This window comes from Erpetoichthys calabaricus, chromosome 6 (assembly GCF_900747795.2).
Source record: "Erpetoichthys calabaricus chromosome 6, fErpCal1.3, whole genome shotgun sequence".
NCBI classification, from domain to species: Eukaryota; Metazoa; Chordata; class Cladistia; order Polypteriformes; family Polypteridae; genus Erpetoichthys; species Erpetoichthys calabaricus.
In genome coordinates, this window is record NC_041399.2 from 83974290 (window position 1) to 84034233 (window position 59944).

Genomic DNA, 59944 nt, shown 5'->3' on the forward strand with positions numbered 1-59944 from the left:
GAAAAGGTGACTCGTAGCCCACCGTCTGAGTGTCATATGAAAGCTTATTAGGGTATAGTGAAAAAAAAAAGGCACACAGTGGGGAAAAAAGCATGAAATGTCAACTTTAATCTCGAAATTTCCACTTTAATCACGTAGTTTATTTTGCCATTAAAGTAGAACATCATAAACTTCATCTTAAAATCGTTTAATTTACTAGTTTCTCAAATCCCATCGTAACTAAAGTAGCACGTTAAATGCTTTATTCTGTATTTGATCTTCTATTTGCTCTATGTGTGTGAATCACTACCCGCTTCTTAAATTGGTTTTCTCTTTCTCCGACAGGACACAGAATCCATTACGTTCGTAATATTACAGCTGTCTGAATAATTAAAATACTGAGATGTATACGAGATATCTTTTTCATGATGATAGGAATGAAAGCATGTTATTAAACATGGGAACACGGTGGCGCAGTGCTTGTTCATGTCTCATGCAAGATGCTTGCTGCGCCATACACGACCTTCAATGAAATAATTTATCGCAGCAGTACTGTCTCTTTCAAAAATACTAACCTCCAATTCTTGTCCTTATTTTTCTTTCTCCAAATACCCAATCGCCACACAATCAGCTCTGTAATAGACGTTAAGCCATCTGTAAGCTTAGGACGCCGATTCTTCAAAACGTTTAAGGAACATTGAAATATCTTCGTAGTACGTGTCTATCCTACTAGTGTCGCGCCAGCCCAGCAAGAATAAAGCACGAGGTATAGAATAATCTGTGAACTAACCAGCGCTGCGGCACCGTGTCCTCACATGTTTGATTATTAACAATATAGATTATTTAAATGAAGTTAAAGTTTTATTTGTATAATATAATCAACATATTTTGCTGCATTTCATCTTAAAAATGATATCGTCATCATATGTAAATACGCGCTTTATAAAGTGGCGCAGCTTGTGCAATATTATAACTGTTGTGCAAGTTTACAGTGAGGTACTTGTACTTATAAGTACAAACAGTTCTACAAGGAGCACTTGATTGAGTGCATTTAAAGTTCTTGGGATGAAACTGTTTCTGAACCACGAGGTCCGCACAGGAAATGCTCTGATGTGTTTTGCTGTTACTGAGGCAGTGTGTGCTTGATGCTGTATCCCGATAATTCTCTTTCCAATCAGCTGCTGCTGTGATTCCAAACTCAGATGCAGTGATATAAACACTCTGAGTGGTGCAGAGAGAGTAATGTGGAAAAAGATGATCTGCTGTGGCAACCTGTAATGGGAGCAGCTGAAAGAAGAAGAAGAAGGTGCAGTGACAGTAACAACGCTAAAGCAGTTATGGTATTTGGAATACTATGGCTATTCCCTGGACCATTATATTATTACAGGTTAATTACTGTACAATCAGATGCATTACACTAATACACAATATGCAGTTTGTTTCAGTGAATTTATAAAGCCGCGTCATGAATGTGGATCTAAGAAAGTAAGGGTGACCACACAGGAACAGTAGCACTGCTTTGATGCTGGGTGCCGCCAGTCTGCAGAACCGAGCGGAGAACTTGCGTACGCCAGGGTATGAGGTACCGTGGAAATGTGCGTGGCTTTACACCAAGTTTAGGTTTTATACATCGCGATTTGAACGTGGAAACGTTCTTACGCAACATTTCTGTGCGTACGCACCGTTTATACATGAGGCCCCTGGTCACTACAGTACAAGAAAGACATAGTGTAGCAGCACTTGAAGCTGTGCAAAGGAGAGCATGCAAGTGCATCCCAGGACTTAAGGACATGTCATACTCTGACATACTCAGAGAATTAAACCTGTTTAGTCTTGAACTGAGGCGATAGCATGGGGACTAAATCCTGGTCTTCAAAATTCTCAAAGGTATTGATAAAGCAGATTCAGCAGAATTCTTTCAGCTTAAGGTTGAATCACATACTCAAAGACGACATTGAAAATTAAGGGACTGTGTAACTGAAGCCAGGAAGCACTTCTTTACAGAAAGAGTTATGGGACTCTGGAACAAACTCCCGAGACATGTAGTGGAAGCAGAAACCTTGACAACCTTTAAGTGGAATCTGGATGAGATAGATGAAGATTTTAAAATTGTGAAGAAACTTAACTAATCCAGTGGATCAAGACTGTTACTTTAAAATGAGTTATTCAAAAACATGGGGACACAGTTGGAAAATTGTTAAGAGTAAATTTTGCCCAAACATTAGGAAGTTTTCCTTCACACAGAGAACAATAGACACATGGAATAAGCTACCAAGTGGTATGGTAGAACTTCAGGAACATTCAGAACTCGACATTAAGTAGATAGGATTGGTGGGCTTTGTTGGGCATTATCCAACCCGCTATATCCTAACACAGGGTCATGGGGGTCTACTGGAGCCAATCCCAGCCAACACAGGGCACAAGGCAGGAACATCCCAGGCAGGGTGCCAGCCCACCGCAGGACACACACATCCACACACCAAGCACACACTAGGGACAATTTAGGATCACCAATGCACCTAACCTGCATGTCTTTGGAAACCGGAGCACCCGGAGGAAACCCACACAGACACAGGGAGAACATGCAAACTCCACGCAGGGAGGACCCGGGAAGCGAACCCAAGTCTCCTAACTGCGAGGCAGCAGCACTACCACTACACTGTTCTCATCTAAATCTTTCTATATATTCTAATATTCTAAAACGATACCAGGCCATTTCAATTTTTAATGTTCATTCTTCTGTTTTCAGGTATTGTTTATGAGTGCGGTTTCGTGAAAAAAACAATGATAGGATCAACAAATAAATTCCCCACTTTAGCGTAACAGAACAGTCTAAACCTTTGTGAAAAAATATTTTAACCTTCTCGTTAGGGATTATTGAATGTAGATTGATGGGCAAAAGTGGCAAATTTATCCATCCACCTTAAAAAACGAATAACAGTACAGTAGGTCTGCTCTCCAACAGATGGTGCATCAGAAACATTAGCACTGCTTTTCCAACTCCTATACCAAATGACATGTAACAAAGATATAGTAAGTGGATGGACACACTGTACTACAAACGCTAATGCTGAGGTCTGTGTTGATTACTTAGATTTCAGCCCGTTTTTGACGGTGAGCACTACTAGTTTAAGATTCAATCTACAACACAATGAAGTGTGTAAAAAGTGAAGGGGTCCAAGTACTTCCTGAAACCACTGTAGCTGTTTAGTTTAGAAAAAAAACCCAGAATACAGCATTTAAATTGTCAACTTTTAATTCTGAAGAATGGGCAATACAGATATACATATTAATTTGAACCCCTCAGCTATTTTTGAATTACCTCATTGCATTACATTAAGAAGCAGATCAGGAGAAACTAAAAGCACAGTGTATTCTATAGTCTGCAGATGAAGAGGTGTGGAATTAAAAAAAATAACGTGCAGGAAAAGTGACATGTTTTTACATAAAAGGGTAGATATAGATCTTGATCGATAGATGCATTTTTGAAAATAATTGCCAATTTTTGATATTTATCTTTTTGGCGGGTTTCATGGCCTTTATCCTCTTGCATGCCCCACAGCTCTTCTAATCTAAATCTTAATCTCAGTTCAAGCAAAGTTCATGTTTTGCCAGTTTGTTCACCTTTGGCTTAGAGATTATGTTAATTATTATCCACAACTCAAATCCAAGTGTACTTTTTTTGCCTTAAACACATCTAGAAAAGTGCAGAGTACAAGGAGTTTTTTTAAATTACCTCTCCTTGTGCTTCAGCGTTTCACACTTGGGCAGTTTTGCCAGCTAATTTTTCATAAAGTGTGGGTTGACAATACCAAATTTGCTGTTCAGATCCTGCTTTGAGATGTTACTTCTGCCAAAGGGATCTGTTCTTTCTCGGTATTTGTCATCATAAAAGCATGTTGCTATTAATCGAATTATACAGACCACAGCAGCAATAATCATAATGGCGCCTGTAAAAATAAAAAAAAGTAAAAAAGAAAAGCATGGTTAGAAAAAATAGGCAGTACTACAAACACTTGTATAAGTAGCAAACATGTTTCATGACTGACAAATAAAATATAAAGGAGGATAAAATGCATTTGTATTAAAGAAGCCAAGTGAAGAATCCTCTTCAGTGGGTTCAGAGCTTAGTCAGCATAGACAGATGGTGGGCAATAGGACTCCAGGGAGCTTCAGATGTTGACTTGATGTTAGTTTGGTCAGTCTGGTTCAGGGGTGTCAAACTCAAGGCCTGTGTTGGATCTTTTTAATTCTTCCATATTCAAAACATGTTACATATGACCAATGACGACAATTAGTTTTCTCAAAGATCACCTTTAGTACGAGTTTCACATAAAGATTCTATCGGCAATTGACATTTACACTTGGCATTCAAATGGTGGTCATGGCATTTAGGTGCAGCACAGCGCACACCAGCTGCAATGACCCAACAAGACAAGGTGAAAACAAGGTGAGGTGCTACCTTCATACAGTAAGTTTTAACCAGTGTGAAGGGCACCGCCTGGGAACCTTACCCAACCGGGATGCCCACAGCATGGGAGGACAAGGGGAAACAATTTGCACAGGATTTTGTCACCCTCCAGGCACTAGATGGCATTCTCCCTTGGATTAGAGAATCTCCAAGGATTCCCACAGGGCATCATGGGAATTGGGAGTTTATCGGCTCAGGACTGTTGGGTTCTATGGGTACTACCAGAGGGAGCTAGGTGGACTGGTGAGCACTGCTTTGTCAGGCTCCTACCTTACCTGGAAGTGCTTCCAATCCACAGCTTTGGGACACTGGGAGTACTTCCAGGGATTACATAAAAGGAGCTGCCTGCCACAGCTCGAGAAGCCAGAATTGGGAGGAGGTGGACAACAGTGGCGTAGAGGAGTGGAGGCAGTGACAGAGAGAGAGAGAGTTGCAAAGTGTTTTACATTGTATCTATGCATAGAGCCGTGGGAAACACTTACCTGAAGACTTTCCCATGAAAAAGAATATAGAATCCTTGTTGATGAGCCGATTCAGGTTGCACAGGTAGTCCAGCTCCTCTGGGATGGCATATCCATACGTGTCGTTGCAAGCATGGAAGAGACACCAGGCAGTTACACAAGGAGATCTGGGTAACGAGCAGGCCAGTCAATGACATCAATGCCTTTGTTATCCAGAAACTGCCTACATATTCTGGCTTCATGACATTGTCCTGCACCAGGAGTAACTCAGGGCCCACTGCACAAATGAACAGTCTGACAATGGCTCTGAGGATTACATCCCAGTACCTTACAGCAGTCAGGGTAACATTGCCCAGCACATGGGGGTCTGTGCGACCCTCCAAGGATATTCCTCCCAAGGCCATCACTGATCCACCGCCAAACTGTTCATGCTGGATGATGTTGCAGGCTGCATAATGTTCACCACAGCATCGCCAGACTCTTTCACATCTCAGTGTGAACCTGTTCTAATCTGTTGAAGAGAATAGGACACCAATGGTGGAGCTGCCAGTTGTGGTATTCTCTGGCGAATGCCAATCAAGCTGCACGGTGATGGGCTGTGCACAGGTCCCAATGGAGGGCATCGGGCCCTCATGTTACCTTCATGGAGTCTGTTTCTGACAGTTTGATCAGACACATGCACACCAGTAGCCAGTTGGAAGTCACTTTGTAGGCCTCTAGCAGTTGTCGTCCTGTTCCTCTTTGCACAAAGGAGCAGATACCAGTCCTGCTGCTGGGCTGATGCCTTTCTATGGCCCTGTTCAGCTTTCCTTGTGTAACAACCCCATATATTGGTTTCTCCTCCATGCTCTTAAGACTGTGCTGGGAGACACAGCAAACTTTTCTGCAACTGCACGTATGGGTGTGCCATCCTGGAGAACCTGGACTACGTGTGCAACCTGAATCGGCTGCAGGTACCACCTTGTGCTACCAGGAGTGACAAGGATACTTACAAAACTAGAGAACAATCAGTTAGGATGGATGAGGAAAGTGCTCTGTGGCCACCACCTGCACAATTATTCCCTTTTTTGGGGTTGTCTTGCTGTTGCCTGTCCAGTACATTTGTTGCCACTTTCATTTGCATCAAAGCAGGTTAAGTTGATTCGCTTATGCGTCCTTGCTAGACAGATTGACACCCCTGAAGCTTAATTGACTTGGTATTAGACTGTGATGATTAAGTGTTCCCTTATTTTTTTTTTAAACAGTGCATATTAAAAACAGCAGCAGACCTAACACTGACCCCTAAGGAGCACCACTCTTAACTTTACCCAAGGTTCCTCATATCATAACCCTCTGCTTCCTGTTTTTTATCCAATTTTGCACCCACCTCCACACAACACCCTTCCACTTCTCCCACTTCTTTTAGTTTGATGACAAACCTCTCATGTGGCACCTTATCAAATGCTTTCTGAAAGTCAAGATGAATAATACCACATGCACTACTCTAGTTGTATCCTTTTGTTGCTTCCTCATAGAATTCCAGCATGGCAGTAAAACATGACTTCCTTCATCAGAACCCATGCTAACTGTTCACTAACACGCCTGTTCTTGCCATGTGTTGTTCAGTCTTATCCTTATTCCTTCCATTAATTTACTTGTAACGCATGTTAAACTTATTGAACTATAGTTACTTATGTCTGCTAGCTCACTCTTTTTATATAATGGCATAATATTTGCCATATTGCTTTCCACTCAAAAAAAACTTTAATCCCAAACAAATGTGTTTTGTGTTTTGCAAAGCTTCAGGTGAAACAAAACTTGGATTTTCTGCTCATTACTAATGGCCAGTCAGTCTAACATGCACATCTCATCTCACACAAACAACAAAGACGTGCAAATTTCATTCCTGGGACACTGGATCTGTGAGGCAAAAGCACACTCAACATACTGCATATCATCAAATATCTTCTAGCATTATGCCATAAACTTACCACAATAAATGGTGTTATTGGTAATATAGTTGTAAATATAGTTTCTTGTGAACATTGCTCCTGCAGCCAAAATCACTACTGGGTAGACAGTAAAGGTATAGCGCATTTCCTTCTCAAAAATGACATTTTCCAACAGGAACCTGAAAAAGAAAAATGAAGTCATAAGTACCAAAACAACAATCACTGCACTGTACTCACAATTACAGTGGAACCTCGGTTCATGAACGTCTCTGAACACGTACAAATCGGGTTACGACCAAAAAGTTCACCAAACTTTTGCATCTGTTCACGACCACACACTTAGTATACAAACAAGCCACTTTCCCTTTTGGTTTGAGCATGCCGATGATTTCCGCACATGTTCAGTCTCTCCCTGTGCATTCCCTGTGTAGCGAGCGAGAGAGAGAGAGAGAGAGACAGACAGACAGACACACACGCAAGAGAGACACACACAAGTGCGCGAGAGAGAGACAGACACACAAGCACGCGCAAGAGAGAGACAGACACACGCGCGCGAGAGAAAGAGATAGACACACACGCGTGTGAGAGAGAGACACACACACACGCGCGCGAGAGAGCGCGAGAGAGACGCACACAAGTGCGCGAGAGAGACGCACACACAAGCGCGCGAGAGAAAGAGACAGACACACACGTGTGCGAGAGAGAGACACACACACATGCGCGCGCGCGAGAGAGAGAGGGCTGTCCACATAAGGCCGAGAAGGCAGTTAAAGAATGCACCGGGCTTGTTTTTAAAGAGATTGAGTCGAGCATTGTTTTAACCTCGTATTTAATGAAGACTTTTTTCTATTGGATTTTAACCTCCACTTCACTTCTGTTTACAGAGATCGGTTCGTAGCATGCATTGTTGCAATATTACTTTTCTTGGTTGTTTATTAAATTACGGATTTTTCAAATGTTTCTTTTTTCCCTGTGCTTAAAACTCATTAAAAAAAGTGTTTTTAGCGAGCGGTTCGTAGCGCTATAGCGCAAACTCTTGCAATGTTAGTTTTCTCTGATGTTCAAGGTTTCTCAGTGTTATTCAATGTTTTTACATTTAGTTTACTGTTACGCTGTGCATTCTATGGTATTATTAACTCTATTTGTGCTTAAAAATCTTTAAAAAATTATTTACATACAGTTCGTACGGTCTGGAATGGATTAATTGTATTTACATACAATCCTATGGGGGAAATTACTTCGGGTTACGACCAGAGTTTTGGAACGAATTACGGTCGTGACCCGAGGTTCCACTGTATAAGGCAAATTGTTATCCTCAGGATCAATTTTATTGTTAACAGATACAATGCTCTCAGTCAAACCAAAATTTAAATTTACATCAAACCCGAATGTTTAACAAAGAAACAGTTAGTTTTGACTTTTTCAGGGGAAAATATATGTGTGCACAACTATTAGGTGACTAAATTACAAATGATTTTTTCCCCACTCACGTGTTTATTCTCAGGTTTTACAGTAAGTGTAACAAATAAGTAACATAAAATGACATAAAACCATGAACATTTTTGTCCTTTCAAAATTTTTCAATGATCAATCTATCAGTCTATCCACCCTTCTTTTCAATGACTGTCACAAGCCTCCCTGTCAGTTTCTTGATCGCTTCACAATGAACTCCCAAATGCTCTTCAAAGAGGAGTGTTGTCTTCCCTCATTATAAATCTCACATTTGAGAAGAACCCACAAGTTCTCAATAGAATAAAAGTCAGGTGAGGAAAGAGGTCAGGTCATTATTCAGTCATCTTTGTTGGCTGACTAAGCAATGGAGTACTTGGATGGATGTAATGGAACACGGTGCATAAAGGTCATGGCCTTCTTGTGTGATGTTGATTTCTGCCCGCACCACTGCTTGAAGAAAGTATCTTCCAGAAACTAGCAGTAGGTTTGGAAGTTGATTTTCAGTCAATCTTCAACCTGAAAATGTCCAGCTAGCACATCCTTAATGATAACAACCCACACCAGTGCCACATCACCACCTTGTTGGCACTTGACTCAAACTGTGGCCCTTTCCATCAAGAGTCATTCTCATTTTACCTGTCCATGAAAATCCAGAGTTCAGGGATTTCTTAGCCCAATCTTCATGCTTCAACTTGTGAAACTTATTCAGTGATGGTCATGTTTCAGTTTTCTTTACCTTAGCCACATCTCTGAGCACTGAACTTCTGGACACTCTGGGTAAGTCGTAGTTCTGGAGCATGGTTGCACCAAAAGTGTATGGGGTCCTGGTAGCTTCATGTTTATTTCTTTTGAAGTTCTTTGCAGTTAATTTGCACCTTTTCTTCGCCGCACATTCTTTGTGTATTTGCCACAAAATGTGTAATTGCCCGGTGGTCACACTCCATTTGTTTAGCAGTTTTCAGAGTGCTGCATATGTCAGAAAGGCATTTTCCAAGTTTTTGGTCCATTTTATATGAGGTAATAAAGTTGCCCAATAATTGCATGTACCTTAATATAAGGTGTCAGTCAGTCATTGTCCAACCCGCTATATCTTAACACAGGGTCACAGGGGTCTCCTGGAGCCAATCCCAGCCAGCACAGGGTGCAAGGTGGGAACAAACCCTGGGCAGGGCACCAGCCCACCGCAGGGCACACACCCACACACCAAGTACACACTAGGGACAATTTAGAATCGCCAATGCACCTAACCTGCATGTCTTTGGACTGTGGGAGGAAACCCTTGCAGACACGGGGAGAACATGCAAACTCCACGCAGGGAAGACTCAGGAAGCAAACCCAGGTCTCCTTACTGTGAGGCACTGCACCACCATGCTGCCCTAATATAAGGTGTTAATCACTTTAAGCCACACACTCCCTCATTAAACTATTACATACTTATTCCATTCTCATCTTGTCTCAGTTCTATATGGGGTCAATGTGTTTGATCAACCTTCTCCAAACAGCTTGGTCCTGCACCTCCTCACCAGTCAAGCCCTTTTCCTTCAGGTCTTTTACTTTATCCATCCACTTCTGCTTTGGCCTCCCTCGCTTTCTTTTCCCCTGTACGTCCATTCCCATCACTTTTTTGCCCATTATTCATGTCCATACTACTTTAACCTATTTTCCTGTATTTTCTTAGATACAGTATTTCTAACACTTTTGTTGTACCTCTGATTGTCTCATTTCTTATTCTGTTCTTTTTAAAACAATGAGCACAATCAATAACAATACAGGTTTATATGGTTTAGAGTTGGAAAATCTGCATAGATATAATGATAAGGTCAGAATACTGACTTGCCTAATAATTGTTCACACAGCATAGATAATAAAAGCTACTAAAGATGCTAGTGTCTCAGATGGAATGACACCTGCTAGTAACTGCGAACAGAGCAATTGGTTCTGATTAGGAGGGATGAAAGGAAATTTGCTCAAACAAATTCCACAGAAAATATCCCAGTGTGCAAACTGGTTGAGCCTGTTAGGTTAAGACCAGATAACGTTTTGTTGATGCTGCTACATGTGTGCAATAATTCTCCTTGAATTTGAATCATGCTGTACTCTCAGAAGAATATCAAAAAATCTTAATATGTGCGACAAAGCTCCTGTTTGGACAGAGGTTGCCAGGGGGCAATGGAAGTATCAGAATTGTACAGAGCAACCCTAACTTTAGAGCGATTTGAGTAGTGAGAAAAGCGCTATATAAATGTAAAGAATTATTATTATTATTATTATAAATCTCATGGAGGAACAGAGAGAAAGTTACTCTGGAGGAAAGTTGAGGTCTAGTAGAGGCCAATGTGAGAGGTTGAGGCAATGGGGGCAGCACATCTTGATTCTATACATGTGATTAATTTCTACACCCTGAGATAGCTGAGGTGGGGTGTAAACTCACAATGGTGGAATTACACACTCTCAGTTTTACCTCTGCACTAAAGGAAATCTCCTTCAGCCAGTGGTAGTTTTGGCCTGTTTGCTGTGATGGTGCCTTTCTGAGCAGCAGCTGTCTCTGTCAGCAGAGTTGCATGTGCTGCCAAATACATTAACATTCTAGCTAAATCCATGGAGAGGGCAGGCATCTGACAGGTTGCTGTGGAGACCAGACACTTTGATGGAAGAGTCAGGGTTGTAGAAATGTCTGGGGCCATTAAAAGTGAGTTGTAGTTTGGCATCCTGGGAGGAAAAATATGGTTTCTGGGACCAGACCAAAAAAAACTCCAGTCAGCAACTAAAAAAATATATGGTGACTATATAAAAGTATTAACCCCTTGGGAGTTTTCACATTTCATTATTATTATACAAAATTGAATCACACTGGACATAAATTGGCTTTTCTGACACTGATCAAGACTCTTTAAAGTCAAAGTGAAGACAGAGCTCCGCATAATAATCCAAATTAATTAGAAACAAAATAATTGATCACATTAAGTATTCACATTCTTCAAGTCTGTATTTAGTTTAGGCCTATATACTTTTGGTAGCATTGAGTCTGTATGCTCAGGTCTAATTCTATCAGCTTTGCAGTTTTTCCTCATTCTCTTTTGCAAAACTACTCAAACATTTTTCAGGTTGCATAGCGATTGTTGGTGAGCAGACTTTTTACAGTCCAGTCATAAATTCTCAACTAAATTGAGATCTGGATTCTGACTCGCCCACTCCAGGACATTAACATCATTCTTTTTAAGCTGTTCCTATGCAAGCTTTGTGTTAGTCTTGGGGTTATTGTCCTTCTAGAAAACAAATATTCCAAGGCACAGGATTCTTGCAAATTGCACCTGGTTTTTCTACAGGATTTCACAGTATTCTGCTGCAGTCAATTTATCTTCTACCCTTATAGGTCTTGCTGCAGAGAAGTGTCCACATAGCATGAAGCTGCTACCTTCAGTCTTCCTGGTGAAGATTGTGTGATATTTGATAAGGTGCAGTGATTATCCTACGTCAAACATGACGTTTAGTCTGATGGGCAGAAAAGCTTGATGATGGCCTTATCAGACCATAGAACCTTTTAAAAAACTGACTTCAGAGTCTTCCAGTGCCTTCTGTGCATTTTTCTTTAGCTGTGTCTTTCTCTTTTCCACTCTACCTTAAAGCTATGACAGATGAAGCACCCAGGCAACATTTGTTGTATTCACTTCAATCTGAGCTACTGTAGCTTGTAACTCCTTCAGAGTTATCAGAGTTCTCGTAGTGGCCCCCCTCACGAGTGTTCCTATTGAGTAATAATTTAGTTTATGTGTCCAGCTTGCTCTAGGCAGATTTACTATTCTCTTTCCATTTCTTAAAGACTACAGGGCATATACAGTGACTTGTATATTTTCTTGTCTCCATAAGATAATACGCATTTATTGAGAGACAACGTCAGAGAGAAGAGATTGCGTTGGTTTGGACATGTGCAGAGGAGAGATGCTTTGTATATTGGGAAAAGGATGCTAACAATGGACATGTGCAGACTACAAAATCCTTAACTGTAACTTGGTTAAGGGTTTACATAGCTACCAAATAAACAGACTACTCACAGAAAATCTATGTGTGTTAAACTGGTTTCTCAGAGACTAATAACTCAGTCTCTCTACGGGTTTTCATGGCACTTTAGAAACCAGGTTGCTGTGCATAACCAGGTTATTATAGCACATGTAAATGTACAGCAGGACTGATGTGATTATTGATGGGAAACCTGAAGGTGAACTCCCCAGTATTTATCCAAAGTGGCTGTTTATGAGTACAGAGAAGTCAAAGGTGTCTGTTGAAGGTGCCTGAGGCAACTACACCAGTTTTCCCAGAGCTTTTAGCCCTGGGTCTTCTGGTACCTGTAAAGACAATAAAAGAGACAGTAAACCAGCAGGTATGGTACCAGATTCAGAAACGAGTAATAACTAAAAGTGACAAAGGATGTCTTATTTGGGCCAGAAAAGATTTTAAAGGAGACAAAGTGAAAGAAAAAAAATTCCCATTTTTCTTACCTGTTTTTAGTTAAATTTAGTGGGATTATCTGTGCATTTGGGTGTGAACAGATATTATATGTTACAATAAAAGGTAACGTGCAATCCACTGCCTCATCCTTGTATCTAAGGGGTGCGCCATAAAAGGCACAGAGCATAGTGTAATTATACAGCAGAAATTAGTAATCCAAAATTTTGATTATCTCAATGTTTAATGTTTATGTAAACTTCAAACATGTAACAAAGTGAATGCAAAGCTCTTAAATGTTTTTTAAGCCCACTATAACAAAGAATGTATTGTGGAGTTACTGAATCATCAAAAAGCAAGCATTGGGGAATTTCTTTGTATGGCACATTTTAGGTGCAACGCCAATGAGATTTTCTGTGCTGTGGTGTGTTGAGCCAGTAAAATCACTTCAAGAGAGTCCCATCGAATCAACAAGTTAATTAAAAATACAGACTCAATTACAGAATGCACTTTCAAGCCGCTGAATGTAGTAACAGAGGAGTGAATAAAAACACAACTCAGCATCATTATGAACAATGCTGCACATTCGCTCTCTGGCATACTGGCTTTGAATTCTTTCAGCAGTTAGCATTTCAATTATTCAGCACAAGTGTATAAAGCAAAACGTCTGGGGTTCCTTCATGTCTACAACAATATGCCTTTGTAACACCTCACTGCGACTCTACTGCTCTTTTTATGTTTAGCCAAGTCAAAAGTTTTATTTCTTTTTACGTCTTATTAGTCATTCTGATATGTATTTGATAGGGGGTTGTTGTTTATCATTATACTGTATATTAATATTTATTTATTGACCTTCTATAACAAACTAAATTGACCCCTGAAGACAAATAAAGCTCTACCTACCTCTCTACTTGTCAGTTCTTCTAATTCTAGAAGAAAGCATGTATTTTTGTTTTCTTCAATATTATGCTATTTGTGCTTGCTAGGAGCTAGACTTCTTAGGCAGGCACTCACACTGAAAAGGTATGATGACCAAAGCTAGTCCTTGTGGACTTTTAATGAAGCATTCTAACTTGTTATTTCAAAATTGATGAAGCCAGTCAGAATTTATTTCCACAACAGTAGAATTTCTTACTGAATCTACCTGTTACTATTTTCATCAAAGCATCTAAGAGGCATTTTTTGTGCCTCCTTAAACTTTAATGTTAACCAATGTAGGAAGCATTTTAAGATAGAGAATCTTTTATCGGTGGCACCTCTACATGAGAACCACCTTTTTCCACCCTTTCAAACATATGCAGTTTTTAATGTCTGGAAAACATTTGGGATTAAATCACTTAGAGATCTGTACATAGACAACGTCTTTGCATCCTACAAACAATTACATTCTAAATTTAATTTTCCAGCAACACATTTCTTTCACTTTCTTCAAATTAGAAACTTTGTTAAACGGAACCTGCCCAATTTTCCTCACCTCCCACCTCCCTCTATGCTGGAAAATATATTGATCAGTTTCAAGGACTCAGACAGCATCTCTGCAATATATAAAACCATTTTACAGTCCCTCCCTTTCAAAGATCGAAGAGGACAGTGGGAAAAGGATCTCTCACTCAGCATCTCAGAAAAGGAGTGGAAGGTAGCAATGCAGAGAATTCACTCGAGCTCCATATGCGCAAAGCATACAATTATTCAACTCAAAATTATATATTGAGCACATCTGTCTTGTTTAAAATTGTCCAAAATATTTCCAGTGTAAGATCCAACCTGCAAACACTGCAATCAAGTTCCAGCCTCACTGGGTCACATGTTTTGGGCCTGTGCTAAATTAACATCATTCTGGACCAAAATCTTTAAATGCCTTTCAGGCAGCCATGGTGACACAATCCCTCCTAATTCATTAATAGCTGTGTTTGGTGCACTTCCAGATGGGCTTGAAGTGGAGAAGGACAAACAAACTGTGATTGCCTTTACTTCACTATTGGCACAGAGACTTATCTTGCTAAAATGGAAGAATCCTAACTCTCCCCTTTTAAGTCAGTGTGTAACTTTTAATTTTATACATTATTTGAAATTGGGAAAAATAAAATTCTCACTTAGAGGATCTGTGCAGAAATTTTTCCAAACCTGGCAGGAATTAATCAATACCGCTTTAGAATAAGCTTTTAAAGCACTGAGGAAGCAGATTCTCTTCCTACTCTCCTTTTTTACTTTTTTTAATTTTTCTTCTCCATTTATCTATATTCACTTATTAATTTATCTATTTACTTATTTTTACTAGGTTTAAATTTTATTCTGGGCAGCACGGTGGCGCAGTGGTAGTGCTGCTGCCTTGCAATTAGGAGACCTGGGTTCGCTTCCTGGGTCCTCCCTGCGTGGAGTTTGCATGTTCTCCCCGTGTCTGCGTGGGTTTCCTCCCACAGTCCAAAGACATGCAGGTTAGGTGGATTGGCGATTCTAAATTGGCCCTGGTGTGTGTGTCCTGTGGTGGGTTGGCACCCTGCCCAGGATTGGTTCCTGCCTTGTGCCCAGTGTTGGCTGGGATTGGCTCCAGCAGACCCCCGTGACCCTGTGTTCGGATTCAGCGGGTTGGAAAATGGATGGATGGATATTTTATTATTAATCTGAGATGCTTCTGCTTTGTTCATAAAAGCATGTATAGATGTGTTGAATGCATGTAAGTGTAATTAATACAGTAACCGAAAATCTGCTATTACAAAGTCAATTGTAGTAATCTTTACCTTCATCCGAACTTGGATGGATGGGTGAAGATAATGGCTGTTTGGATAAAAACAAGGTGTCAAGGTGTAACCCATGAAGTAGAACAGACTATGTATTGCTGAAAGTTTTAACCATCATTTACAGTCAGAGGACACCGGAGCACCCGGAGGAAACCCACGCAGACACGTGGAGAACAAGCAAACTCCACACAGGGAGGACCCAGGAAGCAAACCTAGGTCTCCTAACTGCGAGGCAGCAGCGCTACCACCACGCCACCGTGCAGCCCATCATTTACAAATGATGGTAACAAAACCTATAATTTAAAGCACAAAGGACTAAAAAGTTTTAGCGCATTACAATGTATATTATTTTGAACTATACATACTGTATAATCAAATAATAGCCATAGTGGAGGCAGCGTGAAAAGTTAAAGAAGCACTAGAATCAATGGAAGGAATACTTGTTGAAAAAGATGAAAAAACATATCATACCATAACAGTGTTGCACAGAGCAGTAGGGTAAGTACAAGAGTGCTCACAACTGAATTCTCCATTCCGATGGAATATCTCAAAACAATACCCAGGTTCAGAAGTGTGACAATCAAGTTCCATGTTCCATGTAGTGCCAGTCCATTTTGTACCTATAAAGAGATTGCAGTGTGGTTAATAGGCTGATAAAAAAGAAAGCTCTAGAAGCAAAATCTCTGATTTTATATATCTATCTATCTATTATAAAAAGAAATCCTGTCCCCTGTCCTGATAGTCTATGATACGTGATCTTTCTCGGAAGATAATTTAAAGACCTGCGAGACGAAAGAGAACTGCCATGGTGCGTCTCACGGGAACATAGAACGAGAGTCTTGCAAGACACACCCTACTTACAAGCAATATAAAAAAACACAAATCAGTAGTGTAAAGGCAGTCATGCAGCACACACAGCACCAGGGCTCTCAGTACATATAAAGTGTATAAGGTCAATACGGTTGAAATGAAAAGGGTAGAAATGAAACGTCGACGATTAAACAAAGAAGAAAGAAAAGCACGGAGAAAAGAGACTCAAATGCGTTGGACAGAAAAAAGAGCAATAAAGAATAATCGAGGTGCAAATTCAGAAAATAAGGAAAGTAATTATCAGCCCGGAAAAAGTGGAATTGAAAAAAAGCACATCCAATCTGGCTCAGAATTAAATGACAGTGAGTAAAAAACAAAGTAGAACTTCATAGAGATGTTTACAAACGTTGGCGCTAAACACATGCACAGCAGGTTAGAGACTATGAAACCAGGGAAATTAGAAAGGCTCAAAAAAAAAAAAAAAAAAACCTTGGCGCTATGCACATGTGGAGAAAGTTAAAGGATATGAAATTAGGAAAATTAGAAAATATAAAAAAGTAAAGATCGCAGTAGCGTAAACAAACTGCCTCATTTAACTATGCACCAGTCTAACTTTGGTTTTGCACCATAATTACTACACTACTGCACCTTAACACTTAATTCTACTTTATTCACATAATTTTACTTATTTATTATGTTCTACTATACTGTTATCTTTCGATCTATGACTTTTTGTTAATCTGATATTCTTCTAACTTTGCACAGTTTTTCATAAGTGGATCAGGATGCATTTCACTGCGTGTTGTCCTGTATAACTATGCATGTGACAAATAAAGAATCTTGAGAATTTCAAAAATGGAGTTTACCGCACATGCATTTATTGGTTACTTTGTTAATGTATATTTATCTGTCTGCTTATTTAAAAACCTAAATTTACCCCACGAGTCAAAAACGTTCTGTCTAGCCCTTGTACAAAAACCTAGACAAAAGCTGGGGTATCACCTTCGTAACCCCATGTACTTTTGGAACTGTGAGAGGAAAATAACACATCTTTACAGACAGGAGTCCAATGCAGAACTCTACTTACTTTGTTACTTTGTAAAAAAAAAATTATTAACTGCTGATGATGTAGATCATTTTGTCTGTGCTGAAATTCCAAACAGAGAAACCTATCTTGACCTCATTAAAAAGATTCAGCATATTGGGACTCGCAAGATTACAAATATTGTTTTTACAGAAGTTCTGAAATAAAAGTGAAACTAATGAAATAGCAACAATTCAAAGAAAAAAACAATCTTAAAAGTGTGTATCCGGAAAACCAAATACGGGGGTTGGCGAGCGAAGCGAGCAGGGGGCGAAGCCCCCTAGTATATATATATATATCTGCGGTGGGTTGGCACCCTGCCCGGGATTGATTCCTGCCTTGTGCCCTGTGTTGGCTGGGATTGGCTCCAGCAGACCCCCGTGACCCTGTGTTCGGATTCAGCGGGTTGGAAAATGGATGGATGGATGGATATATATATATATATATATATATATATATATATATATATATATGGTTGAAATAGTTTACTGTCAAATAATGCAAAGAGTACGCGACACGTGTTTCACCCTAATTCTGGGCTCATCAGGCATACACACTCTACTGCACTCCCTCTCGGGAATCGAACCTCAGACGCCAGCGCTAGAGGCGAAGCCCCTAACATTGTGCCACGGCATGTGGTCACCGTGGTGGATGTTAGCTGATTTGCTGACCAACCACAAGCGTTACCTGGTAGGTAACCACCCATACAATCAGATTGTGATTCAGACTACGAATGCCGTATATATATATATATATGTATATCCCCTGCGTGGAGTTTGCATGTTCTTCCCGTGTCTGCGTGGGTTTTCTCCGGGTGCTCTGGTTTCCTCCCACAGTCCAAAGGCATGCAGGTTAGATGCATTGGCGATCCGAAATTGTTCCTAGTGTGTGCTGCTGTGTGGGTGTGTGTGTGTGTCCTGCTGTGGGCTGGCACCCCACCCAGGATTTGAACCTGCCTTGTGCCCTGTGCTGGCTGGGATTGGCTCCAGCAGACCACCGTGACCCTGTAATTAGGATATATATAGCAGGTTGGAAAATGGATGGATGGATGGATATATATATATATATATATACAGGATATAAAATGAAAAAGAAATTAAAATATAATGGTAATCCCAATGCATAGAAGCTGACGCAATACAACATGTTCCCAATGGCTTATGGTGGTTTGAACACGCTGCTGATAGTCTACTTTAATCCAAGATCAAATGAACATGGATGCTCTGCTGAGGAATTGCACCATTACTTAATAGTGTGGCGTAGTGGGATTTCTTTGGGCATAGGGAATGAAACCTGCTGAAATTCACCAAAGGATGTTGGCTTGTGTCAGATCAGTAAGCAGTTTGGGTAAACATCTTGTGCATTCTTTACAGCACACCAAGTCTTCATCAGTGTTTTTCTAGTTTTAAGAATTTTTTTTTTGTTTTAGCCTTTATTTAGATTTTTTATTTTATTTTGTAGTTTTAATTTAAATTTAGTTTTTTGCCATTTTCTAATTTTATTCTCTTTTTTTGTATTTATTTGATTTTGTTTTTCAGCAATTATCTTTTAGTTTTTGTCACACCGTAAATGTTCACATGCACAAGTGAAAAACACAATTTTCTTTACAGTAATTAAAATGTATATAATTCATGTTGTATCTATCAACTTAATGCATTCAATTTTACTGCCTGTGACAAACGTCCATTTTCTCATGATAATTTGACAGTATAAGGCTGCCAGCATGGTCAAAATGGGAAGAATCAAATAGCAAGTGACATCTGATGTAATTTGTTGGTTTAACCTGCAAGTAATTTTATGTAATTTCAAAAACATTATCTATTTTACTTTTAAGATTCACTTTGCAAGCAGTAAGATCACTGCACACATATTCCCTTATTTTATATTTAGATAGATAGATAGATAGATAGATAGATAGATAGATAGATAGATAGATAGATAGATAGATAGATAGATAGATAGATAGATAGATAGATAGATAGATAGATAGATACTTTATTAATCCCAATTTAGTTTTGACATCTCCTGCTGCATGGCCTATATGTCACCTACCCATTTTAAAACTTTTATTTTATTCAGGGAATTCTTACTTAGATTATTTTCTGAAATACTATTCACTTCTTTAACTGTATTAATAAAAATAATAGCAAAAATAGAGAAAGTTTTTTTCCATGCATATATTGCATTTCTACAAACATACAATTTACATTAAATACTGAACACCAGTTTATAGCAAAATCTCAGATCATTCACTTAATAAGCATCATGAAAAACATGGGGTGCTCCCTGTTAGCCTAAACTGGGAGGAGAGAAATTTAACAACACATGTAGGAATAAACAGATTTTGTCAATTGAGAGTGCTTAATGACAGACCTCAAATATCCAGCTGTTAAAGCAATATCTGAAGTTATACACACACTCAGTTCACATATACATGGGGAGAACATGAAAACTCCATACAGGCACTGACCAGGCTAGCAATCAAATGTGAGTCCATGGCGCTGTGTAGTAATAGTAGTAGTAATAATAATAATAATAATAATATATTTTGTTTATGTAGCTTCTTTTGAAAGCTCAAAGCGCTTTACAAATAATTAAAGGATTATTGTAAGGAATGCAATAGAAATAAAGGCAAAATTACATTAATAACACAGGATACAAACATTAATAAATATTTGAAAGTCAAATTTCTGAATTAGATTAAAAAATACCCAAGTCAAAAAAAGAAGAAAGACACAAACAAATAACAATTTTTGTACAATTACACGTAGGAACATAAATGTAGATGTTGCAATCATCCACAGTGATAAGGAACAATGAATATGTTAAGAGCAGATTTCATCATCAGTTTTTTACACCAAAGCACTGGACAACATTTACCATTCAATGGATATTCTTTTGCTGTTCAGCTCAGAGGTAATGATCCCAGACTGACTATCGCATCGCTGCAAAGTTAACAGGCCAGACGGAGTCATCGCACTTAGAGATGCAAACTCTTTTTTTCATTTTTGCAATACTGTCAACATTCGAAATATATTAAGCTTACTGCAGTCCATCAAATTTGCTATCCATGAAGCTGTGTGACACAGCACCATCCACGTTGAAACACCAGTAATAATAACTCAGTTAAAATTAAACATACGTGTAACATCAGCTCAGTTGATAACATTGACTGCATACTGTGCATCTGCCTAATCTGTCACTTCAAAGGTACCATCAACAAATAAGTAATATCTGTGTGAAGTAAAGTTAAATTGCTGAAATTTTTACCTTCTTTGGTGTAAAAGACTGAATTTGAAGCATAGTGGGCGTAGCTATGTAGGGTAGCTATTCAATCTTGAAAAATCTTCCATGGCTATACATTTCAAACCATTCAGCTGTATTTTCCACAGTAATATGTTGCATGTTTTAATTTAAGCTCCTTTTCATTTAAGTGTAGTTAAAGTTACCTGTCATTCACTGACAAGAGAACATCTGTGACTGACAGTCAACTGCGGCCCACGCAATCCACAGAATAAGTCATTGACAAGTGATGAAACGTTTGCATGCGCTCTCAGTTCTGGAAGCGAAACTGACTGATGGATGAAAAGACCAATGAAATCCACAGATTCAGATGCAAGAAGGCAGGGGTACTTGCACATGCTCACAACTCCATGCCTAATCCTAAACAAATTGTGCGGTTTTAAATAATATTTAATAAACATACCAGCAATTGCACACTTGCATATACATTATACACAAAGACTAGTATGGTGATAATCAAAATTAAAATGATAAAAAATGATTTTGTTCATGTTTTTATTTTCTCGTTCTCATTTAGTTCTAGTTTTCACACATTTTGTTATTTTTATTTTACTTTTAGTTAACTAAATTATTATTTTTTCATTAATGTCATATTTCATTTTAGTGTTTGTTAACAAGAATAACACTGGTCATCATGCACCATGGCAAGTGCAGATCCATAGCATCCAAATGTGCAGCAACAGCAGATAACATAAACTTTTGGTCTTCTCTGCAATGTTAATGGCTGACCAGATGGAGCTTCATCAGTTACACTTATTCTTTCCCACTTTACGTCTTTGTACCATTCAGAAAATTTTCATTAAGACATGCTGTTTTCACATCCACATGGGGCCAACATCTTTTATTGAATTTCAGCAGGTTTCTTTCCCCCTTGCCCAAAGAAATCTCAGTATTGTGCATTGTTCAACAATGGTGCCACCCCACAGTGGATCATTCATGTTCAATTTGACTTTGACTTTAACTTGACTAATGGCAGAGCACAGCGCTGTGTGTGTTTAAACTGCCCATAAGCCATGGCAAACATGTTGTATTGCATCAGCTTCTATTTGTTGCAATTATTGAGTAATTTTCAAATTGCCTTTACTTTTTGATTTACACTTATATATACCTAAATGGTTTTGTTTGGAACAAGAGTGATAATATTTACATTACATAAGTACATCTAACACTTATGCTGTCCTCATTGTGGCAGAAAGACGTGCATTTAGTATTATTTGGTATCTAGTGCTTCTGAGGTTATTAAGCTCTTGTGAAACTTTACCATGAAAGTAAAAGTAAGATTCAAAGAAATAGAAATAATTTTGAAGATTATGTAATAAACAATTTATGCAGTCTAGGATTTATGTAAATTTTTCTAAAATGTTAGTAGTAAAAATCCAGAGCTAAATACGTTTTACTTGAATTACATTGCAAGCCATGTTAGCAGTACAGTAGTCAAATGGACTGCTCAATTGTCTCTTCCACAGCTGTCGGTCTTGCATTGTACTTTCAGACAATTAGATGGTAAAAGAATTCTTCACTCATCAATTAAGTCCTTTGCTTCCTGTGACTAAAATGCTGTCTAAGGTGTGCTACAATGCTTCTAGGAATAATGTTCCTAGTAATATCGCAATGTTCTAATGAATGGATCATTCTAACCTGACATAACAAGCGGAACACCAGAATGAACAAAACTCTAATTAGCATGTGTGATTTGTGGACACCACAAGCTGTACTTCTCTACACTAACGCCGATACCTTTAAATGTAAACCTGCAGTACAACTGAACAGATCTGTCCACATCTTACTGACACTTACAAGGCTCTGATCAACAGAAGGAGCTCTTTTATTCAAGCCAGAAAAGTTCTTATGTGCATTTGTGGGGGTTGTTGTATATATATACATGTTAGATTAAGTGACAACTAAAGGGCCTGAATAATAATAATTCCATGCCTGACCAGGGAGCGGCGAGGTGTACTAATTGTCTCTCTCAATCCATTACAGACCATTCTCGGGAAATCCCCCCCGGTTCTGGCGCCACCGATGACATCACACCCAGTTATGGTGCCACCGATGACGTCACTTCCAGTTCCAGTGCTGCCAATGATGTCACTTCCGGTTCTGGACCTGATGACATCACTTCCTCCACTTGTCTTTAAAAGCCACCATCTTAAGTCAGCAATTCAGTTCTGTTTTGGACTCGCATGAGTAAAGAACTCTTGAAAATGTACCTCTTGGCAGGCAGGATATAATATACGGGTGGCTGCCCCAAACCTTTTCATGTCTCATCATACTTTTGTGACTATATATATATATATATATATATGAATGAAGAAGAGGCCTTAAAATAGGCCTAAGGTTTTTTAGAGTTTAAATTCTCAAAAATGTTTAGAATAGAGGAGTGGGAAACAGGAAACCTCTGGTCCAAAGGACAAATATAAAAAAGTTTCTTAATATTTAAATATTTATTTAAAAAAAGAAATAACAAAAAGGAAATGTAAGAAAAAAAGGATAAAAAATTGAGCAAGCAAACCAGTCCAATAAATAAATAACAGAAGCAGTACCTTTACACATAAGCAGAAGTCAAAGCCAGATCTACCTGCCTTATAAATCAATGGTTGAAGTGGGTCTCCTTACTTTACCTGAATTTCATCCTTTTTGGTCTTATCCATACCGGCAGTTAATGTATGCATACCACATTATCAACCCATATTTAGAAAAACAAAGTGTCCTTTCACCTAGCTTTCACACTAAAAAGGGTTCATGTATATTGGTGTGCTTGCAGAAACTTCATGCAGAAACCAACTCTGGATTCAACAGTTACCAGCCAAAACAACAAGGAGTACACCAGATCTTTTTTCCACTTCAGTCACTGCTTATAACCTTTTCTTTAAAAAGCTACTAAACATAGAAAGGTTTGCTTGTAATTAATGTACAATTTTTGACTATGAATACTGCGAGCCACCATCCAGAAGATGATGTCATATGGTGCAACTTCCACGGGTCATGTAAATGCGATGGAGCTCTGTTGCTAAGAACATATGTAATGTAAAATTAAAATATGTGAAAAAGTATCAGTTACACTAAAACAAAACTCAAAACACAAAATTTAGAAGAGAATTAAATTCAGGATGTTCCACAACCAAAGAACATCCAGAAACAAAATTGAACATGTAATAAAATAAAAATCTATGAATTCATGACTGTCTATACGAGGATTATCCCTGCTTCCCTTGTTGCGTGGCTGTCCATGAAAACCACTCCTGCTCACTCCCCACATTGTACTGCTCTCCTGGTCACAGTGGTGATCACTACTCTTGCTTCATTTAAAATAGTTTAAATGCTTTTACAGACAGTTAGACAGCTTGTACTATACATACAGGGTCTGGACTTTCCGTACATGCAGGAGGAGGCTAGGAAGATGATACGGTTTTAAATAACCAGCACATCAGATTAGTTCCTAGACATTCACATTTTTTTATTTTGTTTTCATGTGTCACCATAAGAATGCACATGGTATGTGAACAGTTTTGGAAAATGTTCATTTGTAATTAATATGATATATTTAATAATATGTACATTTTCTGGTGGAATAACTGAATTGAGATAACTATAATGTACATAAGCCAAAGTTTGTTAACAACAAAAATTCACAATGTTATGTTATGGAAGAGGTACTATTTCATCTCAAACATCAGTATTTTGGTTCATTTTTCAGCCCCTATAAATAATTGTATATAATGCCCCCCCACCCCCAATAATGTGCACACCAAAGCAAATAATCTACTGCCCCTTTACCAATACTCTACTGCCAAACCTTGTCCTCCCAGCTCCAAAATCATCCAATAATAATACCCTGCTCTTAAATGCTTCTGGAAGCATTTAAATGGTTTATTTTGGGGTCAGGGGTATACTTTGGGTCCATTACCTCCTAGTTGTCCTAGGAGTGACTTCTGTCTTGAGCTACACTTTCTAAATAAAGGTGCCAGGCAATTCCCAAGTCACCTGTTCATTATAATGGGTAGATTGGAGCCATGTATGCCTAACAGATCCCCAGAATGCACCTGGTCTTTTAGACCTGGAGTGACTAACTCTGGAATTTTTTCCCTAGTTAAGATGCCCAGTGCTCAGGACTGACCAGAGCCTAGTCCAGCATGCATTATTATTACATGTTGTGCATCTTTTGCTATAATATCACACTTTCCATTTCATGTCTCTTACTGCACATAATTTCCCGCATACCTATTGCTGACTGAGCTCCCACTGACAACATGTAAACCATTTGTTATGGTGTTGCTGGGTTCATAACCCTGGTTCAAGTTTGGTCTTTGTTAATTTAATGTTTTATTGTTTTTCAAATATTATTTGCCATCCTATATTATTGATTATGTTTGTGATTATTATGTTTTCTTACGTTCCTCATGCTTTATAGGAGGAACATGAAGATGTGGGGCCACCTTGACATCACATCCAAAGGACCACCTTCAGCCTTTGTATTGTGAGGTTGATTTGCAGACTGTTCAGTGGGTCATTGATGTTTTAAAAGTGCATTTATAGTAAGCATTGATTTTTCTGATTTCTTGGATTTATATGCTACTTGTTTTATTGGGGTATTACCTATTGAACTTGTTTGCTTTTGACTGCCTTTTACGCAAATCCTTTTTACCTCATTTATCAACTGTTCTGCTTCTTTTTGCTTTCCAGTAATAAACTCTCAATTCATAAAGATTCTTTTTTGGGCCCGTGTAGACTGAAGCCTGCCTGTGGATTTGGGAGGTCATGCTGTCTGGGGTGGTACTTATTCCGGGTAGTAAAGGCCCTGGCCTGGTTTATGGGTTTCTTTGAGGCCCTGCGCTGTTATGATCTCTGTTTTTCATAAATTATTTATGTCTTTTCCAAATTGCAGTCCTGGCAATCAACATATGGAATCTAATGCTTTGACATGCAAGGATTCAAAATATGTGGTCAGATGTGGTGTACTGGCATATTTTATAAGAGCACCGTTTTATTTTTCTGATGGGTGCTACTATTTTAGGAGCTTTGTAGTTGATGTTTCCCTTAATGCATTATGTCATGCTCATCTGTGACATCTTCAGTACGACAGTTTAAAGGTTGTGCTTAGCAGTCCCAGGGTATCTGAGTTTGACAGACAAGTCTTCTTATATTACGATACAAAAATTTTATTTTCCTCTTCTCTGTTTTCAAATCTCTGTTCTTGGACAATTTTTCGATTTTGTTTTGGTTTTGACACTGATTTGTGTTCTGTCTCAGTGTTGACCCTTTGCCCATTTGCTGATTACAATTCTTCTGGTCATTTTTAATTTTTCTGTAAACTGTATCTTGCGAGTCAGAACATTTGCTATTTGGAGTGCAGCTGAATCATAACACCATTTATTTTCAAATGATATATAGCCTTTATCACGGAAAGATCAAGAAAGCTTCCTTGGGACTGTTCACCTAATACAGTGAAGAAATGATTTAAAGAGCATTAGATCATCTGAGTAGTTATCACTCTAGTATGAAAGCCAAAGCTATAGTACACTTTTCTTTTAAGCAATATCTCTCGGAGAAAGAACTGCAATGTGCACTTAATGCTGGACTGACTTTATTTATTGGCATAGAATTGGAAGCTGCATAGTTTCAAGAAAGATGTGATGATGTGTATTACTCAGTATTAAATTGTACATCCTTTTATATTCAGAATGACATTAGGATGTTGCCTTGGCTTTATTTTTTACTTGAAGTTAAGCTGTTACACAGTATACATCTGGGCAGAAGTGTATCTTTTTTGCACAAAGACTATTGAAGCATACATATTTATCAAATCCATTATCACTGTAAAAGACATAAGGTCACCAAACAAAACTGCCCAACAGTTCCAGCCTACACTGTATCTCTGACCAGAAAACAATATATATAGTATATAATTTCAATTATAATTTCAATTATTTTGTTTGTTTAGAGAACATTATCTTTTTTATGTCAAATCAATGCATTAATATGCTAAGATAAATGAACATTCCTCCAGCTTAACAAAGAAGCTCAGCAGTATATAAAAAGCAAAGAAATACATACAAAGATATGGTGAAATCTTCAGCAATTCAGAAAGATCACGATGAGGTTTACCTATTAAAGCAACACACTAGATAACATCCATCATCTTTCACGTATTATAGACACAGCACGTGGCTTTTCTAGTGTTTTCATGTAGCAAAAGTTTTTGACCACACAAACTGGATTTTTCTTTGGAAGGTTTTATACTCAATGGGTTTTGGTGAGGGTTATACTAAATGATCAGGATGTTATACTCTTCCCCCATGGTAATACTTCTCACCAATTCATACATCTTGCATCCCTTTCTTATCCAAAAAGGTACCAGACAAGGATAGATCCTAATCTCAACTTCTTTTTAATATTATATGTGAACCCATCTTCGCAATTGTGTGTCAGTTACCCTTATTTTTCGAATACTTCTTTATATGCAAATGATATTTTACTGTTTCTTGGAAATGCTTCCTCTGATCCCCTTCATATCCTTAGTTTGTTCAACTCTTTTGAGACCCTGTCTGCTTATATAATTAACTGGTCTTAATCTGCTCTCCTCCCCTTAAACTCTGTATGCTGTCAATCCATTTTCCACCACACATTTCCCTGACAAGTTTGTTGAAATATTTACATACTGACTTCTCTCCTTTCTTGTAGGATATTGTAAAACTGAATTAATTTTACTTTCTTAGGAGTGTCAAGGATCCTATCTTCTACTTCTACTTTGACAATTAAAATACACATAGTTCTGTGCTTTAATTTTGTTAGTGCAACGTTTCTCCTCTCACAAGAGACTAATCATTAAGCACTTTATTCTGATTTCCAATAGACAAGGACAACCTCCTTTCTAATCAATTTTAGACCCATATCATTGGGTAGTTACTCTCTGGCCATGGATTTGGTTAAACCCACCCATAAACCCACCATCCTGGTTTCTTAATGAACTTAGTCAGGTCGATCCCAGACACCTTTCTGTATCCCCATACACATTTTTAAAAATAAAACTGTGCACATGTATTTCAAGTCCCTTCATTTTCTATTTTTATGCAAATTTGTCAAAAGGTGGAGAATCACCTTTGTTGTTTTCCAGCCTTGTACATACACACCCCTTTCTTGCTCTTCAAAACAATTTTTTTCATCCTCAGCAGCTCCTGATTTGTAATGTTCCAGTCACTGAGATTTAAGTTCTTTGTTCCTTCTTCTTCCCTGTTTTCCTACAGTATCTCCATCTCCAAGTCCTCAAAGCAAATGGCTCCTCATTCCACAGTCTTCCCCAATTCCCTTCCACCAGCCCTATAATTATGCATGCTTATTGCAACCAAAATTCAAATCAGTGGCATTTTTATATTGAACCCTACAGAAAGCATCTGGCAATTTCTGACTGTTCGTGTGACTTCCCGTCTTTCCACTGCATTTCTTGGAAAACTATCCTCAATAACTTTTCTATAACCATCGAAATTTCCAAATTATCGGCATGTTCAATTCAAATTTGTACACCATCTATACCATGGTTGGGAAAACTTTATAGTGTCAGGGCTGATTTGTCAATAATGACTCAAACAGCATAAAATCAAAATGTTCCTACTGTGTTAGGATAGGCTCCAGATTCCCTGTGACCCTGCTCAGGTTTGGAAAATGGATGGATGGATGTACCTACTGTATGAACCCAGGCAATCTATTTTACCAATTAAACCAATATATGATTTGATACTAAAAAAATGTATTAAGTGTAATTAAGCCTAATAGAGAGTCATTTTAAGGCAAAGTGATTTTTCTATAACACTGTGTCAGTGATGAATATGAAGCAACTTGCTTCTGCTCAGACTGTTAATATCAGCTGAAGAGCTGGACAGTGATAATAATTCATTCATTGCAAAGATTTGCTTTTTAAAAAATTTTTAAACAGAGTATTTCTCCCCTTGGGATTAATAAAGTAAGTATCTATCTATCTATCTATCTATCTATCTATCTATCTATCTATCTATCTATCTATCTATCTATCTATCTATCTATCTATCTATCTATCTATCTATCTATCTATCTATCTATCTATCTATCTATCTATCTATCTATCTATCTATCTATCTATCCATCCTTAGGGATACTTTGCAGCTGAACTGCTGTCTTCTTTCTTGGCCGCCCTCTGATGGTGCCTTGACCCTCCACAGCTCCTTCCTTGCAACTCCACGTGGTATGAAGGTGCTTACTGTAAGTTCACACCACTGGTTCTTCCTTGCACCCCTTGTCTGGCGTCAAAAGTAACACCCTCTGCCCTCACTTCCCTCAACTGCGTAAGATGATCAAAGCCAGGATTCAAGTGAGTTCACTGGTGGCCACATACCCAGGCCAATGAATTTTAAAAGTGGAGATGCACCACCTAAGTCCTCTTTACACACGCTCCCCTTCCTACATGCTGCTCCAGGATTAATTTTCCCATGATTTTCTACATGTAGAAAAATAGTGCAGAGCAGAAGAAGATATGTGTGCTAATGATGTTTTGCTTATGGTAAAACAAACACACAAATTTCTTCTGAAGAGGAAATATAAATGGTGTGTTTAACTCATCATTAATTATCATTATACTGGATCACTCATGGTGCCTCAACCCCTCTTGACATCTTGCTTGTGAGTTTTTAAAGGTTTACACCATACAATGGTCTTTAAGTAGATGCCTGCCTTTTCAACTTTTTATCAGAGACTGCAGCAAATCACGTGGCATCTCAGAGATGTTTCAAAGGTAGGTGCCTGGATAATGTGAAAAATGTCAGTGTTGTGTTTTAAAACTTGCTTAAAAAGGTGACTGAGATATTTCATATGAGGGTTGGGATGCTTGATATTTTTTTAGAATAGAAAGCATGTTCACTTTACCTAAGAAGCTCTGAGTAAGTAGTAGTATGTTATCTTAACTGTTTATGGAGTATGCTGACAAGAGCATCTATATCTAGAGTGTGGTTTATGTTAATCAGGCCTTAAATCAGGGCATTCAGGGGGAGATTTATGGTCATGATGAAACAGTTAAATCTAATATTGTATGTTTTGTGGGTCAACAGTACAATCTTACATTGCTTGTATTGCTCCCTTGATAATTGGCATTATAATACTTAAGCAGTTAAGAGCTTACATAAGTGCTGTTTTTACTGCATATGGGCAAAAGGAATACAAAAATAGCACATTATCTTACCAGTTACTGCATTATCATATTCAGTGATGAAATTCTGCTAGCAATTTGGCACTAAGGCATACTTAGCGTGTTTCTGAAATGTTGAGGTGCATGTTTATCAGAGGTATGGCAATAACATGAACTTCATTAACCTGCAATTCACCTTCACTCTATCGTGTTTAGCAAAAAGATGAGTTCACAGCATTGACAGACAACATTTGGCACAACACACATTTTGACTCTGGATGCATTTTTTACAGAGTTTTTAAATCTAATTTATTGAACTTAGTGCAAGAGTCACTGGCAGAGCTGAAGTTGACTGAATTCACAAAGTTAAGCAAGAATTTTGTGGCCTGTAGACAGGCGCCTTGTTAATCAGAGAGTCGATTTCCCTTGTGTTTTGCCCTAACAAGCTCTTTGGGATAGGTGCCAGTGCTATGTTTGGGATTCACAGTGTGGTTAGGAGAAAAGAAAATACTCACGGCATGCTTAGGTATGTATGTTGAACTTAAGGCCCTGTCTCTGGGCATGGGCCAAGGTCTGCAAACAGGCAAGGCACATACATCATTGTTATAGACTGTAGAGAAGCAGAATGATTTATAATAATCCATCTGTCAAAAAAATCTGAAAGTGGGTTTGGCATTCTGTCTCATTTTGTCTCTGATCCCACATAGGAAAGCAAAAACTTTATGGAAGGAAGGATTCATAGTCCAGCAATTGGGGGTTACTGGAGCAGTTAAATTTTCACTATATTTGAACAAATCTACAAATTTGTTAACAAAATTGTATTTTCTTTTAGTTATGTATAAGTTACTTTGAAAAAATGGATCAGCTAAAAGCTCTCCTCACTCTCCATCTATTAACCCCATCTTTTTGAGGTGGTACCACAGCGAGTAGGAATAATCAGTTCATTCTATACAGTATTTACCAATAGTTTCCAGGTCTTTTTAGAGAATTTCCAGGTACCCCTTGGCTAGTCAAAAGTTCTAATCCACCTAGTGTGTCCTGGACTTTCTCCTAGTTAGGCAAGCTCCATTACATGCCCAAAACACCTCAACTGGCTTGTCACCATACTGGTGCTAAAATCAGTTAAATGAATAAAACAAAAATGTAAAGAATTTCCACCCACCAGATATCTAATATTCCAGACTTCTGTAGGGCTGCTGTCTTTTAAAATATGGCCATATTCATATACATTCCAATAGGAAATAGATAGCATGGTAAAACTGGCAAGAACCACAAGAACTTTAATGAGCAGAGCTTCAGCCATGAAACTGTAAAATACAATAAAAAATAAAGCAAAATAAGTTCTTAATAAGCAATAAGACCTCCTTTTTGATAAGGTGTGCTAAAGCAGGAAAAGAGGCCGAAGACAAGAGAACATTAGGCTTATGCTGGCTGCCCAAATAAATTGTGGCTGTTCCATAACCTTCCTCCCAATGAACACATAATATAAAAACAGCACTCAGCACTGACGAAAAACATCCAGCTGTTAGGCAGATGAAAAATATTGGAACAGCTGTGTTATGATGGGCCCAAATCCACAGAAGCCCAAGACTAACAAACTGGATATAATCCAAACATTAGTTTGCTGTAATTAATAATGATAACTTGAAGAAATCTTTACTTTTATACCTTTTATGCTGCCTGGTGGTCTTAAAAACACTATATATGTAGTGAAATTAATCCATTTTAGGAAGTAATAAAAAAGTTAAATATTAAGACAGCAAAAAAAAAAAAATCAGCAATTACAAAAAGAATGCAGAGTGATGGGTCTTTCCTCTGCCTCAATTTCAGGAAAAAGCTTGTCTAAGAATTTGGGTTTTGTTATTTGAAGCTTTTTTTCTGCATAGTCTGCATTGCAAGTAAAGATGTGTTTGACTATGGGAAAAGAGAAAGAAGAAAAACAATCACTTACTGTCGATCAACTAGAAACACACCACCAATTTCCAGACATGTACTTCCAATCCAAAGTAAATAAAAGCTTGGGGGATGAATGGGAGGGTTGCAGCAGAGTGTACCAAATCTGTTTCTAGTGAGCAGAGAAAACAAATAAGGGATAAAACTGTGTATCAAAACAACCTACAAGACATAAGTGTAAGTACACTGGATGTTACGAACTAAGCATTCCCAAAATTGACACCACTAAGCAAATAGTAATTAATATTACAGATAGATAGATAGATAGATAGATAGATAGATAGATAGATAGATAGATAGATAGATAGATAGATAGATAGATAGATAGATAGATAGATACTTTATTAATCCCAAGGGGAAATTCACAGACTCCAGCAGCAGCATACTGATACAAAAACAATATTAAATTCCATCCATCCATCCATTTTCCAACCCGCTGAATCCAAACACAGGGTCACGGGGGTCTGCTGGAGCCAATCCCAGCCAACACAGGGCACAAGGCAGGAAACAATCCTGGGCAGGGTGCCAACCCACCGCAGGGCACACACAAACACATCCACACACCAAGCACACACTAGGGCCAATTTAGAATCGCCAATCCACCTAACCTGCATGTCTTTGGACTGTGGGAGGAAACCGGAGTGCCCGGAGGAAACCCACGCAGACACGGGGAGAACATGCAAACTCCACGCAGGGAGGACCCGGGAAGCGAACCCGGGTCCCCAGATCACCCAACTGCGAGGCAGCAGCGCTACCCACTGCGCCACCGTGCCGCCCCAATATTAAATTAAAGAATAATAAAAATTCAGGTAAAAACAGACAATAACTTTGAATAATGTTAACGTTTACCCCCCCGGGTGGAATTGAAGAGTCGCATAGTTTGGCGGAGGAACGATCTCCTCAGTCTGTCAGTGGAACAGGACAGTGACAGCAGTCTGTCGCTGAAGCTGCTCCTCTGTCTGGAGATGATACTGTTCAGTGGATGCAGTGGATTCTCCGTGATTGACAGGAGCCTGCTCAGTGCCCGTCGCTCTGCCACGGATGTCAAACTGTCCCGCTCCATGCCTACAATAGAGCCTGCTTTCCTCACCAGTTTGTCCAGGCGTGAGGCGTCCTTCTTCTTAATGCTGCCTCCCCAGCACACCACTGTGTAGAAGAGGGCGCTCACCACAACCGTCTGATAGAACATCTACAGCATCTTATTGCAGATGTTGAAGGATTCCAGTCGTCTAAGGAAGTACAGCCGGCTATGTCCTCTCTTGCACAGAGAATCAGTATTGGCAGTCCAGTCCAATTTATCATCCAGCTGCACTCCCAGGTATTTATAGGTCCATGAGGGGCCTGGGCCTCCTAAAATCCACCACCAGCACCTTGGTTTTGCTGGTGTTCAGTTGTAGGTGGTTTGAGTCGCACCATTTAACAAAGTCCTTGATGAGGTTCCTATACTCCTCCTCCTGCCCACTCCTGATGCAGCCCACGATAGCAGTGTCGTCAGCAAACTTTTGCATGTGGCAGGACTCCGAGTTGTATTGGAAGTCTGATGTATATTGGTTGAACAGGACCGGAGAAAGTACAGTCCCCTGCGGTGCTCCTGTGTTGCTGACCACAATGTCAGACCTGCAGTTCCCGAGACGCACATACTGAGGTCTGTTTGTAAGAAAGTCCACGATCCATGCTACCAGGTGTGAATCTACTCCCATCTCTGTCAGCTTGTCCCTAAGGAGCAGAGGTTGGATGGTGTTAAAGGTGCTAGAGAAGTCTAGAAGCATAATTCTTACAGCACCACTGCCTCTGTCCAAGTGGGAGAGTGATCGGTGTAGCATATAGATGATGGCATCCTCCGCTCCCACCTTCTCCTGGTATTCGAACTGCAGAGGGTTGAGGGCGTGACGGACCTGTGGCCTCAGGTGGTGAAGCAGCAGCCGCTCCATGGTCTTCATCACATGTGACGTCAGAGTGACAGGCCGGAAGTTGTTCAACTCACTAGGACATGATACCTTTGGGACTGGTGTGATACAAGATGTTTTCCAAAGCCTCGAGACACTCCCCTGTTCCAGGCTCAGGTTGAAGATGCGCTGTAGAGGACTCCCCAGCTCCAGCGCACAGACCTTCAGCAGTCGTGGCGATACTCCATCTGGACCCACTGCTTTGCTAGCACGAAGTCTCCTCAGCTCTCTGCTCACCTGCGCTGCTGTAATTGTGGGTGGGGATGTCTCTCCTGTGCTGGTATCAGCAGAAGGATGAGTGGAGGGTGCAGTACTCCGAGGTGAGAGTGGGTTAGGGTGGTCAAACCTGTTAAAGAAGTTGTTCATTTGGTTTGCTCTCTTCACATCTCTCTCGATGGTGGCACCTCGCTTCGAGCAGCAGCCAGTGATGATCTTCATCCCATCCCACACTTCCTTCATGCTGTTATTCTGCAATTTCTGCTCCAGCTTTCTTCTGTACTGCTCCTTCACCGCCCTGAGCTGGACTCTGAGTTCCTTCTGCACGTGCTGTGACATACTAACTTGCTTGCAGTCTACAAAATGTTCTCAATTGTCAGTTCTGCTGCTTTTAGAATTTTTTTCAAGATCTAATTTAGTGAACACACACCTCTTCAAATTCCAGTTTCTGTTCAAATAACTATTGTTACATAGTAAAGACTACTTTACCCATATTCTTCTAGTAAGAATTCATGGATCACTGGAGTTTCAGTTGTTAAATGCTTTTGTATACAAAGAAAACATATTTTTAGTATCTAGAAATATTCTTATCATTTTTAGGTATTTCTTGGTTGATTAAAAACTATTTTTAAGATCACATTTAAGACCAATTATGTCATTTTGGTTCTGGGTGGGGCTATCAACAAATTAAAGAGTTTCATTTAAAATTAAAATTTATCCTGACTCTCTAAATTCAAGTTTCATTAAGGTACTAGAAACTGAAGTACCTGTGCAACATTTTGCACACTGTGACTTATTATGTATGATTCAAGATATCATCACTTGATGTTTACTCCTGCAGCTTTTTCTTTTTAATGTATGGCACTGTAGCTAAGTATTTGGGTAAGAATGACAATAATCTGACAAAATGTCATCTTTGACTGGAGGCGTCAAGGGTGGTTCCCTCTCAGAGCAGTTAGGATTAGTGAATTTAAAAATCTTCCCATTTCACTATTCAACTGTTTGCTTACTTAGCATCCTCATCAAATATATGATGCTTTTCCAAATCTAATGTATTACATCTTCCCCCATCTGCTACTTCCCAAATGTAACTTAAGTAGCCATCTCTTACACTATATCCCCCGGCACTTGCCAATGTTTGCATAGGATGCACAGTGCTGAATGGGAACACCCACCAAGCCATGGCACCATATAACACAGATCATTTTTACCAGAGAAATGACAAATCTATAACAGACCTCCATAATTAGTCACAGCCTGTGACCAGCAATAATAAAGGATAGTTTGGTATTTTTCAAGTCAGTTATTTCTTCATCATGGTATATGTTAATTTGTCAATATGAAATTACATTCTAAAATGAAGCATTTTTTTTACAAATTTTAAAAAATGCCTAGCCTGCTGTTCTTGCATTATATAATGAAGGTAAAGGGTACAAAAGTCCTAATGTGAAAACAAATCTATTAAAAACTACCAAATACATCCACTTTGAATCAGCAAAATTTATAAAAAATGTGCCTTCCACATTTCTGAGGCATGCCTGTGACAACAAAAGTAAACTGGGAATAATACATTTTATTTTGATGCAAAGATGTGTTTCCTGTTCGTATGTCTGCTCGCAGTAGGTATCATGGGAGGAGTTTTAAATCTCCCCATTCACCAAATACAGTAACTAAAGCTTTGTCTCTGCAATTTTGTTTTTATTAATGGTTATGTTCTACTATGGCTTCTAACAAATGACAGATGTGCACTCAAATCATAACATTATTTTTTTCTAAACACCGCCTACTTTTTGCCAATTACATTGTGTAGTTATTTACAAAGCCTGCGGAGGGAGATTCATACCTAGTGGCAGGATGATGGGGAAAAGCGCACGTTTCATTGTTCACATAGCAATAAATCTGAACTGAACTGATTACACCTTATAGCATTATTTTTATAAAAACCTTAAATTTTTTAAAGAACCAAGCCACCTGCACGTCACCACTACGTTCACAGAGCTATTCACCATTTGCCGTTATGCACTTTCCACATGTGTGCTGTGCGCATGCATGATAAAAAATACTGAGAAAGTGAAAAAGGCAGAGAATCCATCAGAGCCAAACTATGTTGAAACAGATGGATGTTTCACAAATCAGTTATCAAATTTTATAGGGTATGTTGAGTTGCTGAGGATATGGTAATAACTGAGGAGAAAGTTTTTGAGTGAGTAAATTCACTGACACTCACTGATACCAATCAATCCATAAATGCCTGGGGAGAATATGTAAAATCTATCAGACACTAGAGCTGTGAGGAAGGAATTACAGCTGTGCGCTACCATTCTGCCCATGATAAAATATCTGTACTAAACTTCAACATGATTAATTTGAAATATATGTTTATAACATCTGTTCCATTCTTGTCACTTTACTACATGCTATGCGAATGCTTAATCGATGTTTTAATATACCACCAAACGTCAAGCATGAATGATGATATCGGGCAGCAGCAGGCAATATTTTGGGATATAAAGAAGTAAGCTTCCATATAGTGAAAGACTGTGAGCGATCATATAACTTTTTCAGTGATTATTGCCTAGTTGTCTACAGAACAGATACAGTCATTTAAATCTGGGTAAGAACATTGAATAACATCCATAACAGTGCATGGAGATAACTTTGAAAGTGAAAAGTATACATGGGAGAAAACCGTAATCCTAGGGCAGAAAAGATGTCTTTAAGGAAGAGGAGCAGCAAAGTAAAGGGCACCGCTGGTCTCTTTTTACAATGGCCATGTCTCTCAATAATTTTTGCTTTTTGCCTTTTTACCTTTCTAAATTGACAAGAATATGTTGTTTTGCAATATGGGTGCAATCTCAAGACAGGGATTACACTTTTGACTTAAAAAACTGACATATTTGGTAAGTTTTAATATTTTATTTTCACCTTTGGACCATGGTACTGAAACCTGAAAAATACTGAAATTATCCTTTAAAAATGAAGTCTGTCATGAAATTAAATAAACTGATTGAAAACATCTTAAAAGCCATAACCAATGTATTGATGGACCTAACAGAAGGAAAATGTATAATAATGCTTTCAGGTGTGGAAGAACTGTTATTCTTGCAACTGAATTATTTTGAAAATTAGTCTCATGAATTTTGTGATGGACCTGGTATATTATAAACTAACATGTTGCTGTATAATGGATTATAGATAATGTAAACCTGGACAACATAAGCAGGACCATTTCTTTAGTAGCTTAGGTAGCTATATGGCCATATGATAAGGTCATCAGATTCCAAACTCCTTGTGATATTTAATCACTCATTCTATTTTTAACCATTTGTTCACTTGTTCCTAAAATCAAAACAGATACTGCCTACTATAAAAACTATAAAACTAACTACATAGAAAAATATAAAAACTTATTTTACATTAAAGATTAGAGTAAAGATTATCAGGCTAAGATGTAGGGGTACAAATAGTTTGCTTCAGGATCTGTTCATTAGCATTAAAGCCTAAACGCAGAATTTACCTATATTATTAACTTAAATAAATGTCTACATGCAAAAAACAATAAAAGTTACTAATCATTTATACTTACACCAAGGCACTATCCTCAATCATTGCTTCCCTTTTTCTCTACCATATGCTGAAGAGCATCTCATCATGCCCTGTAAAAATGTATTTGTAATATGACACTTTCTTATGTTTTCTCATGGCTTAGATATCTTGTATAATTTGTTTTTTTTTTTTACTTCCTCGACATTTTTATTATGCATGCACACACCATGTCACATAAAGCTTGAGTCTTAATTAGAGTCACAAACTTTATGACATGTGGTCAAGGTTTTCATTTGCCAAAAATGCAATATGGTATAATTAGCAAAATTCAGATTTCCTGCCACGTCTCCAGAATACAAAGAATTTATCTGCATGCTTGACTTACATGTCACATGTACCACATCCCCCAACTAGTTCCATGGTCAATGATTTTTATATATATATAGCACACATATAAAAATATAATATCAGTTACAGTATGTAATCCTCTTTAATACAGGCAAAATAAAACATATAATGTAAGGAGAAACATTAGACACAAATTGAACGAAATCATCAGAACCATATAAATAAAAGGGCACTGTCCAATTTATATTGCCACATTATGTGCTAATCCTTTCCAAAAAGTCTAAAAACATCCACCATCCATATGTTCGTATTACCTCATGCAGGCAGTGATTAAGCTGGACATATTTTGATTTGGACACCTCTAGCTCTGGAGGGAATAGAAGTGGGCATATCATCACATGGCATACAACCTGCAGCTAATAAAACTTTAACATAATGGAAAACCTTTTTAATGATTTTGTACGTGTCCACTAAATTAAAATCCTGTAATTTCCCTCCACAGTAACTGTCTGAGATAGACAGAGTAACCAACTACCTGTCGGAACTTGTCATCATGTGCTTTTGTCAATGTGTATCTGTCCTGCATACATGCTTTATAAAGGAATTAACATAATTATACAGAATCTACATAATTACAAAAAAAAACCACTAGATTTTAATTGTGACACACTTTAATGTAAAAAATTGAAATGTGACCAGGCATCTACCATTGGAGAACACTCTTTTTAATTTCCATGAATACTATTACTGAATGTTCGTCATTATTAATATTAGCTTTCCTAAAAACAGACCAATCTATTTTCACTTATGACATTGTATAAATAAATTACCAGAAACAAAGGATTCATACTTTGCAATAAAGTTTAAAACTGCAATAACACATTTAAAACAAAGGCACATATGTACTCAAGGTCTCAGACTAACGCCCTAAATGTGAAGAAAAAATGGTGATGCATGGATGGACTATGATGGACTATGAATGTGAATTATGTGCTGTGTTTTCTATATCTTATGCATGTAATGATTGGATACATAATAAAATATTGATAAAGGCATGTACTAGAAAAACACAGGACAGTTTAGTGTTAATTGTACTTTGTCTAGCAATTACTTTATTAATAGATGTGCTGAGCTGCCTGGCTAGCCTCATGACTGGCTAGAACCAGTAAAAACGGATATTTCAGTTCAGGGTGGACTGAGGGTATAAAAGCATGAGGTACATCCTGTGAATTTGTTGTCATGGGTAAAACATTGACTGACAGATGATTTGAGAAGAAAGGTAGAATCTACATGGGACTGATTAAGGGTGTCAGCCCCTACACTTCAATGCCCCATTGGTTCCAAAATGCCAAGTGTGACAAAGATACACATACATTCCAGGGCAAATCAATGTTCTGTATTCTCCCCGCATCCTCTGTAACTAGAGGTCAGGCCACAACGACTGTTCAGCTCACTGCATAGTGCGAGAAGACCCTCCATCTGAGCACCGGACACTTCCAGGTTGTATTTGGGGTAAATGTGGGCCAGCAGCCATACCACATGCACTTCAGAAGAGATCATCCATCTGAAGCTGATCATGTTTGGGTTCAGCCGGTACTTGGAGAGGAGACCAACCAGGAAAAGATTGGGTTGCTGCTGGAAATGGTGTTGGTGAGGTTAGCAGGGGGCATTTAACCTATTGTCTGAATGTGGATCCCAATGCCCTAGTGCAGGGGTAGGCAACGTCGGTCCTGGTGAGCCGCAGTATGTGCAGGTTTTTGTTCCAACCCAGTTCCTTAACGAGAACTCAATTATTGCTGATGAAGCACATATTGCTTAAGTGACATTTTGATGCTTCATTTTAGTGGTCTCGCTTGTTAAGGTTCTCCAACCTTAATTGCTTATTTCAATCTTAAACTGCTGCATTCAGTGTTTTAATTGCTCCTTATTAGCAATAAGATGTAAAAGACAAAGCAGCCAGCAGTTCTCCAGCTAGCTTTTTTCCAATTACATCTGTGTGTGTTCATCATGCACGGTTTGATTTAATAAAACACTTAATAGAAAAATGTGACAGACTGAAAATGATCTGTTTTAGGCTTCATATCATTTGGATGATATCCTTGGAAAGGAAAAAAATCTACGATATAAGAGCCTTACATTGCACAGACTAACAAGCCATAAAATTAAATAAGGTCTGAGATTGGCAATGATTGGTTTCTAATTAAGCAATTGGGTTGGAATGAAAACCTGTAGCCACTGCGGCTCACCAGGACCGACGTTGCCTACCCCTGCCCTAGTGCAGTGATGGGGACACTGTGCTGTAAAAATGATGCTGTCCTCAGGATGTGACATAAAACCAAGGTCCTGAATATCTGTGGTTATAAAAGATATATTGCAATGTCCTGGCAAAAGTGCCCACCTCAGCCTAGTTATTCTGGCCCCCTAATGATCCCATGTTTCTAACTGGCTAACTATCTCTCACTCCTTCACAACCTAACAGCTAATGTGTGGTGAGCGTATTGACGCTTAAAATAGCTGCCACTGCATCATTCAAGTGTCTCCCCACTCACTACATAAAGCACTTTGAGTAGTGAAAAAAGTGCTATATAAATGTACTGAATTATTATTATTATTATTAAATGCTTTGCCCTCATGTAATCAGTTTGCTTCAGCTTTAGGCACATTATAGAAATTCAGGGCACTTATGCTTAAGACTTGTAATGAGTGATAAAACGTGGTACCTGCTCCCCTGCTTGATTTGTGTACACTCTGTTCATTGTGTTACAGTATGGTAATGATAAGTGACATGTACAGTCAATCTTCGTTTGGTCTGTCCAATAGAAAACAGAAAGGGATTCAATTAGGGACATGACAGATAAAGTAGGGTGCTTCTGTGACACCCCATGACAAAATAAGTGGGTATTGACGGTGATGTGATTCCTAGATACACTTCCACTTACATATCCTTACATTTTTTGAAGCATACTGTCTCCCTGAATAACGTGGGTGTCAGTCAGCTGAGTATTTAAACTAATTTGTTAAATTATTGTAAAAATTACAAATGTAGCGATTAAAAGATACACAAAATTTAGTTTGAAACAAGTCCGCAACACATGTTGAGAAACCTTTCTACATACTAAGCACTTGTGCATTTCATACTTTGCTTACTATACAAGCTAATACATTTAATTTACTGGGTTATTTGTAAAGCATCTTACAAAGCTGCATATTGAAACTGAGAAGTAAATGTGATCAGCATGTTACCTTCTTATCAGAGTTGAGAAAAGATAGAAGAGCCATGATCCATTCCACACATCAATCATGATCCATGTTTTAAATATCCAGTTGTCAGGAGAGACCTCAAGGGGGTAGGTTTCAGAAACATTCTCAATTGTTGAGGTAAACAAGCCTACAATAATGAAGAATTAAAAAATGTATATCCTTTGCATTTTATTTTCATTTAATGAACATGGTTTTACACATGACTGTAATGCACAGATTGATGAACTTTGTTGGGCCGAATGGCTTGTAGCATTAAAATTGTTCCAGTGTTCTAATAAGAATATAAAAACTTAAAAGGATCAGTTTGGTATTTTTCAAGTCAAAGTTATTTCTTCACAAATATGGTATTTATGCATTTGTCATGTGAAACTGTGCTCCGAAGTCCAGCATTTTGTATAAATTTTAAAAAAAATCTTTTGCACACCCATGTTTTACATTCAAGTTAACGGGCACAGGTATAGCCAGAAAACAAAAGCTTTAAAACTTAACGAATATTTTTCAAGCCAAGATAGTTGATGGGTATTAATTTGCATCTTGTGATTATACACATATTTGTAAAATAAGTTATGCATGCTATTTTTTAACTCACTATTATCACGAGATTTAGCCATTTTAAAAGACAACAATCTGTTGCACTTGTGTAGTCTTCCACAATAACTTTTCACCCTCCACCGGGGAGTGGCTTCCTCTGGAAAGTAAACATTTTGTGATATGTGGTTTGTTTTGTTTCAATTTATTCTGTATTTATGTGAGAACCCACATAAACTAATAGACAATGTAAAATAGTACGTGGAATATGCCATTATATGCTTATTTCCAGATCCCTTTTGTTGTCATAAATGTGTGTCAAAAACATAGAAGGCATGTTTTTCTTTATCAAAATTCAAAGAGGACACATTCTGTAAGTTTTAGGCTTTTATTCTCAGACTAGTCATTAAGCCCGTTACAATAACGGGCGCTAGAACAGTAGTGCATAAACAAACATTAGTAGGAACAGTCTATATTAAATGGCAAGGGACCTTGACCTCATTCTTTTTGTTGGTCGTATTTTTCTTTGTCTTTCAGCCTTTCTTTTGTTGATGTTTACTTGCTGAGCTGACCGTTCTTCATGTACTGCCGCCATGTATTGTGTGGCTTTAATTTTCTGTGACAGTAATACTGTCTTGTACTTCTGCTACCTGTATACCTTTAATTTTCTCTGGCGGTAATGCAGGCGTGCGCGTCGGTAATTTGCCTTTAATTTTCTCTGACAGTAATACTGGCTTGTACTTCTGCTACCTGTATACCTTTAATTTTCTCTGGCGGTAATGCAGGCGTGCGCGTCGGTAATTTGCCTTTAATTTTCTCTGACAGTAATACTGGCTTGTATGTGGCTGTAATATGCGTCACTGTATTGTGTACCTTTAATTTCCTCTCGCAGTAATACTGCGTTTCCGTAAAACGCCTATAACTTTCTCTAACAGTAATATTGCGCATCGCACTGTGCCCCACGCATGCACACTTCACCACAAGATACACACACACGGACACCTGGACGCACATAGGGATTTTATTGAAGAGGATGGTGCTTCATGCCCCATTGTCTCCATTGTAAAGCGCCAGTGTGGGCAACATATTTTTTTTAATTTTCAGTAAATGCTGGACTTTGGAACAAGATTTTGCATGGCAAATACAACTATATACCATGTTTGCGAAGAAATAACTTCACCTTGAATAATACTGAACTTTAAGGTAAAAGGTTGGGTTATTATTTTAATGCTTCCAAGCCCTGGTTTTTGTAATATTTTCAGTCCACATTATAAGTTTAAAGGTTTTTTTTTGTTTTGTGTATAGTGTACAGTGAAATTTTTACTTGCATATGCTAATCAACATGCAACATTTTTCCACTCTCCAGCACCATCATTAGTTAGTAGGACTACCTTAACTCAGAACGTTTTGTCTTTTTTACCTAACATGACTACCTTACCTTTAAATTTTTTCTTCTCACCTGAAAAATCTCACATTTGTCTTAACGTAGCAGCATAACAAAAGCAAACAAATATTTTATTTTACTCATAAGTATGTTTGTTACAACTATTTATCTGCACAAGTAATATGTGAAGTAAGATCTGTGTACAATTTGTTATAACCTATTTAACCACCTAATGCTGTCAACAGCAGAAACTATAAACTCACTAACGCTGAAATAAAAAAAGCAAAAGAATGATCCTGTCTTACATGTTCAGTTTGTCAGTTTGTTTAAATATTGAATAGCAATAACTCAGTAAGTCCTACTATGTCAAAAAACTGTTACTTCTGGCAGCTAAATTGCTTACGGCATCAAATCTTCTGGTAAGGTCATATCTTCACATTGGCGCAGTGGGTAGCGCTGCTGCCTCGCAGTTAGGAGACCCGGGTTTGCTTCCCAGGTCCTCCCTGTGTGGAGTTTGCATGTTCTCCCCGTGTCTGCGTGGGTTTCCTCCGGGTACTCTGGTTTCATCCCACAGTCCAAAGACATGCAGGTTAGGTGCATTGGCAATTCTAAATTGTACCTGGTGTGTGTGTGTGTGTGTGTGTGTCCTGTGGTGGGGTTGTGCCCTGCCTGGGGTTTGTTTCCTGCCTTGCGCCCTGTGTTGGCTGGGATTGGCTCCAGCAGACCCCGTGACCCTGTAGTTAGGATATAGTGGGTTGGATAATGGATGGAAACAATCTGTTTCATCCCTGGAATCAATTTTTCCTATTTCGAATACTTTTTCATTCTGCATTATTTAATCATTTTTATTGCTCTGAGGATGACATCAGAGTCGCTCTATTTTTAAAAGGTTTTCGGTGTAATCACATTCAATATGTGAATTTGGATTGTGGCAGCAGTCATGCTGTTAATTACTACAGATAGATAGATAGATAGATAGATAGATAGATAGATAGATAGATAGATAGATAGATAGATAGATAGATAGATAGATAGATAGATAGATAGATAGATAGATAGATAGATAGATAGATAGATAGATAGATAGATAGATAGATATTTTATTAATCCCAAGGGGAAATTCGCATACTCCAGCAGCACCTTACTGATACAAAAAACAATATTAAATTAAAGATTGATAATAATGCAGGTAAAAAACAGACAATATCTTTGTATAATGTTAATGTTTACCCCCCCCCCCCCCCCCCCCGGGTGGAACTGAAGAGTCGCATAGTTTGGGGGAGGAACAATCTTCTCAGTGTATCAGTGGAGCAAGACAGTGACAGCAGTCTGTTGCTGAAGCTGCTCTTCTGTCTGGAGATGACACTGTTTAGTGGATGCAGTGGATTTTCCATAATTGATAGGAGCCTGCTGAGCGCCTGTCGCTCTGCCACAGATGTCAAACTGTCTAGCTCCATGCCAAAATAGAGCCTGCCTTCCTCACCAGTTTGTCCAGGCGTGAGGCGTCTTTCTTCTTAATGCTGCCTCCCGAGCACACCACCGCGTAGAAGAGGGCGCTCGCCACAACCATCTGGTAGAACATCTGCAGCATCTTATTGCAGATGTTGAAGGATGCCAGCCTTCTAAGGAAGTATAAAAGTTTGCTGACGACACTGCTATTGTGGGCTGCATCAGGAGTGGGCAGGAGGAGGAGGAGTATAGGGACCTAATCAAGGACTTTGTTAAATGGTGCGACTCAAACCACCTACACCTGAACACCAGCAAAACCAAGGAGCTAGTGGTGGATTTTAGGAGGCCCAGGCCCCTCATGGACCCCGTGATCATCAGAGGTGACTATGTGCAGAGGGTGCAGACCTATAAATACCTGGGAGTGCAGCTGGATGATAAATTGGACTGGGCTGCCAATACTGATGCTCTGTGTAAGAAAGGACAGAGCTGACTATACTTCCTTAGAAGGCTGGCGTCCTTCAATATCTCCCATAAGATGCTGCAGATGTTCTATCAGACGGTTGTGGTGAGCGCCCTCTTCTACGTGGTGGTGTGCTGGGGAGGCAGCATTAAGAAGAAGGACGCCTCACTCCTGGACAAACTGGTGAGGAAGGCAGGCTCTATTGTAGGCTCAGAGCTGGACAGTTTGACATCTGTGACAGAGCGACGGGCACTGAGTAGGCTCCTGTCAATCATGGAGAATCCACTGCATCCACTAAACAGTATCATCTCCAGACAGAGGAGCAGCTTCAGTGACAGACTGCTGTCAATGTCCAGCTCCACTGACAGACTGAGGAGATCGTTCCTCCCCCACACTATGCGACTCTTCAATTCCACCCGGGGGGGTAAACGTTAACATTGTTCAAAGTTATTGTCTGTCTGTATACCTGCATTGTTATCACTCTTTAATTTAATATTGTCTTTTGTCGGTATGCTGCTGCTGGATTATGTGAATTTCCCCTTGGGATTAATGAAGTATCTATCTATCTATCTATCTATCTATCTATCTATCTATCTATCTATCTATCTATCTATCTATCTATCTATCTATCTATCTATCTATCTATCTATCTATCTATCTATCTATCTATCTATCTATCTATCTATCTATCTATCTATCTATCTATCGTTTGTTAGAAGTAAAAGCAAGTGAGTCAGAGGGCATTTTACAATGTTCATTTCAACTTCAACTCTTGTTTTGTATATTTTGATTGACAATCACTTTTGATTTAGTCCTTTTGGTAATTCAAACCCTTGCCTGTATAACCTCTCCTCTTTTGTCTGTTCCCTTTGAAGATTTCTTGGTCTGAGTTCTCTTCATTTCATAAACTGTGAGCATTGTGTCACTTAGGAGTTCACAACATTGGCGTTGTAAAGGTAACAAATATCAAGGGGGACACTCCAGACAGGGACTTTACAGAAAGTGAGAAGTCTCCATTGGTAGTCAGTGCAGTTATAAACATTAATGTCGACAGACAGGGACAGTCAGTGTGAATTAAGCACTGCTTGCACTGAGTGTACAGTGGAACTGAATTCTTCTGGGACACTGGACAGACTGAGGCTATGCAAAATGAGCAGGCCAGAAGGTGGAAGCAGAGATATCCCATGTGGGATAAAGGGTCCCCACTGCCAACAGAACAGAGGTTGTAACCCAAAAAAATGATTTACAGGATGGATGCTTTATGAGACATTCCAGAGTGGAATGAGCCAACCGAAGCCACTTTAATCTAATAGCCCCATTCCCTTAGAGAGTTCCCGTAATCTTGGAAGTGATTCTGAAATTTGGTTTTGAAATAAACTTTGAGAATGGTGTTAACAGAGATTAGATAAGATTGGGGTCTGGAGGTTTAACTGTGGAGAACATGGCATTAAAAGGCAATTAACCTCGCCATATACAACTTAAACAATTTCAAGTCACATCTAATCTGTCTGGGCATTGCATTCTCAAAGCATGCACAAATTTATTTCTGAGCTAACTCCATAATGAGATAAAGTGGCAATAACAAATATGTATGTGTGTGTGTTTTACCTTAAAAATAAAAGATCATATACACATGATTGTGGAATCATGCACTGTAATTCTCTGTCTCAGACACAAAGCATTTCTGAACATTACTCCTTATATTTTTCTTTTTGAGATGTGTTAATGCAGGTGGCACAGTGGCACAAGGGCAACTCTGCTTCTTTTCAGTAGGGAGACCAGTGTTCATGTTCCAGGCCCTCCCATGTTCTCCCCATGTCTCAGTGGGTTTCCACTAGGTGCTCAGGTTTCCTCACACTGTCCAAAAACTTGAAAGTTAAGTGAATTGGCTATGCTAAAATTGCCCCTAGTGTGTGTTTGGTGTGTGAGTGTGTGTGTTCACCCTGTGATGGACTGGCACTCTGACCAGGGTATGTTCCTGCCTTGTACCCTGTGCTGTCTGGGATAGGTTTCAGCACCCCCCCCCCCATGACCCAGGTCTGGATTAAGTGGGTTATAAAATGACATGATGTGTGTTAATGCAGGGCTGTAGCACTGTGAGCCATTTTCAAATGTAGTTTTATCACATAGTGGCTTCCGGAGTAACTTGTCTACTTACATTCATCATTGTGGTAGCGACTTCCATTCAGTATTATAATACTATGAAAATGCTAGTACTATTATGTTTTTTGACATTTTGGTATCACTCTGTTACAGAAGTATCGGTTCTTATGATATCTCTAACTGTGGCTCCATTTTGTTTGCCGTTTTGTAGCAGTGCTACCATTGTGCTTTAGGGAAAGATTCCTGCTGCTGGTCAAGTGGTTGTGGAGTGAAATATCACAGCTACCACCTATTTAAGATGGTGGTACTGTAAGAAAAATGTCCTACCTAGTTTTGAAATGCATTCTTAAAAAACAAACAATGACTTATGGCCTAATCAGGGCTAAGAATTCTAGTTATCATGAGTTATCGTGAGGAACTCTGCTTTGTTTTGTTTTGACCTTAGCTTCTGCATTAGATACTAGGCTTGGATAAACATTTCTTTGACCTTTCCTGGTATCCTGAACTTCTATCACAGGTTAGACTATGATTTCGTCTTCACATTTTTTAATTCATCTCCTGGTTTTCTTTGATTATTATTTAACTCATGGAATTTAGTATCCTGAAAAACACAACAACAACGTCACTGCTAAAGATGAGTTAGCTTGTAGTACACAATCTAGTGAGAAGTCAAGCAAAATTACACCTTTTATTGGCTAACTAAAAAGATTACAATATGCAAGTTTTCGAGGCAACTCAGGCCCCTTCTTCAGGCAAGATGTAATCCTTAGTACTACAGTAGACAATCTATAAACAGACACCACCTATGAGTTGTCTCGTCAACTGTCTTCAGGGCTGTAACACCAAATACAAGTATGTTTGTGGGTAACACATGCAAAATGAAGATAATGATCATCGGAAATAAGAATGAAAAATCACCTTGGTATCACAGAACAGAATATTTCACTTTCAGTTAGATTTTTTTCTTCTTATTAGCCATGTTTTGGATAACATTTATTTTTCTCAAAAATAATTAACATATTTAGAACCACAAACATCTGAATATCTCTCAACAATTAGCGTCTCACTACTACAAAGTTCAAAAGGAAACTCTGGCATTTGATTACAACAAATTATGCAAGATGTAACTTGTTAGACCCAGCAGAGTTATTCTGCAGCTGGCAAACAAAAAGAATTTTCTGTTCCGTGCACCAACTACGAGGTGACTTTGTTCAGAAAAAATACATTTTTATTGTGATTTTTGCTCAATAACATAATGCATTTAATCAGCACATTAAAATAACACCCTGGTTTTACATTGGAGTTAGGAACAAATTGATCTGTTTTCACTATGTCAGTCAATGTGTTAAAACAAAGGGGTAACTGCATTTGTTTTATCGTCTGTTTTTAATATTTGGAGGTGTCTCTCACTCTCTCTCTCTATTAATAAATGAGTCATTTTTTAAAACTGAGACCTTTGTTGATATTATTCTGTGCTTGAAAAGACACAAAAACAGGCAGAATGTTTTCATCACTGTTGCTTTGATTCGTTCTTTAAACACGGAACAAGTCAAATGAGCAAATGAATATCTAAGAGAACAATCTGAAATTTGAACTATCAAACATTCAGATCAGAATGAAATCTGCAGCCAATGTCATGCAAAATTAACAGACGTAATACGCTTTCTTTGTGTTAATAACCTGCTTGCAGAATTTTGTATAAGCTATTATTTTATTCATTACATACTGAGTTTCCCCGTGACCCTGTGTTCGGATTCAGCGGGTTGGAAAATGGATGGATGGATGGACATACTGAGTTTACACAGTATAAGATTTTGGAATGGAAGTACAGTATCTATGAAAGTTAACTAATTTGTAATTACTAAGTCAGTTCTAGAAAGGCCAGTTCTAGAAAGATCAACCTGTCAGGGAAGCTCAGAAGTATACCATGAGTGGTGGTGCCAAATTGTATAGTTAAAACCTTTAGTACAAGAAAGAGAAATTGTGCTTGTCAGCATTAAGTCTCTGATCACTTACTGTCACTAACATCATTTGACATGATCTGAACCTACAGTGAAATTTTTATACAGTATATAACAGTGTTGTTAATGAAGATTACATAACGCTTTATCTATAACTCTACACAAGACCTTTACGTATAAGATTGGTCTGCTTTGTCAAGTCAAATTATCAAAGATCACTCTCATGAGGCTTATCATTTTTGCAGCTTCTGCCTTCCAAAAGACACTTTAGGACACTAAGACAAAGAGCTAAACTTCTGAATTTGAATTTTAAACTTTACAAGCTCTAAATTATCCTTCAATTTGTCTAAACAGAATCATAATTAAAAATTTAAAATCAAAAATGCCCTAGTAAAAGCTCACACATATGACTGAAAAAATGATTCCCTAACAATCAAAATGATAGCGAAGAGAAGAATATTTTCAGTTTACTCAAAAGCTTGGATGGTGTGGCTAACACCCTTCCCATGTTTTATACAGTCAGCACACAAATACTGTGACACTCTCCTGCATTTAATAACTGTAAACAACATGGTGCTCTCTATGAGAAAAACATCACAAAATTCAAACTGGTACCTTAAAATGTAATAAATATTGCTAAAAATACTCAAACCTTGACCAAAAGATAAAAAATAATTTGAGAAAAACCCAGAGATCAATGGCCACATTGTGCTAGTGCACTCCTAAGTCTAGAGTCCAAAGAAAGGTAGGAATATAAAAAAAGAATAATGGACCAGGAGATGAATCGTAGTCACAGTGCAAGAAAAGGGTCAAAAACCAAAAACAACCTTAATTTAATTATCAAAGCCAAAACAAAAAACGTAAGTCGCAGTCAAGACTGGAAAGCCAAATTAAAAATAAAATGCACCATCTCTTTGTGTTTATCCTTAATCACTGATACTAACTGACTTGTCACAGCAGTATTTGCAGTGTCACACTGATTACGCGGGATGCAGTGACATTGAAAACCACATCCTACAGCAACTGGGAACTGCATCCTGATAACAGGACTCATAACAATGAGGTTCCCACTAGCAAAACAAAATGTCATTTTGGTTACCTGAAAATAATAACAAAATAATTAATACAAATTAATAGCCAGAATTGTTCCTAGGTATAAAAAACTCAACCCAAACATGCTTTTTTGCAAGAATTACACTTATAATAAATTTTTCATGTGTAATGCTTATAACAAATAGGAGTTAGGGGAAATATTACTATTGATCTTCTATTGTGTGTGAGTGGACAAGCCCCCTTCAGTCAATTAGAGGCTAGCAATAGGTCCAGTGGGGCAGATACAAATTTATATTTGGTTTGCTTGATATGTTGAGGAAATCACTTTATTCATGCCTCCCTATAGTGCACTGCGGATAAAAGACTTATTTTTAAATATATTTAGGCTCATTTAGTCTTTTGTTGTGGATAAGGGTAAAAGACAGAAGTGCCTCCCTATGGACATCTTACTGTATAAATCTGGGATGCACAAGTTCTCCTTGAGGTGGAATAAGGTTGTCCTTTTTTTAGTTTTGCAGACAAATTGTAAATGGCTGTATCTACTCTGACACCTAGCACAACTGAATGTGTGAAAAAGTAGTTGTGTGTGGAAGCTTGTAACTTATAAAATTATAAAACCTCCTAGGTCAAAAGACTTTCTTTGATGGGTGATGAAGTGTGGCCTGTGGACCGTATGTTGTGCACCCATCAAACTAGTGTACACAGTGTCTTGAAAAATAATCAGATCATGTCCCCTTCTTTCCTACTTTATGAATCAAATAATGCATAACTGTTTAAAATATCAATATATTATAAAACTCTAAATTCTGATATACGTTGCAGTAAATATCAATAAATGCAATTTTGTCTGTTCAGACCAGTTGAGATGGTAAACTCCTTTGCTAACTTTGCACCATCCATTTTTTTCTCTCTGTCCTCAACCAATTTCCTTAAACTCTTTCAACGTGTTTTGGGATCATTTTTCAAATGTACCCACAGATATATAAAAAGGACTAAAGCTGAAACATGTCCTATCAATTATTCTCCACCTCCTGTTAAAAGAAACATTTTCATCCCAATGCCAGTTCTAAACCTGGTGCTCCTCAAAGTCATACCTACACTTTTTCCATCTATTTTTCTTCCATACCACCAATTTTTGATGTCTTTGCTAAACAGGTCACTTCAATACTGATTTATGTCAAGAGCCATATTTTACTTTAAAATCAGAAAAGTGCAATAAGCATTGTGCGCCATATGTGCCATTATGCGTGTTGATTTGTACTGCAGTCTCTTAGCAATGCTCTCTTCATCTGTCTACAAAGGGTGGAGGCACATCAAGGTGGTACTACTGACTTTCTATTCTTGATGGTGGGACGGACAGACGGCCGGGACCCATGCCCAGCCGGGACGCCCCTTTGACACTAGATCTGGGAAAGCAGCCATGGGATTCACACTACGTTCCCCGGAACACTTGGTGGCAGCCCCCCTGGGTTGCATTGGGGCCATAACTTTGGAACACCAGGGCTCATTCCTGTTGGGCTCCGTGGACACTGCCGGGGGGGGGGCTGCATGGCTTAACGAGCCCATCCGGGCGGGAGCGCAGCTACACCCGGAAGTGTAGCCGGAAGTAGGTCAACGATCAACTGCAGCACTTCCAGGTGGGCTATAAGAGGAGCCGACAGTCACCACTCTGGGCGCCAGAGTCGGGAGAAGGAGGACAAAGCTGGCGTGGAGGAGAAAGAAGAATGTTTTGTGGTGTTTTTCTTTTGTGTTTGGTTTTGGGGACTGTGTTGTGCCTGTGGGACACGGGGAAGACGTGCCCCACAGGTGAAGAAAATAAATCTGTTTGTTAATTTTTACGTGCCTCTGGTGTCAGTCTGTGTCGGGTTGGCACCAACAGAGCGCTTATTCCACAATGGATGAATTGACTGTTCTGTCTGTGTTTATCAAATATCTATAGATTCAGTGAATTTTAGTGAATTTACCTCTGACTACTTGTTAGGTTTGCATGGTTGAGTGCAATATTAAAAAACAGTTAAGTGAAATTTAACAAGCTTTTTAGTATATTTACTGCTGCAGATAGTAATTCCAAATTAATGTTTTATAAATTCTATAATTTTTTCCTTTCGGATTTGGACTCTGCTTGATACTGTTCTCGGGGTGTGACTGCATTTGAACACTAGTACAACTGATGAGGGGTCAAAAGGAAGTATGAGAAAGACCACTTTATCCAAGAAACAGCAAGAGGGATCCTGAAAACATTACATATAAAAAAGGCCTGCTGCTGTACACCACATTCAAAATTAAGAGGGGAGACCCTGAAAAGTACTTTGTGTGCTTTCCTAGCAATAACAAGGGAGTTTAGGGCTAAAGACTAATGTGTATTTTTTCACCTGGGTCAAAATACCAGCAAAAGTGATCTGTCATATAACAAGAAGAGAGCAGAAGTCAATCCAAGGTACAGTATAAATGCCAGTGTTGCCATGGAAGCTATCAAGTCCTAATACGCATTTAAGAAAATTGCAAGGACGTGGCCTTCTTGAAGGCAAAAAAATATGCCTTGCCAAGTTTAGTAACAGAAACTTTACTAGTGTCCAAACGCATAAGGAACAAACACTTTTGATTACTTTGCTAAACGAGAAGGTCTGTTGAGAAAAGACTCCCCAACCCAGCACTGTCCATCACTTTCCATGCACTTTATACATCAAGAATAGCCTCAAGACGCTTAGCATGACAATTCTAAATGTTACTTAGTGTACAAATTGCATCCATCTAAGACCATACAGAAAAAAGCTCAATATGAACTCTGAATATTTTTAGATTTTATATTATGTGCATTAAGCCCATACACTAAGAAAGGATATCATTTTTAATTTCTGAATAAGCAAAGGTTAACTAACTTTCATAATATGTCTGGATTTAGTTGAAACATATACATTTTAGAAATACCAAGCATGACTTTACTATCTTTATTGTACAGCACACTCAGTTTCGTTATGCCTAAATGACACAATAGTCACAGTCAACTTACCAGGAATGAAGTGTGTGTGGGAAGCAGCCCTAAAGAAAACAGTGACAACAAAAAGGAAAATTGAGACCACAATTAGGGCAGCATGCTGAGCAAGTGACTTCTCCATTTTCTTGTTTCCTACTCTGTCTTCTTGCCTTTAACACTAAATGCCACAGTCCTTAATGCTTTATATTCCTAATGTAGCAATCAGTTAGACAGCTCTAAATCAACCTGTAAACAGACTTTATACAACTCTTATCATGAAGACTTTGAACTTTGGGAATGTTAATATCACACAATTCCATTTTATGAAGAGTTTCAGACTTGACAGTAAGTATAATAAGTAGACTTGACTGATTTGTTTATTAGGTAATGCCTTTATTTGTTTTATGCTTTTTTTTTCTTGAATTTTACTACTTGGACCATTGCAAAGCTTCTAAAGAATGTAATTCACAATCTACATGCAGGTTTCACCTATGATCAAAATAAACAAGTTTTATCAGACACAAACCATTGGTTAGAAGGGTCAGCAGCCTGTCAAACTGACAGCCTCTGGCACATCTCTGTGCTGTTGGGGAAATGCTGTGTTCCTTTATAGTGTGCTACAATTTAGGACTTACTGACACATGACAGTCTAACCAGTACTGAGGCTGGCTTCTTCAGACATTACTTTTGATGGGAACTCCTGTCCTCAGTTCCTCAGTCTTAGATACAGGGTACCACAGCATTTAAAAGGTCATATATAACAAAGAATAATGTGTAGCTGTATTGTTTATGCACCATTATCAGTTAATGAAGGACTAGTCAAACTGTAGCACAGTTTCATATACATTGAACATTGTACAGTGTTGGTCTAGACTCAAAACATTCTAATATGTTAAATGTAACTGTGTAGTCATCTGAGTGTCTTCTTCAATTCAGTTGAGTTGTAAAGAAACTACCCAGCATTTAAATCTTTATGGATAATCCAACCACTTATCATAGTCCCATCACCTTCAGAGGCAGATGTTACACAGAACATAGAATCTGGCATGTAATAAAATAGGAATGATCCGTTCGATTCCAGTTAGGTTATGGTCCACTGTCTCATCTGGTTACTAACTGTTTGGAAATACACAGATTTCCTCAAACTGTCTGAGCTTCATTTAATATCGACTTGGATTCTTGGATGCTTTCAAAAAACAATAGGACAGGGCTGAAAGAATATGGGATCAAGCTGTGAGACAATTAGGCAAATACATACAAATGAACTCATTAAAGATATCAATACTGTGGTGATGTTGGTGTATGTTAATAGAGCGACAGTGGATATGGGAATATTATATCAAATCACCAAGAATGAAGTGACTACAAGTGTCTATTCTAAACATTAAATCAGCAGTAACCTATTCACAATTCAAAAAGTGAGAAAACTGGTTTCCATTCATCTAATGTAAGAAATGACTAGTGTCTGCAGCAGATAAATCATCATGGAGACTGGGCAATTAAAGTGAATTAGGTAATCATTCCCTGAAAGACTCCAAATAAACCCAACTCTTTCTCAGTTGATAAGCCAAGATTCAGCTTAGCCTCTGGCCCTTTTCCAAGGATGATGCCTGTTCGGCTACACAACATACCCGTTTAGGGTTTTATGACATCAGGGCCAAGTCTGTTACATCAGCTTCACATTTCTTACAGTTGAAGAGTCTCGCCCCATTCCATCTAATAACTATTGATCTGTAAAAGTTTTCATAATTATATCACAGTCTTTGCTTCCAGTCGGTGTACCTGAACTGGTCTGGTAAGTTGCCTCAGGCTGTGTAACAGAATATAAAAATGCTGGGACTCATGATCAATTTGGAAGATTTTATTCAATTACCCAAAACAAGACTGTGTTCTTACTCATTATTCACCATATACTATATTTTCATAGTTACATTATTTCTGTTACTGTATATGATTTGAATTTAATAAATTATTAGTTACTGTATACTACGTCTGATCTATGACTCCTATCAATAGCAAATATCTAACCCTTTTTTCCTGTGAACACAAACTGGACAACCAACCTTAAGGTTCACAGTATGAATACACATACTCCTTAGTTATGCTTTGATTTAAATGTAATACATATTAAGCTGCCTAGCCTTAGAAGCTCTATTCTAAAGCACAAGTTAACGAATGGCACTTAGCTTTTGAGGTTGTATATAAAATACTATTTATGTAAAACACGCTAAGAGAGCTACTTCTCCTCCAAGGTTTCATTATGACGTACAGGCTAGCTAAATGGCTCTTAACCTCCAAGGTTACATATAAAAGTCTAGTGCTTTCTAATGGTATAAACGACAGTACGTCAATGGCAGCTCAAACATTATAGTAACTTATAATCAATTCATAATTTACAGTAAAAGTAATCTTTACATGTTAATAATTAACTAGAGTCAGATTAAAGAGATCTGCAACCCTTATTCTGCCATTGGTTAAGTGATGTGAAAACTTTAGCTTAAAAGCTGGCTAAATAAACAATTAAAAGTATGACTATAAACAACTTAACAGACACCTAAAAATATCTATATTTGAATATCAGACAGAATATCATTTAACCTTTGAAAACTACACTTGGGTTAGTTCGTCATCAGATGAAAGCTGGAAAGTAGTACCTGTTTTAACTAAAATTAATTGATGTGCAGTTTAAAGTCAGATCTTACTTTACATCTATTGCTGCTCTGATTTCCTGTGAATATGAACAAAAACTCAGATATAGAAAATGCACAGACAGATGAATACTGGAAAATACTGCTTAATATCTGAGACGTGTCCACCAATAATTACTCATAACATGTCCACTGATGTCACTCTTGGCATGCACATTGTCATAGTCATTACAAGTCAAATTAACAATGAGCAGTTTCATGAGTAAAGAAGAAAGATCAGCATTAGATACTGATTCCGATGATCATGCCATCCTTGTTCTTTTAGATCTCACAGTAGCATTTGATACAGTAGACCATAACATACTTACTTGCATTGGATTGGTTCAAATCATACCTGCCTGACAGAAGATTTTCTGTCAACATTGGTAGTAGCATCTCTCCACTGTAGAATCTCCCAGGAATCTATCCTAGGGCCTCTCCTTTATCCTATATACACTCTTCTCATAGGATCAATTTTAAGAAAATATGGTATTTCTTTTCATTGTTATGCAGACAACACCAAAATCTACTTGCCTTCAAAATGGAAAGATAACCTTTCAAAACTATTGTTTGACTGATTGGAGGACATCAAAGCCTGGATGACATTAAATGTTCTTAACCTTAACCGAGGTCCTCATTTTTTGACCTAGTGGGAGCAGTGACAACAGACAAGGCAAAATACTGTCATGATTTTCTTCTTGTCTGCGTATTAATTTGTTTTTTCATGTCACTCATTATACCACCATTTTATGAGTTTTTTTCATGTTTAGTGGCCATATTGTTTAGCTGTTGCTATGGCCATTGCTGGAAGCATAACCTGGGGTTTGGTATGCGCCATATTGCATCAGTACCTCTGCCTACAAAAGACAGAGAAACAGAACTATTTGCATTCTTTTTACTGGAATAAAAATGAAAAAACTCTCTACTCATGTTTGTTTTGAACTTTGACTTTCTGAACATCTGCTTGCATTTTTTGACCTTGATTTTTGTACTAATTTTGGCTTTGAATATTTGATTGGTAGGCTTTCTGGCAATGACCTTGATTATGTTTTTGAACTTTTCTTTCGTCTTCTGCCCCTCAACTCTAAATCCATTTTTTATTTAAATAATTTTTTAAGGACAACACTATCTATTTTCATTTTAGAGCACAAATCTGATGATTCTGAACATAAAATAAGAGTGATTTATAGGTTTATAATCTCCCCAGTGAAAACAATTTTCCTTTACTGTAAATTATTCCAAGAGAAAACTAAGGCTTTGGCATATAACAGTTGACTTTCCTCAGAAACTGGCTGAGCTCTGCTGCATTTGGTTCCAGTAATTAAAAGTATCAGCAACATTTGCAAAACTGGGAAGTAATGGTTAACACTTTATTTTAGGTACTGCAAAAATGAATTCATTACTTATTTACTGTTACGTAACAAAACATTAACAAAGAATAATACTTACATAGTAGTGGTAAAGTGTTTATCCATCTGTACAATATGATCTAAATATTTTCACTTTGAAATGGTGAGAAGTTGCTTAAATGAGACTTATTTATTTTGATATTGCATGTTTTAGTATAAGACCTGTGAATACTTGGAATTCATATGTAATTTTACATGCATATAAAATGCATCGCTCCACAGAGATGTAGAATCACTTTACTGATGCATTATAAGCTTAATTAAGACCAAAAGAAGCCTGTGCTAGTGCAGTTTGCACCCGGCTAGTGATACCACTGAGTGGGCTTTGCATTACACTGGCTTTTCATTCACCATTCATTTCTGCCTTTCATCCAGTACAGTACTGCTGTTACTGAATTTGGCCATCTGCAACCCTTTGGCAAATAACATGTGCTGATGCATGAATGTTTTACATTTGTGGAAGCAATTAGTACTTCAGTAGTAGTTGAAGAGTAATTTAATGTGTAGCGATTGTTTATTCTCACTTTGTTCACAACAGCTTCTTCTGCAATTGCACCGTTTTTCTCATCATGGGATTCTGTAAGTTTAGCTGACAGTTTCAATTTGCCCATGTGTTGTGTGAGAATAAATGTTGTGGAATGGGATACATTATAGAATTATTATGAACTGTAACAAATTGTAAAGATTTTGTATCAGACACCTAACATCTCATTGGAAACACATACTCAGATTTTTACTACGATCAAAACATTCAAATAATAGATGTGCCTAATTATTTTTGTGGATTAGCCTTGTGATAGACTGGCATGGCACCAAGGGCTGATTTCTTTCTTTCAGTTACTGTTTATAGGTTCTGATACTGCATATACAGTGGATTCAGGAAGTATTCAGACCCTTCATCTTTTTCACATTTTGTTATGTTACAGTCTTGTACTAAAATCATTTTAATTCATGTTTTCCCACATCTAACAACATGCAATACTCCAGAATGACAACATGAAACAAGATTTTAGAAATGTTTACACGTTTATTAAAATTAAAAAACTGAAAAATCACATTGAAACAAGTAGATAGATAGATAGATAGATAGATAGATAGATAGATAGATAGATAGATAGATAGATAGATAGATAGATAGATAGATAGATAGATACTTTATTAATCCCCAAGGGGAAATTCACATACTCCAGCAGCAGCATACTGCTAAAAGCAATATTAATTAAAGAGCAATAAGTATTCAGATTCTTTTCTATGACACTTGACATTTGGCTTAGGTTCATCCCATTCTAATGATCACTGTTGAGGTGTTTTGAGTCACCTTGCTTTGAGTCCACCTGTTTGAGTCACCTTGTTTTGAGTCCACCTGTGGTCAATTCAATTAATTTGACATGATTAGGAAAGACACCCACCTGTCTATGGATGGTCCCATAGCTGACAATGTTAATCTGAGAAAAAAACTAAGCCATGAGGTTGAAGGAATTGGCTGCGGAGCTAACAGACGGGATTGTGTTATGTGACAGATCCGGGGAAGGCTGCAAAAAAAAATCCTGCAGCATTGAAATTTTCCAGGAGCACAGTTACCTTCATAATTATTTAATAGTATAGGTTTAGAACAACCACAACTCTTCTTAGAGCTGGCCACCTGGTGAAACGTAGCAATTGTGGAAGAAAAACATTGGTGGGAGAAGAGAGATGACCGAGAACCTGACGAGCTCCAGACAACCCATGTGGTGATATTAAAAACATCTAGAAGGACAACAATCGCTGCAACACTCCACCGATCTGTGCTTTATGACGAAGTGGTCAGAGAGAAGCCTCTTCTCAGTAAAAAACACACAGAAACCTGCTTGGAGTTTGCAAAAAGGAACATAAAGGTTTCTCAGACTGGGAGAAACAAGATTCTCTGGTCTGATGAAACCATGATTAGTGTCACGTCAAGAGGAAACCAGGAGCCGCTCATCATCTGCGCAATACCATTACAGTGGTGAAGCATGGTGGTGGCAGAAACATGCTGTGGGGTTGTTTATCACTGGGTTGAAGTATAGCTGAACAGATTAAATAGATACCCTATTAAAAATCTGCTCTAGAGTTCTCTGGACCTCAGATTGGACCATAGGTCCATCTTCTAACAGGACAATGACTGTAAGAACAAAGTAAACAATACACAGGAGTGATTTAGAGAGAACTTTAGGAATGTCTTTGAGTGTCCCAGCCACAGCCCAGGCTTGAACTCAATCAAACATCTCTAGAGAGACCTGAAAATAGCTGTCCACTAACAGATTCCATATAACCTAACGTAGCTTGAGAGGATCTGCAGAGAAGAATGCCAGATAATCCCTAAATGTAGCTGTGAGAAGCTTGTTGTGTCAGACCCAAGAAGACTCCAGGCTGTAATCACTACCAAAGATGCTTCAATGAAGTACTGAGTAAAAAATCTGAATATTTGTGTTGATGGTATACTTCAGTTTTGTTATTTTAAATAAATTTGCAAAAGTTTTGAAAATACTGTTTTCACGTTGTCATTCTAAGATATTGATACATATACTGTATATTTGCCCGACTTGTTTATTACACTTTTTTCATTATTTTCTTTTTTAATTAAAAAAGTCAGTAAGTACATTTATATATTTGTAAAATGGAAATTATGAATTAAGAATTTTGTCACTGGCCAAGATTTCTTTTAAAAGCCCATTCCGCATAATGTATGTCCTCTTAGATAAATTAATTTATATATTAATACAGACTTTTACTTTTGTTAGGTGGATTTTAACTTGAACTTCTTAATTTTATGTTTTGCATTTTCTCTAAATTATTACATACTTTGTAATGAGTCATTGCTCGAA

The 59944-nt window shown here is 38.1% G+C and overlaps 1 protein-coding gene across 1 annotated transcript; it reads right to left on the reverse strand.

Moving 5' to 3' along the window:
- Positions 1 to 3177: 3177 nt before the first annotated feature.
- Positions 3178 to 53313, reverse strand: LOC114653444 (uncharacterized). Its single transcript, XM_028803784.2, has 7 exons — positions 53042 to 53313; positions 41076 to 41220; positions 31775 to 31888; positions 30986 to 31130; positions 15947 to 16095; positions 6882 to 7021; positions 3178 to 3929 (listed from the first exon to the last, which is right to left on the reverse strand). The coding sequence occupies exons 1-7, from the start codon at positions 53145 to 53147 to the stop codon at positions 3760 to 3762; spliced, it is 969 nt and encodes a 322-aa protein (XP_028659617.2). The 5' UTR covers positions 53148 to 53313; the 3' UTR covers positions 3178 to 3759.
- Positions 53314 to 59944: the final 6631 nt, after the last annotated feature.

Bases quoted from the DNA above. Each gene is read 5' to 3' on its own strand.
- LOC114653444 (XM_028803784.2), bottom strand. From the start codon at position 53,147: ATGGAGAAGTCACTTGCTCAGCATGCTGCCCTAATTGTGGTCTCAATT. The intron at 41,221-53,041 runs GTAAGTTGACTG...TCATTATTGTAG, and splicing joins CCACACACACTTCATTCCTG to GCTTGTTTACCTCAACAATT. The intron at 16,096-30,985 runs GTGGGTGGAAAT...ATCTCTTTATAG, and splicing joins TCTGGAATATTAGATATCTG to GTACAAAATGGACTGGCACT.